The sequence below is a fragment of the Urtica dioica genome, chromosome 3 (genome assembly GCF_054948205.1).
Source record: "Urtica dioica subsp. dioica isolate 48M chromosome 3, U.dioica_male_clone48M_v1_H2, whole genome shotgun sequence".
NCBI lineage: Eukaryota > Viridiplantae > Streptophyta > Magnoliopsida > Rosales > Urticaceae > Urtica > Urtica dioica.
Genome location: NC_142758.1, coordinates 38,075,820 through 38,147,908, shown reverse-complemented (window position 1 = coordinate 38,147,908; position 72,089 = coordinate 38,075,820). Strand labels below are relative to the sequence as shown.

Below are 72,089 nucleotides of genomic sequence, written 5' to 3'. Positions count from 1 at the left end.
GGGAGGAGAAATTGAAAAACCAAGTATGGCTGTCTGGTAGACCTTGGATTCTCCTTGAGGATTTGAACCTCATTCTATCAGAGGACAAGAAGGAAGGAGGCTTAAAGGTTACATGGAATTCTTGCCGTATTCTTCGAGATTTTCTTGGAGAAATCGGGGGGATTGATCTTGCTGCTTGTGGTTGGCCTTTCATGTGGGTTAATGGTTAAGAAGGCAATAATCGGATTCAGAAAATGGCTTGATAGTGTAGTGACTAGCTCGGAGTGGCTACGGCGATTTGGTAAAGCGGGAGTTAGACATTTTTCGATGTTGATTAAGATCATGTGTCTATTCTTCTTGATTGCTTTATGTTCGATGAAAACAGATACAAGCCTTTTCGATTTTTCGAGGCTTGGTCTAATGAGGAGGAATGTAGGAGATTTTGGCTAAGGAGTAGGAGTTGAGAATGTCGAGCGCAAAGTTGTGGAGATTAGCTACAAAAAATGCCTTAAGAAGTGACAAAAAGTCGCTTCTAAAGTTGGTTAGAAGCGAGTTTATAGAAGCGACATGTCGCATCTAGGTCGCTTCTAAGTTCTAATATTTGGCGCCAAAAATGGATCCCGCGAAATGGCGGGAAAAGTTTAGAAGCGACATTTGAAGTGGATTGTCGCTTCTAATGTTTTCCCGCCATTTCACAATAATATTTAGAAGCGGATTGTCGCTTCTAAAAGTACTTTTTTTTTTAAATATTATCTTTTTCCGGATTTTAATTAAAATCTAAAGATTTTATTTGATTTAATTTTTAAAAACATGAAATTAAAAGTTTCATCCATACCAAAATACGTACTAATATAAATAATTAAAAGTTTAAACGAAATAAAATAGTCTGAACATAATAAAATGTGTAAATAAGAAATAATTAGGCTCAACGTCGTCCGCCTGAGGCGCGTCTTCCACCAGGTCCACATCCGGCTTATTAGGGTCAGGGCCACGACTTCCTCTACTTTTCGAGCCAATGAAGATGGAGGACCCTCAGGTGATCCTCGACGTCGTGCCTTTGGGGTGCTCTCGGATGTACGCGGGGAGCTCGATGATGGTGACCCGTAACGGCTCGCAATCTGGCTCAACCTCGACGCCACTGTTGGGTCGAACGCTCTCTAGACAATCGTCGTACGCACAAGTTAGGTCTCTTACTGCTTCTTGGAGCGTAGACATCTCTTCCTCTCGCGTGGGGTCCTCCTGGACTTGAGCTTATGAAGGTCCAACCTCAATATCATGAGCTTAGGCTTTTAGAAGATCCGAACAAGGGATCAATGGACCTATCCTTGTAGCCCAGTCACGTCGCGTGCCGAGAACAATAGCAATGGCAGCCTCCTCCATAATGCCTTGGCTCGGGGACCTATCCTGAGCTTATCGTCGTATATCAGCTACCCGATCTACGATCCCGACTTGCATACAATAGTTACAAAATTAATTACATTAATTAAAAACATCAAGCCAACGAAAAATTAATATAAACTGACATAGTATTTGTTGGCATTGGTGCCCACAAGAAGAGTAGTATTCATTACTTATATACATTGATGTTATAAAGTCTCACGAAGACTCTTGCTTATAACTGCTGAATAATTAATAAAAGTTGAAACTTTCATTCATTCTTCTTTGTCTGTTTGAAGCTTTATGATAAACCATAGTCTTTAGTCCTTAAATAAACCTAACAACAAATGAAGAGTCAAATATATATTTGCATGAACAAACTCTTCATGGTTTGGTTAAAACAGCATATTCACAATCTAAGGATCAAAGGGCTATTGATCTCAGTATGATTGTTAGGAGAATCTATGAGTTGGAGACTCTATAGTTCTTCCTAGGTATCTTCTGAAGATACTGAATTGACCAGTGCACTTCTAGAGACATTGTAAGAACAAACCATTTAATCTATTTTATCTCAGAGTCACTATGTATGAATGGCATCATGCTTACCTCTATACGGAAATGAGACATGACATTTCATAGCTTACGTATTCTCATTTGAGAAAGTCAGAGTTCTAGATTCACTATGTGATATAGACAAGACTTATTGGTGAAGTACTAAGTTATGAAGATGTCATGAACAACTTTGTGAAGATCTCATAGATATGGAATTCATGTACAAGATTGCTGAAATGCAATGTATATCACATCATGCTTTGTTCCTTGGAATGTGCATAAATAAACTTGCCAGTGTCAAAATTGAGTCATGACTCTTTTGGATGAATCAATGTGACTTGTTAGCTCCTCGTCAATACATTGTTTCTAACTTATTCACAAGCGACAAAATAGTTGAGGAAATAACAACTAAAAGGGTAAAATGGTAATTTTGTAAATCCCATATAGTTGATGATATTCATGAAGGGTAAACATAGATAATATTCAATGGATTCACTCATCACAATTAAGAAGAATTCTTGAGTATAAAATATATTCATTTGAACCGAGAGATTTCAGCGTCAACTCTTTAGTGAAGTCAGTTGACATTAAGCTAGAACTTTGAAAAGGTTTGTGAACTTTTGAGTCCAAGTATGCTAGCTCAAGCGTTGTTCATTTGGATCCATGAGGTCACTACCACAAGTCATTAGAGTAGGATTAGTTAAACAAGAAAGCTAAGTCCAAACAAGTTCAAATATTGAACTAGACAAGTTTTACGAAAATTGTCTAAAGGGTAATTTTGTCCATTAGGACATAAGATGGTATGAATGTCAATAAATAAGTTTTTTGACTTTGTCATATGATGACAATGAATTTTAGTCACACGGCCAACATCATTACATTTGGGCCTTTTCTTGTCGTGTATCCTACATGTTGGCGTGCGTATCGTGGATCAGGACGGGCTTGAATTAAGCGCAGTTCCTAGCGAGCGTGGTACCTGTCGGTACGCGTGTCACGTTTTTGGGTTTTGACTGTTGTCTTAGGGTCAGCAGTCCGGTGCGCGGATGCACCCCGTTGACGATTCACTACCTTTCGGCGTGCGAGACATGGAGTCGTGCGAGGGCGTCGCACGAAGGGTGTATACCTGTTAGGCCCCCGAGTTTCTTCTGTTGTCAATGGTGCCCACAAGAAGAGTAGTAGTGTCTATTTTTGTACATTTGATGTAATAAAGTCTCATGAAGACTCTTGCTTGTAATTGCCTATTCATTCATTAATAAAGTTGAAACGTTCATTAATTCTTTCTTTGTTTGAAGCTTTGTGATAAAACCTTAGTCTTTTAGTCCATAAACAAACTTAACAACTTACGAAGAGACAAATGTAGATTTGCATGAACAAACTCTTCGTAGTTTGCTTAAAACGATATATTCGCAATCTTAGGGTCAAAGGACTATTGACCTCAGTATGATTGTTAGAAGAATCTATGATGTCTGGTTATGAGGCATTGAGAGTTGGGGACTCTATAGTTCTTCTAGGTATCTTCCGAAGGTACTGAATTGACCAGTGCACTTCTAGAGACAATATAAGAACAAACCATTTAACCTCTTATGTCTCGAAGTCACTATGTATGAATTGCATCATACTTACCTTAATCCTGAAATGAGACATGCCATTTCACACCTTAGTATTCTCATTTGAGAAAGTCAAAGTTCGGACTCACTATGTGATTCCGAACAAGGCCTATTGGTGAAGTACTAAGTTGTGAGTCTGTCATGAGTAACTTTGTGAAGTTCTCATAGATATGGAATTCATGTACAAGATTGCTGAAATGCAATGTATGTCACCTCATGCTTTGTTCCTTGGAGTGTGAATAAATGAACTGGCGAGTGTCCAAATTGAGTCCTGACTCTTTTGGATGAAACAATGTGACTTGTTAGCTCCTCGTCAATACATTGTTTCTAACTTATTCACAAGCGACAAAGGAGTTGAGGAAATAACAGCTAGAAGGGTAAAATGGTAATTTAGTAAATCCCGACTAGCTGATGACATTCATGAAGGGTAAACATAGATAATATTCAGTGGATCCGCTCATCATAATTAGGTCGAATTCTTGAGTAGAAAATAAATTCATTTGAACCGAGAGATTTTCAGTGTCAGCTCTTTAGTGGAGTCAGTTGGCATTAAGCTAAACCTGGAAAAGGTTTGTGAACTTTTGAGTCCAAGTGTTTAGCTCAAGCTTTGTTCATTTGGGTCCATGAGGTCACTGTCACGAATCACATCGATAGGAATAGTTAAACTGGAAGCTAAGTCAAAACAAGAACGAAAATAGTTAAAAGGGTATTTTTGTCTTTTGAGACAAAGGATGAAATGAATGTCAATAAATTTTTTGACAAGTTCATTTGATGACTTAATGTCACTCGGCCATGACTTGATCATTGGGCCTTGTGAATTAATTTCATTTCATAAGAATTTTATTGAAAATTCTAAATGGGCATTTTCTTATGTTGTCATGAACAAGTGAAGAAAATTCTAGAAGCCTTTTTCTAGACATAATAGGCGCCCACTACCCAAAGAGAAAGGGAAATTATTTTGTGCATAAATGTATTTAGATACTTGCCAAAAGAAAAAGAGTAAACAAATTTGCATAAGGATGCACAAGGTATTTCGGCCAAGAGAGTAATAGGCAAGCCAAGGAACAAAAAATGAAACAAATCCTAGCCTTCTAGAAGGCTGCCTTGGGCGCCCAAATGGAATAAGAAATAAGGGTTATTTTGCTCATGAATATGTGATATTCTATAGAAGAGAAAATTACCTTATTGAAGGTAAGACCTCTCCTATAAATAGGAGCCTCATTCTTCTCATTCCATTCATTCCACACAAGTTAGAGATTGAGATACTCTCTCTCTAGACATTGTGGCCGAAAATCCTCTCTCTCTCTCTAGTTTATTTTCGATTTTTTCTTGTCTTGGCACCTAGGTCCTCACTCGACCTAGTGTTTAGCTCTGCGACTTCAAGACTTGTTCTTAAGTCATAGTGTTTAAAAGTGCCCACTCACTGATTCCTTTATTTCGAGTGATTTAGTGATAGAAACTTTCGTGGTTGCTCGAGGTGCCGAGGAAAGAAAGAGAGACGTGCTGCGAGGGGAGACGAGCGTTGCGAACTTTCCAAAAGCTTCTTCAAAGTTCAAGCTTCAAGAAAGGTTAGTAAACTCTTAGCTCATATTGATTTTTAATTACATGTACTTGCTTCTTTGTCTAGGTTAGTAAAAACTGTTTTTACTTGAAAAGAATTTTTTAAAATTCCGCCGCTTCCCGAAGCGTTTAATCTTTTTCTTAAACCCTAGATCAATTCCAACATCTTCTGCACTCGTAGAGGAGACTAGAAATTATAACAATGCTTAACAAAGCTTAAGATGAAATGTAATCCCATTATCGTGTCAAAGAAATTAAAATTACATCCCTTGGTCATCGGCCTTATTCAAACTTGAAATTGTCACTTAACAAAATTGGAAATAAAACGGGAAAAGCATAAAGAGCCGAGGGCGAACTTTATTGGTACTACTGCCTCAGATGCTCGGCGTTCCACGGGTGAGTGAACACGAGCCCTTCTAGGTTCTCGAGCTCGTATGTGCCACCGTGTATGGCTCAGCGCACACGATACGGGCCTTCCCATGTGGATCCCAGGACTCCCGCCCCTTACACCTTGGTTTTTTGGAACACCCTTCAGAGGACGAGGCTCCCGTCGGCGAACTTCCGGAGCTTGACCTTGGAGTTGTAGTATTTCTCGACCTTCCTCTTTTGCGCGGTGAGGCGGGTTAGTGTGTATGCCCTCTTCTCGTCTATGAGGTCCAGTTCGAGCCTCATTGCTTCGTCGTTCGCGGTTTCTTCGAATTCTTCGATGCGGAAACACGGGAGTTTGGTCTCAACTGGAACCACGGCCTCGACGCCGAATGCGAGTGTGAACGGGGTTTCGCCGGTTGCGTTCCGCACGGTCATCCGGTATGCCCACAAGACCATAGGAAGCTCTTCGGCCCATGTCCCATTTCTTTCTTCTAACTTCTTCTTCAGGTTCTCCTTGATCGTTTTGTTGACCGCCTCAACTTGGCCATTGGCATGAGGATGATGGGGGGAGGAGAAGGTCTTGCTGATGCCCAATTGCTCGCATATGTCACGGACGCGCGCATTGTCGAATTTCCTCCCATTGTCGGTCACGATCGATGCGGGGATCCCGAAGCGGCAGACGATGTTCTTCCAGATGAAACTAGTTGTGTTCGCCTCTGTGATTTTTGCTAACGGTTCTGCCTCCATCCATTTCGTGAAGTAATTGATAGCCACGATTGCGTGCTTGTATTGCCGCGGAGCCGTAGGCAGCTCGCCGAAGAGGTCGACCACTTCGCGAAGAGCCGAGGTACAACGATCGGGCATAGCGGCGCTGGTGCCTGGCGCGGGACATGGGAGAACCTTTGGCACTTGTCGCACCTCTTGGCCCACTCGTGGGAGTCCTTTTTCAAGTTTGGCCAAAAGTATCCAAGCCTTAGGAGTTTCAAAGTTAAAGACTGTCAGGCGGCATGGTCCCCGCACAGCCCCTCGTGTACCTCGCGGAGCGGGTTTTTCGCTTTGACCTCGTTTAAGCATCGGAGGAGAGGCATTGAGTACCCTCTCTTGAATAGGGTGTCCCCCCTCATCGTGTATTTGGGTGCCAAGCTTCTCAGCTTTCTCGCTTCCTCCTTGCTTTCGGAGATGACTCCTCGCTTGAGGTACTCTACGAGCGGCGTCATCCATGACGGGGATGGCACTTTGTCAATCACCCATACGTCGTTTCTCAAGATGTAGGGTCGGGTCAACACTTTATCGGGACATTGCCTTATCCTTCTTCGTCTATCCCTGACGTAAGGCGCGCCAGGGCATCGGCATCGATGTTTGCCTCACGGGGAACTTGGACTATCTCGAACCATGACAGGGATTCTAGGTTCTTCTGGGTCTTGGACAGAAATGCGATCATACTCGGCTCCTTGGCAGCGTAGTCACCCTTCACCTGGTTCACAATTAGTTGTGAGTCACAATGGATGTGCAGGTTCTGGATTTCTAGCTTGTTCGCCAATTCCAAGCCAACGATCAGAGCTTCGTACTCCGCCTCGTTGTTGGAAGCCTTGAACTCGAATCGCAAAGCGTACCTCAAATTTTTCCTATCGAGGTTTGTGAGTACGACGCCGGCGCCAGCCCCTCGGGCGTTTGATGCGCCGTCCACGTGCAAGTCCCAGACCGGCCCTATAAGGTCGTTGGTCATTTTCTTCGACGATCCGTCCCGGTCGTTCTCCTTGTCTTCCTTGTCTCCATCTGTTGAGGGCGTGCCGGTGAATTTCGCCACAAAGTCGGCGAGGGCCTGACCTTTGATAGCAGTTCTCGATTGAAACTCGACCCCGTACTCTGCCAGCTCTTGAGACCATATGGCCATTCGTGACGTGGTCCCTTTTTGCATAGTCTTTTCGATGGGATGCCCTGTGCGCACCACGATTGGATATGCTTGAAAGTAAGGGCGCAATTTTCTCGCACTCGTGACGAGGGCGAGGGACAATCTTTCGATTTCTGGGTATTGAGTCTCGGCGTCGAGAAGTGCCTTGATAACGTAGTAAACTGGCCATTGGACCTTTTATTCTTTGCGTATCAGGACCGCGCTCACGGCCCTATCGGAGACCGTGAGGTAGAAGTACAAGGTTTCGCCATCCTTAGGTTTTGCGAGGAACAGAGGGGAGCTGAAGTAGGCTCACAGAACGCCTTCTCGTACTCCTCCTTCCACATGAATTCGTCAGTCTTTTTCAATGCCTTGAAGAATGGCTGGCACCTGTCGGTGGCTTTGGACACGAATCGCGTTAGGGCGGCGATTCTTCTCGTCAAACTCTGCACTTCTTTAACCTTCTGTGGCGACCTCATTTCCAAGATCACCTTGATTTTTTCAGGATTAGCCTCGATCCCACGACGACTAACCATGTAGCCAAATAATTTCCCATATTCAACCCCGAAAGCGCACTTGTTGGGGTTGAGCTTCATTTTTGTAACGTCATAGGATTGTGAACATCTCCTTGAGGTCTCGAACGTGGTCGTGGGCCTTGAGACTCTTGACTAGCATGTCGTCCACATAGACCTCCATTGTATTGCCAACCTGGTTGGCGAACAATCGATTTACCAACCTTTGGTACGTAGCACCCACGTTTTTAGGCCAAAAGGCATGACCTTGTAGCAATAGAGTCCGCAGTTTGTAACGAAGGTGGTCTTGATTTGATCCGGCTCGTGCATGTGGATCTGATTATATCCTGAATAGGCGTCCATGAAGCTTAGCAGCTCATGGCCCGTCGTGGCATCTACGAGCTGTTCGATCCTCGGGAGAAGGAAGTTGTCCTTCGGGCAGGCCTTGTTAAGATCTTTATAGTCGATGCAGATCCGCCACTTCCCATTTGGCTTCTTTACCATTACGACATTGGACACCCACTTGGGGTGTTCCGCCTCCCTTATGAAGTTGGTGGCGAGAAGTTTGGCAACCTCTTCTCCAATGGCCTGGTATCTCTCCCCACTGAACGCCCGTCTCAGTTGAACGCGTTCGGTCACTCTCTTTTCATCATTGAGACAGTGGACCATTATTTCGGGTCGATCCCCGGCATGTCGGCATGTGTCTATGCGAAGACGTCCTTGAACTCGCGGAGGAAGGCCGCAAGTTGGAGCTAGATCTTGGTCGAGAGCTGGGCACCTACCTTGACTACCTGGTCCAGCTTGGCGTCGTCCAGCACAACGGGAATGAGGTCATCCGGTGTCTCCACCTTCCGACGCTCGACATCGTCCCTTTGGTCCAACTCCCCGAAGGTGCCTCTTTCCTCAATCTTGCACGGGAACTTGTCTCCGAGGTGGAAGACGGTACTCACCATCTTTCCGATCATCTTACCATCCACCCCCTGAATGTAGCACATTCTCGCCATCGATTAGTCTCCCAACATTATGGCGATTCCCTTTTCGGTCGGGAACTTCATCATCAGATGGTAGGTGGAAGTTATGGCCTTCAGTCGGTTGAGAGTCGGGTGACCTATGATGATGTTGTATGCGGAAGGTTGGTCCACAACAAGGAAAGTGACAATGTGGGTGATCTCAATTCCCCTAGGATTCCCGAAGGTAACTGGGGGGTCGATGGTGCCCTCCGTCATCACCCTCTCCTCGGAGAAGCCGAAGAGCGGGGTCGAGATCGGGGTCGGTCTAAGTCTGAGCAGCTTCATCCTATCCAGAGCTGATTCGAAGATGATGTCGGCCGAGCTGCCGTTGTCAATCAGGATCCTTCGGACGAGATTGTTAGCGACTGTGGCTGAGACGACTATCGCGCCATTGTGCGGGTGGAGCACCCGCACCGCCTCCTGGTTGGTGAAGAACATGGACTCAAAAGGGGTCGGAGGTGGAACCTCGTATGTGTGGTTGATATGATGGGCTATCTTCCCCTAAGAGACCTCTCGCACGTACTTCTTTCTTTGTGTACTTGAGTCCCCGAACTCGGGTCCTCCCATGATCGAGCCCACAACGTGCATTTGCGAGTTATCTGGTTCATTGTTTTCTGTTCGGTCACTAACGCTTACCGTTTTCTGACCCTGCCTTTCTTACCATGGGCATTCTCCGCCCGCTGCGGCCGTCCCGATTATTGTGAGGATGTATTCCTTCAGTTTCCCGTCTTGGATAAGAGCTTCAATTTGACGTTTGAGTTGGTAGCACTCGGACGTCGGGTGCCCGTGATCTTGGTGGTATTCACAAACCTTGCTTCGATCCCACTTCGCGGGATCCTTAGTGAAAAGAGCGGGACTTTCTAGCTTGTCATGATGCAAACCCAGGATCCGCTCTTGCGGAGTTTTGAGAGGGGTTAATGGTGAGAACTTTCAGAAGCAGTCAACATGCGAGGGCCTTGGCCCGGGGAGGGAGGGACGGTTAGGGGTCTAGCCGCCCTTATTTCTCCTCTTTCGAGGGTCGGGACGATCCCCGTCCTGATCGCCACGACGGCGACCGCCGTGTCCCCAGCTTTCTGGTCGTCTCGGCCATCGAGGTAGTCCTCGATCCCCATGTACGTGCGATTATTCAGTGAAGCGACCTAGATACTGCCTCAAGGTCTCGTCTCTCCATTGCCGGATAGATATGAGGTACGTCTTTGATTTCTTTTGTGCCACCAGAGTGGCAAATAGAGCGTGGAAGGCCTCTCGCAAGGCTCGAAGGACGGGATGCTCCCCGGCCTTAGGCTTCAGAACCATTCGAATCCCAACCCAGTGAGGGTCAGGCTGAATATTGGCACAGAGTGGCATCCGACTGTCCCTGCATTGACATCCACGTCTCGTAATGTTGGATGTGGAAGTTTGGGTCCGTCCGTCCGTCATAAGGAGAGATGGATGGTAGCTTAAAATTCCATACGCATGGATGCGTAAGGATTTGAGCGGCAAAGGAAGAGTATGATTCGTCGATCCCGTCGTACGACCTCTGTCCTCCCGATTCCCTCATCTCGATGATTTGATTTTGGAGGCTCTGGATCATCGTCACCATGTCAAGCCCATTGGCAGGGCTGACCACCGAACGGGAGTCGCCTGTTGGCGTTCATTGGATGCTCGGTCCCCGGTGTTGGCCTGAGGTTGGCCAAGAGTGGTAGCAGGGAGCGTGTCCCTTCGAGAGTTAAGCCTTTGACGGATGTCCTCTCCTCAGGAGTTCCTCTGAGCCATCAAGTGTTCCCTTAGATCCCCGTTTTGCGTTTGGCGGAGCGAGGCAACCCTTGGTCCGGTCGCCCGGTGAGCGTCCCAGTTGTCGGCTCCATCGTCTCCGGGGGCGGCTCTCTCGCCGATAGGGGGCCGTATTCGGCCGCCTCTTGAGACCGAGGGGGTGAACCCCCGAGAATAGGAGCGCGAGCACTGGCACGCTGGCGGGGCTGGCCGGACCGCGGCATCCCTCGTCATTTTGGACCAGGAGCGTACGAGGCTACGGGTTGCCTCGTCGGTCCTAGACTCCCCCCTCGTAGTCGGGATCGAAGTCGCTGTGACTGGGACCACCCTTGACATCGTAACCGAGAAGGTCAGCGATAAGTGTGTTGTCCACGCTGGGGTGGTCTAAGAGCTCGACGAGCCTCCGAGCCGTGTCCTCGCGGAGGACGGCCTCGGGGTCGGCCACTGGGTCTTGGGGCTGGCTCTCGTTATCACGAGGCTGCCCTCCTAGGCGGTGCGCGAGGTTTCTGAGGCCGTACCTCGAGCCAGTTGCTCAGGTGCCTGCAGAAGTGGTCGGAACTTGACTCCTCTTTCGAGAGTCGTAGAGATTGCAAGAGAGGAGATTGGAAGGGAGAGCGTCGCCAAGGTCGAGAGGTCCCCTCCTTCTAGCGCCAAAATGTTATCACTCATTTTCAGACAACTATTTAGGAGCCTAAAGCGGTCAGACCCAAGGCCAGACCAAGTGGTCTCGCTTCGGCTCGACGTGTCGGACTTGGTATCCCAAGTCGTCCCTAAGCTGTCGGTGGTGTTTGCCTCGTCTGTCGTCGGTCCTGCGAGAGAAGGAAACGATGAACTACAAAGGGAAAACAGAGGGAGTGCCTCTGTTTACTTCTCCGACGCTCAATATTAGTAGGATTGAGGTGGAGTATAGAGGGTTTAGTGTTTAGAGGACCGAAGCTTGAGAGAAACGAGTGAAGTACAAGTTCAGCAGCGTTTCAGTACTCAATTTCGGATTACCTGACTCAAGGGGTCGAGCCTCGTATTTATAGGCAACCGAGGGGTGTTTGAGGAACCCCTTGGCCGAGTGAAATTGGGCTGGCCATTGGCCGAGTGAAGCTCGGTCAGCCAATGGACGGGAGAGGGCGTTGGGCCGGCCAATGGCCGGGTGAACACTGGGCCGGCCATTGGCCGGGTGAAGGCTGGGCCGGCCATTGGCCGGGTGAGAAGCTGGGTTGGCCATTGGCCGAGTGAAACTCGGTCGGCCAATGGCCGGGTGAAAGGTCTGGGCCAACCAATGGCCGGGTGAAGGCTGGGCCAGCCATTGGCCGAGTGAAACTCGGTCGGCCAATGGCCGGGTGGTCGGGTGATGGCCGGGCCGGCCATTGGCCAGGTGAGGACGTCCGGTCGGCCAACGGGTCCGATAGCGTTGTCGGATCACGCCGGGCCGATAACAATTGGAGATCCCAAGATCTTGGTTCAAAGGAAAAACCTAACTGTCAATAGCTAAGTGTGGTCACTGTGTGGGCCGATAACAATCCTATTCCTATTAAAACAGTGATTCTCGTACGAGGTTAATCTTAGAGCTTTCAATGATTTTGTGAAATCGGATTGTTGAGATTCCGAATGAGTAATGCGGGATTACTCTTGATAAAAGAATCACCTGTGTGTGAGAGAAGAGGGGCAGCTTCGAAAGAGAATTGATTGGGCATAGTTCTTTAGAAACTCTTGAAGAATAAGCGAATGTTCAGGGCCAAAATGAATATAACCATGAGAACTGAACCTGTGTCAGGTAGATATTAGTGGGGGATGTGTTTATCGTTTATACAAAACGACTAATAGTTCAAGGACATCGTGTCTACTAAGTAGTCAGTAAAGATGGCATATCTTTCCGAGGGAAGGTTCAAAGGCTCTACCTATCTATCCTATACTGGTATTGACCATAGAATCTATCACTACCTTGAGTCGTGTCGTGTTTTTATAAGTGTCGTCTCACAATTTCATTCATGTGGAGGATTGTTAGGAGAATTGTTAAATAAAGAGTATTTATTAACAAGTGTATGGGTGATTTGTGGCTAATATTTGAGTGGGGTCCACTCATCAGAGTATGTTAATTCTTGCGTATTCTTATTCCTCGTTGCGACGCGTATAAGATTGATTATTTATTTGCCAAAATCATTACTATAATGAATGAGAATTTGATGCTCAAAGTATGCTTAAAGTACACATTTGTTACGTGTAAATGAAGTAAATTTCAAGAGTCCCACATGGGTTGGGTAAGAGTGTTGTGTAGTATTTATATGCTATCCTCTTTTTTTAGTGGATAAGCAAGTGCAAGAGATGAGAGTGTGGGTGGGTTAACTCTTAAACCCTCTCACGCGCGTACACACACACACACACACGCGCGCGCCGCCGCCGAGTCGAGCCGAGCCGAGTCGGACTCGGGCTCGGGCTCAGGTAATGTCTCATCTCGGGCTTGGGCTAGGGCCAATCCTTATCTTTTTATTGCAAAATTCACTTACGAATTGTTTTAATTCCATAAATAACTTTTGTGTTATGTTGAGAATTAATTTCATTGGTAGTAAAGGTTACGGTTTTGCATGGGTTAAGTGCATGTAACCGGTGCCTTTAATGGAGACGTTATGCATGGTTTGAGCGAACTTCCAAGGCTGCTCATGTTCATAATCGACGATCATTAAGTGCATTCAAGTGCCTTTATCCAAGTGCCTTTATTCTGGAATGTTTTCTTGTTCAAAACCGTTCAGGATTGTGCCTATAAAAGCAAGGCCTGAGCTCTCATTTGAAAAACACCTCAAACGCATCCTCACTCCCTCTCTACGAAATTGTTTTTTTTTTTTTTTGCAGTTAGGTGGTAGTTCTGACACTTGTCTTCTAATTTGCTGAAGTCAAGCCGAGTGGTGCTAAGCTTGTCTTGTGGTCGTTGTATCCTAGGAGGTTGTCGCTCAACTTTTCCCGCGGCTGTGTAGGACAGTAAAAAGGTTCAAGAAAACCGTCTAATGGGCCTCGATGTTTTCTCCTTTTCTGATCTCTTCTCCTCATTGTTTCATACCGGTTTAAGGTTTATCTGGTGCCAATCACATTCACCTCATCAGGTCTGGGAACTAGTTTCCAGACATCATTCCTCTCAAATTGCACCAGTTCTTCATGCATAGCATTCATCCAGAGCTCATCACTCACAGCCTTTGTGACATTCTTGGGTTCTATCCTCGAGGTGAAGCACACATTGCTTATCATTTCCCGATAATTGACTGGCTCCCTCCTTATTGTGGTGACTCATTCATACAAATTTCCAATAATAGCATGTGAGGGGTGATTCTTCTTCACTTTGCTAGACACCTCCTTAGCAGGAGAATCAGACGTAGCCCTTTCTATTGTGAGAGTGGAAGCATCTTTAGTGTCTAAGAAATCATCAGGAACACTGGTAGAGATTTCAAGAGAAGAATTGTTACTGGCTTCATCTTCTTCAGAGACTTTATCTTCATCGTCTACGACCACGTTTCTTGACTCCATAATGCATTTGGTTCTCTTGTTGAAAACTCTGAAGGCAGCACTACTAGAAGTATACCCCATGAAAATTGCTTCATCACTCTTGGCATCCAGTTTCTTCCTCGGTTCTCTGTCGGCAAGAACAAAGCATGTACTGCCAAAGATATGAAAATATTTGACATTAGGCTTCCTCCCCCTCCAAATTTCATAGCTGGTGCAGGACATGCCAGAACGAATGGACACACAATTATGAATGTTGCATGATGTCTTAACAGCCTCTGCCTAGAAGCGATAAGAAAGAGATTTCGCATGCAGCATGACACGAGCCATTTATTGGATAGTCCTATTCTTCCTCTCGAAAATTTCATTATGTTGGGGAATATGTTGTCAATGGTGCCCACAAGAAGAGTAGTAGTGTCTATTTATGTACATTTGATGTAATATAGTCTCACGAAGACTCTTGCTTGTAATTTCCAAATCATTAATAAAATTTGAAACGTTCATTAATCCTTCCTTGTCTGTTTGAAGCTTTATGATAATCTATAGTCTTTAGTCCTTCAACAAACCTAACAACACGTGAAGAGACAAATGTAGATTTGCATGAACAAACTCTTCATGGTTTGCTTAAAACAATATATTCGCAATCTAAGGATCAAAGGGCTATTGATGTCACTATGATTGTTAGGAGAATCTATGATGTCTGGTTATGAGGCATAGAGAGTTGGAGACTCTATAGTTCATCCTAGATATCTTCTGAAGGTACTAAATTGACCAGTGCACTTCTAGAGACAGAATAAGAACAAACCATTTAATCTCTTATGTCTCGAAGTCACTACGTATGTTTAAACACTTTCTTTGCTTAACAAAATTACCAATGGCAAAGATTCTCCGTTTTCCGGCCCCTTCTATAACCTGTGCTAACCGACCTGGCGTGGCTGTAGAACCCTTAGCTAAATCTGAAAGAGTTCATCAATGGGCATGAAAGTGCATTAATTATTAATCGTGGAAATGCCAATCATGAGCATACCATTAATACCCATCATTTCTATCGCATCATTTTCTAGGTCTTATAACAGGCCCCGGTCATAGAATGTTGGTACAGTGTATGAATTATCTCACATTCTCTTTTATGTCCGTCATTATCTCACTTTGTCATTATCTCACTTCGTTTCGATTGGTGCCTCGTACCTATGAGTATCTCACATTCTCTTTCCGTCAGTTCGATACCTTGTTTCTTTGTTATGATCGTTGTTATGTGGTCATATATTAATCGATATACCTTTTCTTTATTTGGTTCGGGAAAGCATTATGATTATATTCTTCGGGAAAGCATTAAATAAAGAACTTGATGACATTCATATCGGGATCATACATTAAATCTAGAACTCTTAACCTTTAAAGATCTAATACCAATAGAGACAAGACAGACTATTAACTCCCTTGCATTAATAGCTTTCCAAGACTTACTTTAATCCATTGAAAGACGACCTGGCCTCTTAATTAACTAACATGGTTTCGGCATAACAAAGCCTGCACTGTCTTTTCGCACTTAGGCGCACAGCGTGCCATTGGTAATGATTCTACTACGGTGGCACAAATTCGCAAACTGATCCTAAGTAATAATTGTCGTTCATTGGATTCTAGAAGAACTACTTCGTTAGGATTGAGGAATTGCTGCAATTCTTCCTGAATAGCCTGGATTCTCCCGTCGAGAGTCACTTTGATAGTTTTACTTACACTCTTACGAAACAATATGATAAAGCCTATAAAAGAACAAGCTACTATCATTTCTATAATCACAAACCTTTTCCAAGTTTAGCTTAATGTCAACTGACTCTACTAAAGAGTTGACACTGAGAATCTCTCGGTTCAAATGAATTTATTTTCTACTCAAGAATTCAACTAAATTGTGATGAGTGGATCCATTAAATATTTTTTATGTTTACCCTTCATGAATATCATCAGCTAGTCGGGATTTACAAAATTACTATTTTACCCTTCTAGCTGTTATTTCCTTAACTCCTTTGTCGCTTGTGAACAAGTTAGAAACAATGTATTGACGATGAGCTAACAAGTCACATTGATTCATCCAAAAGAGTCATGATTCAATTTGGACATTGGACAGTTCATTTATTCACATTCTAAGGAACAAAGCATGAGGTGATATACATTGCATTTCAGCAATCTTGTACATGAATTCCATATCTATGAGATCTTCACAAAGTTACTCATGACATCTTCATAACTTAGTACTTCACCAATAGGTCCTGTTAAGAATCACATAGTGAATCCGAACTCTGACTTTCTCAAATGAGAATACATAAGCTATGAAATGACACATCTCATTTAAGGATTGAGGTAAGCATGATGCAATTCATACGTAGTGACTTCGAGACATAAGAGGTTAAATTTTTTGTTCTTATCTTGTCTCTAGAAGTGAACTGGTCAATTCAGTACCTTCGGAAGATACCTAGAAGAACTATAGAGTCTCCAACTCTCAATGTCCCATAACCAGACATCATAGATTCTCCTAACAATCATACTGAGATCAATAGTCCTTCGATCCTTAGATTGTGAATGTATTGTTTTAAGCAAACCATGAAGAGTTTGTTCATGCAAATCTACATTTGTCTCTTCATGTGTTGTTAGGTTTGTTTATGGACTAGGTTTTATCATAAAGCTTCAGACAAGAAAGAATGAATGAACGTTTCAACTTTTATTAATAAATAAGCAATTACAAGCAAGAGTCTTCGTGAGACTTTATTACATCAAATGTACATAAGTAATGACTACAAATCTTCTTGTGGGCACCATTGACAACAAACTCCCACTTGATGCTTTACGTTAAAGTAATTAATGTATGGGCTTTACACAATCGATCAAATGATATCGGAGGTCATGGGCTCGTCGACGTTCGGAACGACTTCCAAATACTTAAGGAATTTTCTACGCCATACAGCCTCCTTGGATGCTTCACAAGCAGCCACGTATTCTGCTTCCATTGTGGAGTCAGCAATGCAAGATTGCTTAATACTCCTCCACACAACAGCTCCACCATTAAGGATGAACACAGATCCCGAAGTGGATTTCCTGGAATCCTTATCTGCTTGAAAATCGAAGTCGGTATATCCCGTCATACTCAGGTTAGTACCTAAATATGTAAGCATCAACTTCCTAGTTCTTCGAAGATACTTAAGAACATGCTTAACAGCAATCATGTGCTCGGGTCCAGGGTATGATTGAAAACGGCTAACTACGCCAACTGTGAAACAGATATCAGGTCTAGTGCAAAGCATGGCATACATGAGGCTTCCTACGGCTTAGGTGTAAGGAATTTTCCTCGTGTCTTCAATCTCTTGTGTAGTCTTGGGAGACTGGTCCTTAGAGAGTGAGACTCCATTCCTAAACGGTGTTTGACCCTTCTTGGAGTCTTGCATCGAGAAGCGATCCATCACCTTATCAATATAAGATGCTTGAGAGAGCGACAAAGTCCGTTTTTTCCTATCTCGAAAGATTTGGATCCCCAAAATGTACGCGACTTCTCCTAGATCCTTCATATCGAATTGCTTTGCTAGCAAGACCTTAACCTCAGATAATTTACCCACATCATTACCTATGAGTAATATATCATCGACATATAGAACCAGAAACACAACTTTACCTTTGTGAATTAACTTGTAAGCACACGGCTCGTCTATTGACTACTCAAAGCCGAAGCTCTTTACAGTTTCATCGAATCTAATATTCCATGACCTAGATGCTTACTTTAATCCAAGGTTTGAAATCTCGCGCGAGATGGGGGTATCTCGCGCGAGATCTCGCGTTGGGGAGGGGTGCGAGAGGGAGATGAGTATATCTCGCGAGTTTGGTCAAATCTCGCGCCCAATCTCGCATCTTTAATATCCCCGAATCTCATCCCATTGAAGCTATTTTTTGCAAAAATTTCCCCCATTTCCGCATGTATTCCGCAGAAGAAGACAAGAAGGAGAACCTCCGGATCTCGCCCAGGTGAAGACCGGATCTGGGTAGATCTCGCCGGATCTCGCAGCGTACCCCCGAATCTCGCTCGCCGGAAATGTAAAAGTGCTCAAATCTCGCTGTGTACCCCGATCTCGGGCCGTAAGGTTCGAAGCTAAATTTTTTTTTTTTTTTTATTTTGAATGATTTTTTGATTGGATTGTTGAGTATTTTTTAATGGATTATTGGTATGAAGTTATTATAATCCGAATGTATGTAGTAATTTTGAATAATTTGATGATGTTGTTAATGTTGATTGTGATGAGTTTTATTATAATCCGGATGTTATTAATGTTGAATGTATGTAGTAATTTTGAATAATTTGATGATGATGTTATACCCAAATTCCTAAAAGCTCGATCACCGAAAGTTCTAATCCTAGCGCAACCAATTCGAAAGTGACAAGAATTGTGAAATCCGAATTTAAATGGTGATGGGTTTTATTTTATTCCGAATTTAGTTGGTAATTTGAATTATATGTTGTTAATCTAGAAGTCGTTTTGATTTTGAAATTGTTTTTTTTTTATCCGAATTTAGGTAGTAATTTATTTAATTAAATGTTGTTGTTAATGTTAATGTTGATGTTGTTGTGAAATGTGTTTTTTTTTAAATGGTAGTAGTTTAATTATTATTGATTATTGTTTGCTGGTTTTATTTAATTCTTGAATATTCGTAATTGTTTGTTGTTCATTATTGTTGATGTTGACATGTTTTGATACTTGATCTCTTGCTTTAGATTTACTACTTGAAGAATGAGTTCAGATCCGGCCCGAAAATATTGTACGCCCATTGCGGGAAAGACGAACGCTTTTGTGTGCAACTTTTGTGGCCATGAGATGAAAGGCGGAGGTGTTACTAGGGTGAAGAATCACCTTGCCGCTGCAGATAATCGAAGAAGTACTACGGTGTGTGATAAGTGTCCTCCGGAAGTAAGGGAGGAGATGAGAGAGTGTCTTTTGATCGTATCTCATAAGAAAAAGTCAAAAAGTAGTTTTGGAGCGTATCTTCGATCCAAAACCACGAAAGGACTTCGTAGATATGAGTCAGATGAAGAGGACGAAGACGAAGAGGTCTTAGTCCGCTCAACTATGAAGAGGGTGAGACAGCAAGAAGCAGCTGAGCAGTGGAGGGAAGAACGAGAGGGACCCGGTGGATCTTCAGCGGAACCCCGTTTGCAACGAACGCGACCATTGGCTCCTTCTTTATACAAATCCCCCAGTTCTTGGCAGGAAAGGGTTGATGTGATGTCCATACCAGCATATGCAACGAAACTCGGAAGAAACATATGCAAGTTCTTTGTTCACGAACAAATTCCGGCATCTAAAGCAGACTCACATCATTTTTGAAACATGATACAGTCCGCTCAGGAGTTTGGTAAGTAAATTTGAATATTTAATTTCAAATTTATCATATTCAGTTTATTTATTACGTATTTTGAGTTGCAGGTCCTAACGTTCCATTACTGTCTCCGTATGATATCCACAACAAGTATCTTGATGCCGAGGTTGTTCACATGAAAAAATATGTCGATGACCAAAGGCCGAACTGGGAGAAGTTTGGATGTACGATCTTGTCTGATGGTTGGACGGGCCCTACAAGGCTAAGTATCATAAATATAATGGTGTATTGTGCTGGAACGACGGTATTCTTGAAGTCGATTGACGCATCCAACAAGATCAAGAGCGGAGAATACATTTATGGCATCCTCAAAGATGCCATGAACGAAGTTGGGAAGAGCAATGTTATACAAATTGTGACGGATAACGGTTCTAACTACAAAAAGGCTGGACAAAAGATGAAGAGGTAAAACTTTTATTTGTAATTTTTTATTTTAATTTCAAACGTATCATATTAATTAAGTACGGGGTTTTACAGATACAATGTGTATTGGACTCCATGCTCCGCTCATTGCATGGACCTGATGTTTGAAGATATCGGAAAGAGAGGGAATGTCGCTGCCATCGTTAAGGCAGCTAGAATGATATCAAAGTTCATCTAAAATCACGGTCAACTACTATCCAATCTAAGAGACATTTCCCCAGGTGAAATTGTGCGTCCTGGGACGACAAGGTTCGCTACGAACTATTTGGCTCTTAGAAGTCTTCGCGAAAAAAGAGCTGCGCTGAAGCAAATGTTTACGAGTCAATGGTGGGATGAGCACAAGCTAGCTCGTACGCAGACATGTAGATTTGTTTCGAAGAACGTTTTGTCACAACGATTTTGGCACGGAGTTGACGACGTTTGCAGTATCTTTGAGCCGATGTACAGTTGTCTCCGACTGGTCGATATCGAAGTTCATCCAACCATGGGATTACTATAGTACGTATTCCATGAGATGAAAAAAAGATTGGAAGGACTTTACGGGAAAAAATGGGTTGTTGATATTGTCGAGAATAGGTGGACTAGCCAACTTTGTCATCCCTTACATGAAGCAGGTAACTGTTACGTTTAACATTTTTTAATAGGCTTTACTACTTTAGATTTAGATGTTAGAGTTATTAACAAATATCTATTTTTTGTATGCAGCTTTCTACCTTAATCCAAAGTTACCGTACAATAGAGAGGTTCAAATGGATAGTACACACATGGCAGCGGTGACAAAAGTCTTCGACTTTTTGCACCCACTCGATGATTCTTCTAGGCTAGGACATGAGGTATTTATGGTATTGGTATTTATGCACACGTCTTTAATATTAATTTCTAATGGCATATATTTTTCAAATATATAGTTGTTAGCATTTCGAGACGCTAAGGGAGATTTTTGTCAAAAAAGTGCGATATCAACGATGGGTACTCTAGCAGCAAGTAATACTCGCGCTTTCACTTAATGATTTAAAATGGTTGATAATGTGTATGTAATGTATTTAATGTTGATAATGTGTATGTATTTAGCAAATTGGTGGGAGCTTTATGGAAATGCTACTCCGACATTGCAAAAATTAGCTATGCGAATTCTTTCTTAAACCGCGTCTTCATCAGCATGCGAAAGGAATTGGAGCACGTTTGCATTAGTGCATACAAAGCAGTGGAACCGCCTAGCATACAAGAGGTTGGAGAAACTTGTATTTTGCAGTTACAACATGAAGCTGAACATGAGAGACATGAAGTACAAGTTCGAAAATTCAACGGTGCCTTTAGATCCTTTGGACATGATCGAACGGGCTTTTGAAAGATTAGGAGCCCGAAATGAAGGAGATGATGAGATGTTACACTGGATTGATCCTATTCACTTAGATGATGAAAATCAGAATCCAGATATGCACATTGCTGAAGAGGCTGAACATCTTAGAGTTGATGTCAACCGAGTTCTGAACGAACACGTCCCCCCCCCCCTCTCCCTCCCATCGAGAGACTCAAGACGGTTCAAGTTCTTCAGATGATACCGGTCATGCCTCGGATGATAATGCAGGTAAGATTGCTCTCATAATTTAATAAAACAAGTTTTTATTTTCTAATTCCATTTTTATTATAATCATAGGAGGTGGTGGAGTTGGCGGTGGTGGATACGATCGTCAATTCGGCGGCGGTGGTGGATACGATCGTCAATTCGGCGGCGGTGGTGGATATAGCGTACCACAAACGGACGATGAATACGACCGCATGAATCCAGCCTTTTTTGAGTCAGGATATGGAGGCAATACGTACGGAGGTTTTTCTGATGCAATATCATTCTCTTCTACTAGCAAAGATGTTGATCAATTGTCACAGTTTTTCGGTGGGTTCTCGATTACATCAGAGGACTCAGAATCCTCGCATCCAGTTGAGCCGCATGGCAGGTCTTACATTTATCCTGAGTATGCCATGATAGTCCCAGTGCCCGTGCCTGTCCCCGTCATCCCCGTCTCTCCCCCCATTTTAAGGGATTTTTATCAGCCACATGAGCCCCAACCTCGTATTCATTACCGACCAGGTTTTCCAAAATACTCCATTTATGTTGCATTAGATCATTATAATTACGATCGTCACGTGGAGACTCATATGACTACATATGCTCACATGATGACTTGGTACGAGTATTGCCTGATGCAAGACCAACAACCTCATACATTTCAGGGCCCTCGACACTCTACATACGAGTAGCGACAATGACTGTGAACTCTACTTTTTACTATGCTTTGGTTTGTAGTACACTTATTATATTTTGTGTTGTTTTGTGTGAGAACTCTCTATTATGTGTATGATTATTTGTTTTCTTTATTTAGTGTGACTTTTCTTGAGAACTCTATATTACATGTGTTATTTGTACTCTACTTAGAATTTCATGTCTGGAATTTTGTAAAATTTATTCTAAAATTTATATAGATTGTGTATCCTAAACTTATACAAAATCATAATTAAAAAGTTATTCAAATACCCCGCGGAATACCCTTTTTTGCGGTATATCCCGCGAAATGCGGTATACCACACGGTACGAGATACCCCGAACGTTCATCAAATACCACGAGATACCACGGTACGAGACGAGATACCCCAAAAAAAAAAATTGCGGTACGGCCGCGAGATGCGAGATTTTAATCCTTGCCTTAATCCATAAATGGACTTAAGCAACTCACAAACCTTAGTCTCTTGATCTTCTTCCACGAAACCATCTGGTTGAGCCATATAAATGCACTCGTCAAGATCATAGTTTTAAATTCCGACGAAATTCGCCGAATTTCGGTGGCGGCGCCGCTGCCGGAACATAAACGGCCGACGAAGTAAAAAAAATTTGGTTTATCGTCGTTTTTCGTCGAAAATCGTCGTTTCCTGCTAATGTCGTTTTTAACTTAAAAATTGAAACTAGGCCTTGAACTTGGATTTGAAGCGCTGCCACACGGGTGGGAGGTTCCGAAAATACCACTGAGCTGAGCATCTAATTGGTTATATTATGTATAAGTTTAATACAAGATTTATAAATAAAAAATTTATACTATCATAAACTTAATATAAAAAATAATTAAAAAATAAATAAATTAATAATAAATTTATATAACATTGTAAATTAATTATAAAAATGTATATCACGTAAAACTTAAAAATCTCATCTGGATTTAAGAAATAATATATATATATATATATATATATATATATATATATATATTTGTGTGTATAAATTTGTGTATTGAGTATAAATACGTTATGTGAGATTGAAATTAACAAGTTGTGCGTATTAAAATATTAGATATTAGATTGGTGTATAAATAATTACGTATTAAGATTATACAATATAGTTGTCATAAATCTTAAGTTTACAAATCAAAAGATATATTATCATGTGTATATATATTAATATATTGAACAACAATATTTCCGTTCGGTTTTCCATCGGCATGTCGGTTTTCCATCGAAAAACGGCATTTGAAAACGGCATTTTATTTGCCCTTTTCCACATTTTTTCCGTTCGGTTTTCCATCGGCGTGTCGAATTTCCATAAACCAGGAGGCTCGAAATGGCATCGAAAATGGAATTTTGAACCTTGGTCAAGATTGCCATTCAGGAAGGCAGTCTTGACATCCATTTGCCAGATCTCATAGTCGAGAGCTGCAGCTATGGATAGAAGTATGCGGATGGATTTAAGCATCGCGACTTGCGAGAAGGTTTCTTCATAGTCAATCCCTTCTTGTTGGGTATAACCCTTACCCACAAGTCGTGCTTTGAACGTCTCGACGTTCCCATCCGGACCCATTTTCTTCTTGTATATCCACTTACACCCTACGGGTTTAATCCCTTTTGGAAGGTCTACAAGTTTCCAGACTTTGTTGACATACATCGCGTGCATTTCAACTTTCATGGCGTCAAGCCAAAGGTTTGATTCAGAACAAGCCATCGCTTGGCTATAGGAAACAGGATCATCCATGTCAGAGACGGCTACGAGAGTGTCTCCATAAGACATGTACCTGTCAGAATTTTGAGTAGCCCTCCCACTACGTCGAAGTACTACTTGACGAGGTTCTGATGAGTTAGGTTGTGTTTCAGTTGGAGTAAGCAGATGAGGTAGAAGCTTCCTCACCTAACTTCATAAAGTCCTCCTCAAGGAAACGGGCATTCGTGCTAACGAAAGTTTCGTCGTCCTCGGGACTATAGAATGTGAAACCTTTGGTTTCCTTTGGATATCCAACGAACAGACACAATTCTGACCTACTAGCCAACTTGCTAGTCTTTTGCCTCAGCACGTGTGCAGGGCAATCCCAAATTTTAATGCGGCTTAGGTTTACTTTACGGCCAATCCATCTTTTATAAGGGGTACCAGGAACCGTTTTAGACAAAACTTGGTTTAGAATATATGCTACTATTTTGAGGGCATATCCCCAAAAGGAAAGAGGGAGTGATGAGTAACTCATCATTGATCTAACCATTTCCATAAGAGTTCGATTTCTTCTCTCTGACACTCTGTTTTGTTGAGGTGTGCCAGGTGCGGTAAGCTGAGAAGCGATACCTTCTTCTTTAAGAAAGTCATTGAACTCTCCAGCCATATACTCACCTCCTCGATCAGATCGAATGGTTTTGATCACTTTTCCAGTTTGCTTTTCTACTAAAGCCCTAAAGACCTTAAATACGTTAAAGGTCTCGGATTTGTATTTGAGCAAATAGACAGAACCGTATCTTGAGTAATCATCAGTGAAGGTAACGAAGTATTCGTATCCTCCACGTGCCTATTGACTGAGCGGACCACATACATTAGAATGTACTAGTTCCAGCAACTCAGTGGCTCTTCGACCCTTATCAGAGAAAGTTCACTTAGTCATTTTTCCTTCTATGCAAGATTCAGAAGTGGGTAGTGAACCTATTGCAGAGGCTTAGAGTGGACCATCCCTCACAAGTCTCTTAATCATGTCTAGACTGATATGACCAAGTCTTAAGTGCCAGAGATATGTAAAGTGTGTTAGATCGGAAGGATCGGAAAGTTTGATCCTTTTTTGCTCCCTAACTAGATCTATATCTATTTCGGTGTCTAATAGAGAAGGTTGAGTGGGATAGATGTAGAAAAGAGCATTCTTCATACATGCATCAGTGACAAAAGAATTATCAGGAAACGAAATACGAATTCCATTCTTAATGAACTTTAAACAATAATCTTGCTCAAGAAGATGAGCAACAGAGTTTAAGTTCTTTCCTAAGGAATGAACAAAATAAACATTATTCAAGTTTAAAGTATGGTCTTTGAAAGACAGCATCACAGATCCCACAGCCTTTGCAGACACCAGGCTCCCATCACCCCACTTGAAGCAGAAGTCGCCTTCCTCTAAGCTTTTGGTTTTCTTGAAACCAGTCAAGGAATAACAAATATGGTTAGTAGCAGCGGAGTCAAGAATCCACGTTGATACATTATCACCTACTAAGCATGCTTCGGTAATTAGTACAATACTATGTTCATTTGCTTTGAGATAGGCTGGACAGTTCTTCTTCTCGGCCTTGTGAGGTCTTTTCTTAGATCCAGATGCGGAGGCTTTGTGCTCAGTAGCATGTGCCTCTCCTTGATTCCTCTTTTACTTAGTAAGACCCTCAACAGTAGGATGCTCCTTTATTAGCTCTGTAACGGTGTATTCTAGCTTATTCATGGAGTAGTTCAGCTTGAAGGTATCAAATGATTCGAGAGAGTTTCCAAGATCATATCTATTTTGGTCTCCCCATCAATTTCGGATCCTAGGATTTCCATCTCATTCAGGTAACTAATGATCAGTATCATATGGTCCCAAACAGGAGTCCCCGCCTTCATGCGACAGTTCATAAACTGTCTGACTGCTTGTTCTCTTGCCTGACGCCCTTGCCTTCCAAACATCTTATGGAGATTGTAGAGCATGTCGGCGGAAGTCTCGATAACACGATGTTGTTTTTGCAACATATTCTTCATTAATGCTAAGATATAGCACCTCACAATCTCATCGGATCGGGGCCAGGCCGCCAAGGCGTCTTTTTCCTCTTGTGTTGAATCATCATTCGTTTGAGGACAGGGGGTGGTGAGTACCCATTTGTGCTTGTTAACGGTAAGGACAATGTCGAGGTTACGTTTCCAGTCGATGTAATTTTCACCTTCGAGTTTATTCGAGGAAAGAATGGTTGAGAGAGGGTTGAGAGACATATTGCCTATAAGAGTTGAAACACGTTTATGATAAGTCTTTGGTTTAGGATTTAAGTTTTTAACATTTGATAAAATCCAAAGGTGTTATAAACCAAATAATAATTTACTCGCTCAAGAGAAGGCCGCAAAAAATCTCCATTTATAAGTAAATGACACATCATTAATGCTTAGCCAAGATGTCAATACACCAATTTTGACTAGCCACCTTTTAAATTGGTTTGATCACTCACATCTTTTCGCAGAGCCTCACGGGAGGATTAATAGGGATTGAGTCTAAGTGAGCAACCAACCACTTAGTCCAAAAGGTCAACTTTGAAAAAACAATCCCCCAAGAGGAGGCATTGTCTTCATCATCTCACTCTCGAACGTAGCTCATTGACCAATCATCGAAGCAAAAACGCCATAGAGTACTCTCATTGAAGAGAGGGCCACAAGAGTGACTCTTAGTCTCACGTTAATTGCTTCTTTCATTAGTTTCGGGGATCGTGGCTTACAACAACAAGTATAACCCTCCCACTTAGTTTTTGGAGTTGGCACATCGTCTTTATAAGTTCGGAAACAAATTTCCTAGTTATAGAGCGATAGAGTGGACTACTAGAAAGGAATCCTAGATCTTCATGTTCAAGGAACAGCAGTGTTAGTGCATAAAGGCACAAGGTACATACTCGGACATTTTCCTATTTTCTATTCGGGAAAGTGCATGAGGGTGTGAACTTAAACTCACTCGAACACTTGAAAGTTTGAGATTACACATCTTTATTTTTCGGCTTGTCTACGAGGAGACCTCCCACTCAAATTTTCAAGAGCATATAGATTTTGAACATATGTGATATAGATATAGTTTTGAAAACATTTTGAAAATTTATTTGATTTGGATGACAAAATATTTTCAAGTTTGAAAACGAAAACGGTTTTTCAAAATTCAAACTAGTTTTGTAAAAATTCAATTTCAATTAAACTTTCACAAATCAAAACATTTTAATCTTTCACATTATGTTTATAATCTTAAAAAAAACAACTTTTCTCAAGAAAATTTTCTCATTAGAGTTCTATAACTAATGGTAGTGGGGTTGAAAATCCGGAATTATAAAAAACTGGACTTTCGGAACAGCCGCGCACCTCGGAGTAAAATCGCCATAACTGGCGGCTCCGATGTCCTTTTCACCTAAAACAAATTGCATTAGAAAGAGGACAAACAGGCCTTTAATTTGATTAAATAATCATTAAATTTCTAGTTTTGATCTGACAGTTATGCCACTTTTACTGCGGGTTTTCTCGAATTCGAAGAAAACTGGAAATAATTAAAGTTCGGACTTTGAGTGAGAAAAAAGAATCGAGTGTAACGGAACATTTTAGGAAGTTGTTAAAGCTTTTATTTGTTTTTTATTAACATAGTAACAACAAGCATAAAATGAATCAAGTAAATAAAAGAAACTAGTAAAACAAGATAACTAGTCACAAAAATTTACCGAAATTTCTCAAACTTTAAAAACACGTTTTTCATTACTAAAATTAAAAACATTTAGAACTGATTCTAATGTGTTTTAATAACATCCCAAACTCATAGAAAATCAACATCATTTTTAATTTAAAGGCATGAGCAATAAATTAAAAAAAAAAATCTTAGAAAACAATTCTAACTTGTCACAAAATTAGTAAACTTTCTAAAACGATTTTCAAGCTCATAATTTTATTTACATTTACATGCATATCTTTGACCATAGTTCTGATACCATTTGTTGGAACTGATCTAGGGTTAAGAAAAGATTTAAAGCTTCGAGCAAGCGGCGGAATTTAAAAATTTTCTTTAAAACAAGTAAAACGTTTTTACTAACCTAGACAAAGAGCAAGTACATATAAATTAAAACTATTGATGAGCATTATATGTTTACTAACCTTTGAGAAGCTTGAACGTTGAGAAGCCTTAGGATGGTTGAAACGTTCATCTCCCCTCGCAGCACGTCTCTCTTCTTTCCTCGGGAACTCGAGCAACCACGAAAGTTTCTATTACAATAATCACTCAAGAAAGAAAGGAATTAGTGTGTGGGCACTTTTTAAAGTCTTAAAGTCTTAAAGACGACGCAAGAACAAGTCTTAAAGTCGAAGAGCTAAAACACTAGGTCAAATGTGGACCTAGGTGCCAAAACAAAAACGAAAGAAAACTTAGAGAGAGAGAGAGAGGATCGGCCAAGAGGTTCTAGAGAGAGAAGCTCTCAATCTCTAAAACTTTGGAATGAATGAAATGAGAGGAATGATGGCTCTATTTATAGGAGACGTTTTACCTTCATAAAGGTAGTTTCCTCTTTTATAGAATATCACATATTCAAGAGCAAATATTCCTTATTTCCTTCTCTCATTTGGACGTGCAAGGTAAGTCTTCTAGAAGCAAAATTGTTTCCTCTTTTGCTTGCCTTCTCCTTGCCTTGGCCGTGTGGTTTGTTTCCTCATATAGGAAATTTGTTTCCTCTTTTTCTTTTGGCAAGTATCTTTTGGCAACTCTGTTTCTAGATTTTTCTTCACTTGTTCATGACAACATAAGAAAAACCCATTAAGAATTTTCAAGTAAAATTCTATAAAATGAAATTAATTCACAAGGCCCAATAAACTTTTTATGGCCGAGTCATTTAAGTCATCATATAACCATGTCAAAAAAAATATTGACATTCATTTCATTCTATGTCCAAAAAGACAAAATTACCCTTTAGACAATTTTCGTAAAACTTGTCTCGTTCTTGTTTTGACTTAGCATCTAGTTTAACTATTCCTACTCGATATGATTTGTGGCAGTGACCTCATGGATCCAAATGAACAAAGCTTGAGCTAAAATACTTGGACTCAAAAGTTCACAAACCTTTTCCAAGTTTAGCTTAATGTCAACTGACTCCACTAAAGAGTTGACACTGAGAATCTCTCGGTTCAAATGAATTTATTTTCTACTCAAGAATTCAAATAAATTCAAATAAATTGTGATGAGTGGATCCACTGAATATTATCTATGTTTACCCTTCATGAATATCATCAGCTAGTCGGGATTTACAAAATTACCATTTTACCCTTCAAGTTGTTATTTCCTCAACTCATTTGTTGCTTGTGAATAAGTTAGAAACAATGTATTGACGAGGAGCTAACAAGTCACATTGATTCATCCAAAAGAGTCATGACTCAATTTGGACACTGGCCATTTCATTTATTCACATTCCAAGGAACAAAGCATGAGGTTATATACATTGCATTTCAGCAATCTTGTAGATGAATTCCATATCTATGAGATCTTCACAAAGTTACTCATGACATCTTCATAACTTAGTACTTCACCAATAGGTCTTGTTAAGAATCACATAGTGAGTCCGAACTCTGACTTTCTCAAATGAGAATACGTAAGCTATGAAATGACATGTCTCATTTCAGGATTGAGGTAAGCATGATGCAATTCATACGTAGTGACTTCGAGACATAAAAGGTTAAATTGTTTGTTCTTATCTTGTCTCTAGATGTGCACTGCTCAATTCAGTACCTTCGGAAGATACCTAGATGAACTATAGAGTCTCAAACTCTCAATGTCCCATAACCAAACATCATAGATTCTCCTAACAATTATACTGAGATCAATAGTCCTTTGATCCTTAGATTGTGAATGTATTGTTTTAAGCAAACCATGAAGAGTTTGTTCATGCAAATCTACATTTGTCTCTTCATGTGTTGTTAGGTTTGTTTATGGACTAAAGACTAAGGTTTTATCATAAAGCTTCAGACAAGGAAGAATGAATGAACGTTTCAACTTTTATTAATAAATAAGCAATTACAAGCAAGAGTCTTCGTGAGACTTTATTACATCAAATGTACATAAGTAATGACTACAACTCTTCTTGTGGGCACCATTGTCAATAAGGTGTACATCACTTCGGTACCAAGACTACTTGTACCACAGCATGTTTCAATCTCATCACCACTAACTGTGATATCATTGAACATATATTTTTTAAGAGCTGTTATTGACCTATTTCCATTACTTGGTTATTAAGTTGTAGATCCTTATTGGTCGTGTTCATATTCAATATACATAGGACTCAAGGTTCTACTATATCCATAATAACTAAGTATCTCACTATTTCCATAAATCATCGTGTTTTAAAAATTTGTTAGATTTCTTGGAAATTGAGCATTGTCAAGGGACTAATGGTTAGCCCTTATAATGACAATGTCTTCCGCCTCGTCAGTCGAGCTATATATCTTATGTCAATAAGTATATTTGAGATAATATGGAAAGAGCTAGTTGTTTCTAAAAACCTAGGCTATAGAAACGGTCTGCTCAGTCAATTTTCTTGTGTCAGTCGTTGACACGTATTTAAGGAGTTACACATATCGATCATTCTTGCGATATCGATTTCATTCAATAAACTCTTAAGTGCAATCGAACTTAGTTTATTTCATTATTGGATCAACCTTTGTGAAGGTTTTAGTAGTTACACTACTTTGATCCATGTCATAAGTTTTTCATAACTTTATCCATAAGGACAGTTCAATAACTTCCTATTGGAAAATCCAATGAATTGGTTCGTGGTATCAGAAGAGTATCATCGTTGCTAATGTCTCTAATCAATGGCTCAAACCCCATTTGCACCAATAAGCTTATTTAAGTTTGAACGCTTTCATTAGATCCCTTCTAATCCATTAAGTCGAAGACTAAACTAGCAGATCTACTAAATTAGGTTTATGACATCTTTTAAGTTATTATTATCTTCATAATCATTTCTTTCATAGAGTGAAAGATATTGTTGATGGTATTGAGGTGACGAGGATCCTTGCAAGGATGCTCCCACTATTACATTAACACTGTTCATAAGGAAAATATCATTTTTCGTTGAGTTCTATCTATCGATTTATCGATGCATATGGTAAGGTAATTATCCTTCCACTCAAATTTTTCCTTGAATCCGACATTGTTTAGCAAGCTTATCAACATTTCGGTGCTCCATCAGATCTACTCCGCAATAAGAGAAGAAGTATACTCATGAATAATTATCCTCAAAACATGTTTAAGATATCTTTAATCATGAATTTTAAGGTACCATACCAATTTCTTGTTTTTCTCAAGCTCGGCTAAGTACAAAGGACAGGGCCTTCGGCAATGGCCTTCAATGTTTCAGTGGTTACATTTACCAATGTTTTCTTGCTTCTTATCTTTTCATTTCCCACTCTTCTTGAATTTTTTTCCATTCCCTCTAAGCGGGAGTTTTCCCCTTTGAGGTTCTAGGTCATGCCTTAGATGACTCAGCACCAGAAGTCCACTTCTTCTTGGTCATTTGTGAAGAACTCTTATCAGCATAATTTGCTTTGTTCTTCCCATGTCGAGTGATAGACTTGAAAGTCTGTAATTCATTCAACAGCTGAGACAGTCCATAAGTCAACTTCTTCATGATAGAGTTGGATGTGAACTATATGAAGTCACTCTAAAGGGAATTCAGGATTATTCCCACCTGAGTGACCTCATCCATCTGTGCTCCATGGAGTTCAGCCTCGGTGAAGTAGTTAGTCATTTTCATGACATGATCCCTCACCTGGGTTCCCACAGTCATCCTAATGCTAGTGCACTTACGGGTGAGCTCTATGCGGGCTTGCTAGCTTTGGATGCCAAACATTTCCTGCAGCGAGTCAAGGATTTTCACGGCAGTCTCCTTCCCTTTCATTTTTTTTTTTTGCAACGCATCAGATATGCTTGCGAGCATGTAGGCCATAGCTTTATTGCTAGCCATGGCCCACTTATCATAATCCTCCATTAAGTTCTTGGAGGAGTTAGGAGTAGGAAAGGCAGGTCTCCCTTCAGTGAGGATAAAGCGTATGCTTTCACTCACCAGCACGATGTTAAGATTCAACTTCCACTTCGGGAAGTTATCATCAGTGAGAACGTCTTTCGAAAACAAGGCTATAATAGGGTTCGACATGATTACTACAATTTATAATGGCAATTATTAGCAATATGAAAAGAAACAACGATCAAAAAAGTTAAAAATATAACATCGTAATGCATAAGCACGGGAAAAAAATACTAATCTCTAAAAAGACCCAGTTTTTATATTCCATGGTAATTTATCAATAGCCACAGTTCGTTTCACTAAGGTGACGTAACGGAGTGCAGAGAAAACGAGGACCATATCAGATTAGTAAAGCAATCGTGATTCATGCACATTCATATATATGCTTTACTAACTACCAGTTTTTTAGGAATCGTTGGCCATATGAGACAACCACCGGTCATCTCATAGCTTAGCCAGTGTGTGCTAGGGAAGCCTAGGTCAGACACGAGATCCACTTCTCCACATATCGTCAAAAATACACCTTGGTATTGGAATGCGCTTACACCTTCGGAAGAGAATGGACCACCATGTCTAAAATACCACCGGTCACGAGACGAGCCAGATCACCCTCACGGTGTTGTGTTAATGTTGGAGACCTTACAAACTCAAAATACTTTTAGTATTTTAATTTTCCTAGCATTAACATTAACCTAGGTGATCAACTCGAGTTAACTAAATCGTATTAAAAACTCGGGTGTTTCTATGCTACCCTTAAAAACATAAGTTTCGATATAGCTTAGTTATTAGGAATTTTGTGACATCTATTCTTGATTATCCTAATAGTATCCCTTCACGGAAAGCTTCCAATTGGGAGGGAAGATATTGTCTTTTATTAACCCCCCAGCTTAGCCTCTTATCGGCTTGGTGACAAAGTGTTAAATTCCGAGATTGTATATTTAGTAAATATTGTGTAATTAGTGTAGAATATTATTTCCTGTTTTATAGACCTAATTAGTTCCGATTATTCTAGGATATATTCTTTTTTTATTTCTTTCTTGATTAGTAGTCTAGGTTACTGTTTTAATGGGATTTAGTTATATCCTTGTACTCTATAAATAATTTCTATCGGTTAATGAGAAGATATTCATTCCGCATATTTTACCTCTGCTCTCACAAAGCTTTCCGATCCGTTCAACTCATTCATTAATTCACTGTCCTAATCCAATTAGATAATTTCAAATTAATACATGAAGGCCCATGACAACCCACGACACAAGATCCAAGTTATATCAAGCATGGCAAAGCAATTAAATAAACAAGCAAAGCAAGTAAGCATGGTTTTATTCAGTTTGATCGTATCCTATTTTACTCTTTATAAATAAAAAAGAGATAAACCCAATATCAAATTAGTTCAAGGATAAATTATGGGCTCATATCTATATCCCAAAAATAAATCAACATCAAATTATTTATTTTTCATTCAAACCGTTTAAATTAATCACTTGAACAAATCGATTAATAAGTAAACCATCTAGCTCAGATACCACTTGTTGGAAAACGAGGGGGTGTATCGGACACAAACGATTGCTCCGACACAACTCGTCGGTAAAGCACGTAGGATATCAGACACGAACAATTGCTCTGATACCACTTGTTGGAGAAGCACGAGCAGTACCGGACACGTACAATCGCTCTAATACCACTTATTGTAATTATGTTCTCACCTTGATAACCATATAAGTTGCAGAATAAATTAATTACACTAACAAGAGCTAATTAAATGTATGATTATCTAACAAGATCTAGATTTACTTTATTAATTAAATAATGAAAGCATTCAAACATGTCAAGCAACCAATAAGAACAACGAACAAGGTTCATAGAGAACTTACGGATTCGGCTCACGAACAGAAACTTCACTTTCTCAATCCGTCTTCAAACGCCTTGATCACCTTCTTCCAGATTTTAGATCCTCGTACTCCTCTTGATGACACCGTAGTATTCCGAAACGTAATCTCCGAACGAATAAAAAAAGACAGCGTTGGACCACACTCTTTAATCTCACACGATCAAGAAACAATGTTGTTTCAAGATCTTACTCTTGTTTTCTAAGAACGAAATAGAGTAATTCCAAGGGGGGGGGGAGAGAGAGAGAGAGAGAGAGAGAGAGAGAGAGAGAGAGAGAGAGAGAGAGAGAGAGAGAGAAAGAGAGAGAGAGAGAGAGAGAGAGAGAGAGAGGAGTCGGCCACACACAATGTTGGCGAATTTTTGGTCTTCTAAAAGCTTTTTTTTTCTTCTCATGAACCCATATTTTTAGTAGCGCAAATGATATATCCTTGATAGTTTCCAAAATATATTATCATTAATTTTTATTGTGTTAACACTAATGAATCAAAGTTTAGCCCTTGGATCTTATCTCATGAATCTTACTTTCTCTCTTAGCCATCAGATCAATATCTACAAGCTTTTATTTTATGTTTAAATAGAGAATATTTAATTATGAGAGAATAAAGGAATATCTTATTTCCTTTTAAATATAATTCTCTTCTCATATTCATGAGAGAGAATAAAGGACAATATTTTATTTCCTTTTAAATATTACTCTCTCCTAATATTCATGAGAGGGAATAAAGGACATTATCTTATTTCCTTTTAAATATTATTCTCTCTAAATATTCAAGAGAGGAAATAAAGGACAATATATTATTTCCTTTTAAATATAATTCTCTCCTAATATTATTGAGAGAGAATAAAGGACAGTATCTTATTTTCTTTTAAATATTATTCTCTCCTAATATTTATGTTAGGGAATAAATGACAATATCTTATTTTCTTTTAAATATTATTCTCTCTAAATATTCATGAGAGAGAATAAAGGACAATATCTTATTTTCTTTTAAATATTTTTCTCTCTCCTTTATTTGAACAACTAAAGAGAAAATATTGGTAAGTACCAATATGGAATAAACGAATTTTGACCTCACGGCCAAGAGGGTTGGATGCAAATCCCTTGTACCCACAAGCCTAAAATTTTGACTTCATCATTTGTGCAAGGCCCATTTTCTTAAAACCCTATTAATTATTTATTTACTTGGTCCAACAATAAACAAATAAAAAATTAATTAATTATTTACTTGATCAAACATTAAATAATTAATACTACCATAAATAATTATTTAATTATATAAATACCCATATTTCAGAATTGATATTTTCAATCACATTTACAGCTAGTGAGATTATAATAATGAAAACATATTATTATTAGAGGTTCTTTATTCGTCTTATCGAAGCCGAATCGGGGATTATGGACCTAGTAATAGAAATTAACAAATCCGATGAAAAGACGAAAAAGTCATTTCTCTTTTTCACCTCGATTTGTCTAATCTGTGTCAGAGTCTACCTATGTATGCCAAGACTGAACTCTCCTTTATACTAGAATTATATTTACTCATCTTGACGAGTGTCCACTGATCTAGTCTGTCCGCGATCAAGATCCTCGAGGTTCAACCCGTATCGAGAAAGGTCAATTAATCTGTTGTACCTATTTTCTACATATATACCCTAAGCATTATTGCTTCCCTAGCGAAAGATTCGTCCGAACGTACATACTTCGGATGTCCCGGCAATCTATCGGTTATGGAATCAACCCTTAGGTTAATGAACATTGACCTTCTTTTAGGAAAGCTGGATTTCGTATCTGTCAACCACTTCCCACTCGAATCATGCTCTGAAACTCCCAAGACATAAGTTGTGATTAGCATGATAGTAGCCTTTTAGCAAATGAGTCAAAGAGCGCGGTAACATGATCTAGTGTCCATGATCACTTCAGGATTTAGATCAAGTCTCACTGTGACCATCATAGCGACCCCGGTTAGTGTGTCGTAACGGTAGTTAAACGACACATCTACAACCATAGTATGTCCGGGTCGTGCACTTACCACAAGTGCAGAATGCTCGCACATCGTGATCAACCTTCACTAGTGATCCGCATATATGACTTTATATCCAGCTATCCAGGCATGTATCAATCATCGGCCATGTTTTAGCTCACCGCCCGAACTCAGGTGCCCAGCACATGACTCAATTTAATACGGAGGTTGCGGATGATAGTTGGTATTGATTCTAATATTCAGAGCTCAACTCACTAATCATATGATGCTAATAAAGTAAACCATTATTCTATTTAGTAATCATTTATAAAGTTTTCATTTTCTCTCATCCATCAGATCAGAATCTAGGATATCATGTTTCCTTATTTTTCTCCAATATATAAGGAATTTAGATATTTGAGAATATTTAGGACAATATCTTCCTTATTTAATGGAGAGAATATCTCTACCATTATTGTTCTCCTAGATATTAGAAATATATTCATTAGAAAGAATAAAGGGCAATATCTTATTCTTTATTTAATTGAAAGAGAATATATCAACTATTATCATTCTCTCTCTTATTTATTTTGTTACCATAAATCTAGCAACTTATAAAAGAGAAAATATTGGGTAATTAATGCCCAATGTAGGTGCCCAACTCAAGATCATGGGTCAAGGAATTTTCAAATTTTACAGTGTCCATGAGGCTCAACTTAAAACTCAATTAATTATTTACTTGATCCAACAATTAATAATTATTCAGAAAATAGACAAATTTTCGAATGAATGCTACTAAACAATTTACAGCTGTGAGATTGTAATAATAAATAATCTTCATTGTTACTAGACAGTTCTTATCCATATTTATCAGAGCCATTGGGGATTGGACCTTGTAACAAAAACTCGCACAAGTATTTTCTCTTTTTCAATCGATTCGTCAATCTAGGGGATACTCCACAAAATAATCCAAGACTGCACTCTTCTTATTACTAGAATTATATTTCATTCATCGTAAGAGGTCCACTGATATAGTCAGTAATATGACCTAGAAGTCCATGATCACTGCAGGATTTAGTTTAAGTCTCATTGTGATCATCATAGTGACCCTGGTTAGTGTATCGTAACGGTACTTAAATGACACATCAACAACCAAAGTCTGTACATGACGTACACTTACCAAAAATGTAGAATGCTCCCACAAAGTGATCAACTTTCACTTGTGTTTCACATATATGATTTTAGATACAGCTTGTTAGGAATTCTTGCCCACGAGAGATAATGAATAAATCATAAATGATTACTAAATAGAATAATGGTTTACTATATTAGCATCATATGATTAGTGGGTTGAACTATGAATATCATAATCGATAGCAACTATCATCTATAGTCTCTGTATTAAACTGAGTCACGTGATGGGAACCTGAGTTCGGACGGTGAGCTAAAACATGGTCGATGACTGATACACGCCTGGATAGCTGTATCTAAAGTCATATATGTGGAACACTGGTAAGGTTGATCACGACGTGCGAGCATTCTGTACTTGTGCTAAGTGCACGACCCGGACAGGCTTAGATGTGTCATTTAAGTACCGTTACGACACACTAACTGAGGTCACTATGATGGTCACAGTGAGATTTGATCTAAATCCTGAAGTGAACATGGACACTGGATCATGTTACCATGCTCTTTGACTCATTCGCTAAAAGGCTACTATCATGCTAATCACAGCTTATGTCTTGGGAATTTCGGAAAATGATTCAAGTGGGAAGTGATTGACGGATACGGAATCCAGCCTTCCTGAAAGAAGGTCAATGTTCACTGACCTAAAGGTTGATTCCAAAACCGATAGATTGCCGGCATTTCCGAAGTATGTACGTTCGAAAGAATCTTTCAGTGGGGAAGAAACAGTGCTTATGGTATATATGTATCAAAAAAAGTATAACAGATTAATTGACCTTTCTCGATACAGGTTGAACCTGGAGAATCTTGATCAGGTACTGACTAGATCAGTTGACACTCGTCACGATGTGTAAATATAATTCTAGTATAAATGATGGTTCAGTCTTGGCTTACATAGTGGAATATTTGACCAAGATTAGACGAATCGATGGAAAAAGAGAAAGGACTTTTTCGTCTTTTTCATTGGATTTGTTAAGATTCTATTACTAGGTCCATAGTCCCCGTTCCGGCTCTGATAAAGACGAATAAGAACTCTCTGCTAATAATAAATATTATTAATACAATCTCACAGCTATAAATTGTTTCGCAGCATTCATTCAAAAATTTATCTATTTGCCTAATTAAATATTTATTGTGGAATTAATTATTTATTGTTGGATCAAGTAAATAATTAATTGAATTTCAAGTTGGGCCTCCTAGACACTTTGAAATTCGAAGTTCCTAGGCCCATTAGCACTATGTTGGGCGCCTACATTAGGGTATTAATTACCCAATATTTTCTCCTTAATTAGTTGCTAGATTTATGGTAACTAATTAAATTAGAGAGAGAATAATAATGGTAGAGATATTCTCTCTCCATTAAATAAAAAAATAAGATATTGTCTTTTATTCTCTCTCATAATTAATTTTCTAATATCTAGGAGAATAATAATGGTAGAGATATTCTCTCCATTAAATAAGGAAATAAGATATTATCCTCATTATTCTCAAATATCTAGAGTCCTTAAATATAGGATAAAAATAAGGGAAATAAATATCATAGATTATGATCTGATGGATGAGAGAAAAAGTAGAATTTGTAGTCAAGATCCAATGGTTCATGCTTAACTACAAAATATGAAAGAATTATGGAGAATTAAATATCTCTAAGATCTTCCTAGAATATCCCATTTCTACCATTATAAATAGGGGTCTAAGAGGAAGCAAGATATACACTTTTGCAGAGGCAAATATTTTGCCCATCACACCTAGTGTGGACGAAATTCTCTCTCTCTCTCTCCATCTCTCTCGGAATTCCGTGATTCCATTTTCATGAACACGGTACGATCTGAAATCATAAATGAGAGTCGTAGTGAGATTCAAAGTGTGCCCACACTGTATTCTTGTACGTCCGGAGATTACGTTTCGGAAGACTAAGGTGTCATCAAGGCGAAACAAAGGAGATCCCGAGAGTTTCATAAACATCCCGGAGGGCTGATCATAGAAGACGACGCTGGGAGGCTGAGACGAGACGAGAAGAAGACGATGAGCTCGAGGAGATCCCGATTCAGAAGGCTTAAGGAGAAACACGTAAGTTTTCTAATAACTCGTCTCTTTATATTGGTTGCTTGACACATATACTCTCGTGGTTAAATTAATTAAACAAAACTAGATCTTGTTTTAATAACCATTAAATTGATTAGCTTAAGATAGCGTAACTAATTATTTTTCCGCACGGTTATTATGATAAGGTGAATAATCAACAACCCCTGGTGTCAGAGCGATTGTTCGTGTCTGATACCAACCTGGTGCTAACCCGTTGTTTAGCACCAACACAGCTATCCAAGCATGTACCAATCGTCGACCACGTTTTAGCTCACTGTCCGAACTTAGATGCCCAGCATGTAATTCAGTTTAATACGGAGGCTATAGATGATAGATGTTATTTATTCTCTTTATAAAACAACCCATTAATCATACATGCTATCGAATTCAATAATCATTCATGTGTATTTTATTATCTTCTGTGGGAAATATTCCTAACAATTACTAAACTTCACATATTACCTAATTAATAAACTTGAATTGTTAATTACTAGACTAACAACCAAATTAACTTAATTGTATAAATAACCACAAAACTAATTTAATTACCACAAATAACCACTAACCTTCCCCGACAAGGCCGCGGGGCTTCGATCGGATTGAGGCGACAGGGCTACAACGTGACGCGCAGTGAACACTCCAAGCTCGACGCGACCGGGCAAGGCATTGATCGGTCGAGGCGCTGGGTTGTCGACAACTTGCAAGACTGTCGGGAGAGGCACATGACGTCTGTCGGTGAGCTTGCGGGACTGTCGAGGCTACGAGGTGGGTTGTCGGGGCTAAGATGAAGAGAAATAGAGTGAGGGGCGGAGGGAATAGAAGTTGGTCGGAAAAAGGAAGAGAGAGAAAGAAAGAAAGAGAGAAAGGGGGGGATGAACTCACCGGTGGTGGTCAGAGAGAGAAGATGGTGCCGGTGGTGGACGCGGAGAGAGAGAGAGAGAAAGAGAGAGAGAGAGAGAGGGTGGCGTCGGTGGTGGTGATGGCCGTGGAGAGAGAAGATGGTGCCGAAGAGAAGGAAGAGAGATGACGGTCGGAGTAGCTGCATGGCCGGAGAGGTGGTGGTGGTGGTAGTGATGTTGGTCGGAGATTATGGCGTGGTGGAAACTCTGAGTGGTGGTGGTGGTAGTGGTGTTGGTCGGAGATTATGGCGTGGTGGACACTCTGAGTGGTGGTGGTCGGAGAGAGAGGACGGCGTAGTCGTGGTGGTCGTTGGAGAGAGAAGACGGCGTGGTGGTGGTCGTCGTCGTTAGAGAGAGAAGACGGCGTGGTGATAGTGGTGGCCGGAGAGAGAGGACGGCGTAGTGGTGGTGGTCGTTGGAGAGAGAAGACGGTGTGGTCGTGGTGGTCGTCATTAGAGAGAGAAGACGGCGTGGTGATAGTGGTGGTCGCGCGGATAAGATGGCGGTGGTGGGGGAGATTTGGTGGTGTACGTGGTCGGAGAAGAGAGAGAGAGAGAGAGAGAGAGAGACATGAGGCAGAGATGTGAAAGAAGAAGAAAAACAAATCGCGTTTATAATGCCTGACCTAGATTAGAAGCGACTAGTCGCTTCTAATTTATAGGTCAGACAAAACGACGTTGTTTCGTAAAAAAAAATTAAAATAGATGGCGGAGAAAACAACGAGCCAAAAATTTCAGATGTTTAGAAGCGACATTTAGACTAGTCGTTTCTAAATGTAACATAACTCAAAACGACGTCGTATCGTGTTAACACCTGAAAAATTTGGCGAAGAAAACTAGTAAATCAAAATTTTGAGAGATTAGAAGCGACATGTCGCTTCTAATGTCGCCTCTAATTGCGGGAAAAATATAGAAGCGACAAATGTCTCTTCTAATCTCAAAAGTGTGACTTTTCAAGATAAAACATTTGTATTTTCGTGGAATAGCATTGAAGCGACTAGTCACTTGTAATGTACACATGTCGCTTCTAAAAAACTGTGTCGCTTCTACAAGTTATTTTGTAGTAGTATGTCGGCAAGGCTCTTAAAGTTTGGCAAAGGAGAAGATGGGAAGCTCTAACTCGAGAAGCACTTTTTGTGAGAAAGGGCTCAAAGAGATTCAAAGACGAGGCCGTGGGCTTGATAAGGAGGAAAAACTCTTCGGGCGGAATTAGGTGACATTGAGCGGGCCAAAGAGAAGGTGTGGCGTCAAATCTCTAGGAGATTTGACTCAAAGATGGGGAAGCCAATACGAAATTCTTCCACACAACCACGTTCGTTAAAAGGAAAAGAAATTACATCAGGGGAAGAAAGGATGATATTGGTGTTTGGCTCGATAATCGGAAAGATATTGGTGATTTCCCTCACCAAAATTATTTGGAGCTTTTTACCTCTTCGAATCCGGAGTTCCCCGAATACCTTGAGGGTTTGATTCTCCCTATCCTTGAGGATGAGGAAAACAATGAGATTCGCGGGAGTTCCGACCGACAATGAAATAAAGGAGATGGTTTGGAAAGTTCACCCTCTTAAGGCCCCGGGACCCGATGGCTTACAAGGGGTCTTCTTTCGGAAGTTTTGGGGGATCATGTATAAGGATCTTATGGAGTTTGTCAAAGAATTCTTTCAGAAGGGTAAACTCTTGAAGAAGATAAATTTTACGCATATTGTCTTGATCCCTAAAACCGGAGGGGCGGACGCTTTTGAGAAGTTTCGACTGATTAGCTTGTGTAATTTTTGTTTCAAAGTGATTACCAAGATTTTGACGGCGAGACTCCGGACGTTCTTAGATACTTGTCGTTTCAATCGGTATTTGTCCCAAGTAGATGGATCGCGGAGAACACTATCCTTGCTAGGGAAATTTTCAACAAGATGAAGAAAAAGAAAGGTCAAGAGAGCTTGGTGGGAATTAAGATTGATATGAGCAAGACTTATGATAGGCTTGAGGAGAAGTTTATTCTCCATGTCTTGAAATGCTTCGGCGCCTCGGAGAAGATTATTTATTAGGCTTATTGAACAATGCATTTCGATGGTCTCCGGAGCCATTCTTCTTAATGGGGGCCCGCTCAAGATTTTTAGGCCGGCCTGAGTCTTCGCCAAGGTGATCCGCTCTCTCCCTACCTTTTTATTATTGCTTCCGAAGTCTTGAGTAGGTTGCTTATGGAGGAGGAGTGGCTTTGGAAATTTAATGGGATTAGCTTGGGGTCGAATGTCCCTGCTATCTATCACCTCATGTTTGCGGATGATAGGATCTTTTTTGTAATCCGAATGAGGAAAATGTGATAGGGATAATGAGATGCTTGGAAAAGTATGAGAAGTGGTCGGGTCAACGTGTGAATATCGACGAGTCGGGGGTCTTATTTCCAAGAATTGTGACCAGGAGATTTGCGAGGGGATAAGTGTTATGTTGGGGATGGAAGAGTGTGAGAAGGATATCACGTATCTCGGGAATCCGCTCTTCATCGGGAGAAACAAAACGAAGAATTTTGAGGCTCTCAAGAAGAAGATCTTCGGCTGCATTGAGGGGTGGATGGAAAAATCCATCTCGAAAGCATGTAGAACAACACTTATCAAGTCGGTGGTGCAAGGTATTCTGTCGTATGCTATGTCCACTTTTCATCTTCCCAAGACTTTTTGGCTTGCTATTGAAAAGGCAACGAGACAATTTCGGCAGGTCGGTGAAGTTTTGGGGGGCTGGTGTATGGCTCTTGTTGCTTGAGAAAGGATTTGTCAACCGAAATCTCACGAAGGGTTGGGGTTTAGAAAGCTTAAGGATTTAAACAAGGCATACCTGGCTAAATTGGTCTGGTTCCTGGCTACTAAACCGAACCTGTTTTGGGTCCGTATTTTGAGGGATAAGTATTGTAGAGGCCGTAATTTTCTTAACCATGAGATGAAAAAAAAAGTTTCTTAGATGGGTGGAGAGAAATTAACTCACTGAGGAGCTTCATGAAGGACAATTCCTTCTACATTATTGGGGACAGAAAAGCTACTGAAGTTTTTGGGGATTGCTGGCTTAGATCGGGTAAAGTCAGAGACTGGCACGTGGAGCTAATCATCTATTGAAAGTGGCGGATCTTTTCGCGCCGAATACACGATAGTAGGACCCAGGTCATGTTAATACTCGACGAATTTGAGACCAGAGCCTCTGGAAGATAAGATAATCTAGAAGAATTCAGATTCGGGGGTTTTTAGCATCAAATCGGCATACTTGGAGCTGGCTGGAACTTCCTTCAATCCTAAAGACAAGATCTGGAGTTGTATTTGGCGGGAGAAATTTAATGAGCGTTACAAAGTCACTCTGTGGAGATTGGGTCGCGATTGTTTCCCGCTGGCGGCGAGACTTCCTGGAGTTGTGTCGAGGACGAACGGGTTATGTCAGATTTGTGGACGAGAGGTTGAGACCCTAGATCATGTGTTCTGCAATTGTAACGTGACCGTGAGGTTATGGTTCGTGGCAGGGTTAAGGAAAGTGTGGAATGTGAGCGTGTCGAGGTCTGGGAAAGCTATTCTGGAGGAAATCCTTAACGATAATACTCAGATTAAGAGAAGATTGAAATTGAATGCCTATATTCACAGGGCCCTGGCGATTACAGAGGTGGTTTGGAGGAATTGGAATGAACAAGCTCTTTAGAGGGTCTAAAACACCGTTTAATATCTTAGTGGATCTTGTTGAGCATAAGGAGTTGACATCGTAGCAAGTGAAAGCTATAGCGCGGAGATCACTGACGACATGAAAGTGAGCAGGCCTAGCACGTGGCTGAAACCGAGAAGCGGAATCATAAAGATTAATAGCGACGCTTCTTTCTCGATTAAGGGCACTCTAGTGTGGATGCTGCGCAGTAAAATCGAGGCTCATTCAGCGATAGAAGCTGAGACTTTGGGGTTGTTGTTGGCAATGAACTTAGCAAGTTTAGAAACCACCAGAATATATTTATGAGAAAAGTTTGTCCTAATTGGTCTTGTCTCACTCAAGATTCAAATTCTGGGGGTGGGTTTTGAAAAAATTCAATTTAATTGGGTTCGGAGGGTTTGTAACAAAGTAGCTCATTCTCTTTGTATCTGGGCTAGGGAATCCATTGATGTCGGAATTTGTAATCTCAGGAAGGTCACGCCCCTTGTGCGGGACGCGATTTCAGAGAAAGCCGACATTATATGTGGAAAGGGGTGTGCTTCCCTTGTCGCACATTTTAAGTGGATGGGAAGGTTTTAGACAGCCCATTTTATATATATATATATAAAAAAAGAGACTTTTGATCGTCTGTTTAGACATAACCAAAATTCGGGGGAAAATAATTAAAAAAAAAAAAAAAAAAGAGCCTGTCCATATCATATGATATTTACGGTACAAAAATAAGTCTTCTGAAGTGAACTATATAGTTTTCTACGTTTAGTGACACCAAACTAACACGCCAATAACAGGACTCGGCCAATCAGCTCAAGAGGGAGAGATTTTTGTTTTCTACAATCTCTAAGGTTCAAATACCATGTCTTGATTATGGTTAAAATGCGCCCTCAGACCCAATAACACCCAATTGGGAACCAACAGCAAATCATACCAATCCGCCAATATGTTATCATGAAACCAAAATCTGAGTGAATACGTCAAAACCTTTAAAACCTTCCCAACATACGAAGAGATTTCGTGAGTTCGTTGTAACCTTAGCGGAGCTGCTTGTGGTCGGGAATAGGATGCAGCCAATCTTCTACGTAAAAATAAACATGAAATATGCTTTATTAGTAAAAGAATATGTAAAACATCGGACCAGCACGAAAGGGAATAAAAAGGGAATGAGAATGAGAAATTACATCATGCTTCGATGTCTGTCATTCCCAACAACATGGAACTTGGATCATTGGTTCCTAGCAGCGGCATATATTCCGATCCTCTCACATGAACACTAAAGCAAGCTACAGAAAGAATCCATATTAAAATGAGACCAGTTCCATCGAAATTACCAGATCAGATGTGAAATCAAAGCTACAAGGATTAGTGATTTTACAGCGTAACATGAAATATCTTATTTTCTGATTTGTAGTTTGGCCAACTAAGAAAAAAGTCTCATGTAATTCTTTATATTCTGCCCATTCTGTTGACAAAAAAAATAGAATTTACAGATGGCACTGATTGATTTACCTTGTCCACATATTCGCCGTTAAATCAATGACTTAAGCAAAAAAAAAGACCACACGGAATCATACACGCCAAGAAGATAAATATATATATATATATATATATATATATATATATATATATATATATATATATATATATATATACTCGGAATTGTCTACATTTTATAGTTGGTGTCAACAAACCAAAACATACAAGAATTAAGAAAATGATGTTTTAAAATTGTACCATTCTCAATCTTGGTAACACTTTGAAGCATTACTTCCATCTTTTTTTTCATATCGTGGTCCTCATCCATGCTCGGAACCACAAGCGTTAGCTCACGGTATATTTCACGCACAAACTTGCAAATCTTTTGCGCATATTCAACTTCTCCATCGGAGATACGACCTATTGCCATGCGCATCAGTTCTCCTGTCAAATCAGCAAGCTGGGGGAAAAAAAAAAAAAAAGAAGAAGAAGAAAAAAGAGAACACGTTCGATGAGTTAAATTACTGAAATGGCAAAAATTATTAAAATAAGGCTCAAATGTTGTGCCATCTGCAAGCCTTATCTCAAATTCGATTTCTATTACAACAAAATAAAAATTAAATCATACAAAATTTAGAAGTACACACACTGATTCCCAAGTATTACTTTATCACAAGTGGCCCAACTTTTCAAACGAAAAATAGCAGCACCAAAAACAAATTCAAATACAATCCACCATTGTAAAACGAAAAGATAATATGATAGTTCTAAGTATTTAAAAAGTACTATTTTCCATTGGAGATGCTCTTATACAAGGAAACTAGAGAGTATATCTTATGCATCTTTATGGGTACTAGTGACCATGACCTAGTAAAGCGTCTATATTAACAGCACCAAGAGATTCAGTTAACAGTTCAGGTAATTACCCCCAACAGATAGTCGAGGATATTGATCTGCAAAGGCGCAATAGACGGATCACTAAGAGGCAACAGCTTAGAATTCATCTCATCGAGATGCAAAAGAGTCCCAGCTCTGCAGAACCTACAGAACGTCGCAGCTTCAACGTATTCTTGTACCTGTAGAACGACCCCAAAGCTAATCACACTCACACGATTACTTGTAATAATAAAAAAGAAAAAAATAGAAAATAACAAGAAACCAACCCCGGGAGAGTAGGATCGTCGCAGCTTCCAAAAATCGGTCCCTTGAAGTTCATTGACTAATCTGGACATATACTGATCCACCACAGCAGCCAAGTCCTTTTCTGCTTTGTCCAGAACCTCATCTCGGTTGGATTTACTAAGTCTGTTCTAGGATAAAAACAAAAATTAAGGGCATGCCAGAGAACATAAGCTTAACTTCTTTATAATGTAAGAAATTGTCGAGGCAAACTAAGACACAGGCCATAAAAACTTTGGAGTGAAATTCTAAACTAAATCTATTTGAATAGGTAACTGCTTGGACAATGAAACCCTACGAAGCTAAATTGCAAACACGCAGGGAATATCAAGAGCACAACTAGAACAATTTGCGTTTATACCTGTGCACTTGAAATATGACTTTTTTGCTGTTTATGGTGATATCACGGCTCACCTTTACCACTCTTTCCCGTTTGTCATTCTACAAAAAGAACACACCAGTCAAAAGGCTCCAATTAATCATCTTTCATCGGAACCCTAGTTCTGAGCTAAAGCAAAAGTCGAGGTTCTTACGAGGGAGTTTAGATACTCGGCGTAGCCGGAGAAGGCGTCGGAAATGGATGACGTGGGCGCGGCGGTGGCGATTGTCCTGGGTCTCTTGGCGGTGGTCTGAGACTGAGACACAGTCCCTGAAACTGTGGACGCAAAGCAGCGATGAGAGAGAGAGAGAGAGAGAGAGAGAGATGGTGCAAAGACTTACATTGTTGTTGGAGGCTGTGAGGCTTGGACGCCATGGGAGAGGAGGAATGTGAAAGTAAGAAGAGTCTGTGAAGCGTTCGACCGACAAAGGACATTACTCTCCTACACACACTACTGCTCTTCAAATTAAACCCAACCCAACCCAACATATTTAGCCCAAAACAAAAAAAATTGACAAAACTAATACTAGAGTTTGGTGAGAGAAATAAATGAGGAGATTGACATTAATAATACTAAATGAATGTCACTTATCAAATATAGCTCAAAACCCAAAATTTGACACATATAGTACCTAGTCCAATGAGTAAAGACTATTATACCCTCAAAATTCATTTAAACCAAAAATCCAAACCAATTCCCACTTCATCTTCTTCACTCTGTCAGATTAAAACCCCACCCAAACACACCTCTTCTTCTTCTTCACTGTCTCTGTTTGGGGGTTTTCCGATCTCTTGATGGGTCTCTGCACTTCGAAACCCTCGCAACGCGACTCTTCTCTCTCCTCTCCCTCCGATTCCAAGCCATCTAACACTATCCTGGACGATAATGGACTGCGATCCGGAAAGAAATCGCCATTCCTTCCTTTCTACAGCCTAGCCTAGCTCACTACCTTTTCCAGCGAAAATCCTCCTCTCCGACGAGAACTCCAACGATGGAAACCCCGGCCACTTCGACGAGGAGGCTCTTCAAGCGGCCATTTTCGCCGCTATCTCCGGTGAAGCACCTGAAGGCGGTGTTGGCTCGGTGGCACGGCGCGGTGAAGCCAAGCGCGGGCGCGACGGCGGAGGGGAGCGACGGCGGTGCTCCGACGGCGTCGGGGGTCAAAGTCATCCCCAAGGCTAAGGTAATCAACTCTCTCACTTCACTTTCTTACACTAATTGGAATTTTTTATGCGACGATTTGTATTTCTCGTTACTGAATTCATCTTGATTAAAATGGATAAGTTTAAAACTGTTGTTTGGCAGATTTCTGTAAAAATGAATTATTTATTTTTTCAAAGTTGGATAGTCAATTACGAAGCTCTTGTTCATTGCGAGAAAATTGGTTATAAGGTCTCCCATGGAAATAGATGAGTTATGAGTTGGAATCGCTACTAGATCCAACCATAGAAAAGTTGTATTTATGTTATTGAATTGTTCTTGATTGTTTTGTGGAAAGATTTATCCGTATACGATGGAAAAGTTTGAAACTTTTTTTTGGGTTATTTTCGTGTAACTTATTATTTAATCGATTGTGAAACTCTTGTTCGTTAGTTCGTTCATTCATTGTGAGAAAATTTTGGCGGCAGACGACGTCTTCCATTGCGATCGAAGACGTAAGAAGAGAAGTGAAGATATTGAGAGCTTTGAGTGCGCAAAATAGGAATCTCGTTATATTTTACGACGCCTTTGAAGACAGTGAGAATGTTTACATAGTCATGGAGTAAGCTCTCACTACCAGAAATTTGGCCTCTAACTACTGCCGAACGCTGTAGTCATTTTAAATCCACTACAGTTTACTGACTGTCATCTATTGCACTGGAGTCTTATCTCTTTGATTATGACTCCAGTGTTTGGCCGTAGTGTATCTGTTTTATAAGACTGTAGTTAAAATATATAACTACATTGTTTAGATGTAGTCTTACTAGTGGCATCTATAAATACTACATCGTTATGCTGTAGTTATATAGAACTCAATTTCTCAAATCCGTTACTAAATAATCCCAAATCGAGCAACAAAGCAATGAGACCTCAAATAAACCACAAATTTCTAAGACATTAACCCTAAATTTCTCAAATCCGTTACTAAATAACCCCAAATCGAGCAACAAACTATGAAACCTTAAATAAACCCCAAATTTCTATGACATTTTACCCTAAATTTCGCAACTCACAAATAAGCCCAAATTGAGCAACAAAACTGATGAAGAACGGAAAAAAAGCTCATACCGATTGAAGACGACGACGTTAGGATTATGACTGGAAGACCTAGAACAAGGTTTTTAGGGTTGTGATGTGATGTCGAAGAAGTTTTTATTGGGTTGTGATGTGTCGCCGGCAAAGCTGCGACGGTGGTCAATGTTGGGTGGTGTCAGTGATGGTGGTCAACGAGAGTCAAGTTCTTGTTCGAATGTTTTTTTTTTTTGAGCAATATTAGATATGGTAATAAATGTTTCAGGTGTTTTAGTTCCTCGTGTTGTGTACTAGTATATGTGAATATTTCCAATACTTAGTCATTTTTTCTTACTTTTCATATGGGTGGGAAACCAATTTTGTTAGTGGGAAATTTCCCTCCCACACTCAAATAGTAAAATTTTGTTAATTTTTTATATTTTAAGTATTATAACTCCTTCTTTACCTTTGACTGTAGTGTAAATGTGCCAAAATTTTGTGGGAAATTTCCCTCCATCTAAAAATGGTGAAATTTTGATCATTTTTTTATTTTTTGGGTATTACCACTACTTTTTTATATTAGCTGTAGAGAAAAATAGACCATTCTCTACAGCTTTATATTCGACTGGAGTCTAATATAAGCATAAAAAAAGGTGACCGTAGTCTGTATTCAAAGACTCCATTAAAAGGCTAAACTGGAGTTAAAAAAAAACTGTAGTTGTATCTCATATTTCTGGTAGTGTCTTAAACAGTGGTTTTGAAGTTTTGGGTTTTATTTTTTATTATTTCCTTTTTCTAGTTTATTGAAGTCCTAGATCTGCATGGGTGGTAGATATACAGAGGATGATGCCAAAAAAATGATGATACAAATATTAAATGTAGTCGCCTTTTGCCATCTCAAGGGCGGCGAACATCGGGATCATGTTTTGAAAATGATTGTATTTTTGGTAATTTGATGATCGTGGTATGCAATTGTATGGTTAGTGTTGTAAAGCTTGTTTGGAAATACAAATCTGTCACGAAGTGAACTGAGTCCGTGACACATCTGTCATGAAGTGGACTTATTTTGTCACAAATTTCTCAAATTTATATGACTCCATGAGTTCCACCGGTAGACACCAAACGCTTGTGGACACGGAAGTCAGAAACTTGACCACCATTTTACTATGTGTTCTGCAAGTCGCCGGCGTTCTACTCTCCAATGAAGAAATATTCAAGGTCGTCCACTACGATCAAATGCCACAACAAGACAATGGGAAATGTCAACGTTGAGGCTACTTAAAATTATGTGATTATGACTGTATACACATGTTTATGATTGTACGTATGTGTTTATAACTGTATATATGTATGTCTGATTGTACGTATGTGTTTAGAACTTTATGTATTGTCTTGAAATCAATTAATTTTAGAAATTTATGTATTGTTTCGCAATCAATTTATGTGTCACAAAGTGACCACATTTCGTGACAAATGTCTCACGGACTGAGATCACTTCGTGACACATGAGGTTATTTTATAAACCATTCTTAACAATAAACCCAATACCAATAAAGTTCAAAACATTCAAAATGTAATACATACTAAGGAAGTTCTAGACATTCAAGGATAAAACATGTCGAATTACAAACCAAACCAATGACCGGTTCGGTTCGTTCTTCCTCAAGTACAAATAACATTGCAAACTTTCGTTGTCGTCTATGGTTGACGGTATGATCCCGTCAGTTTCATCTTTGACGTTGATTGAATACGTTACGTGGGTCACGTTCAACCGAGAATACAATGTTTGTTGTTTGCATCAAACTTGGGTAATTCAAATTGGTAGGAAGTCAAAGCGTAACAATATCACCCTCTTGATATATGCCCGGTTTTATCCACTTCCCGCTATGCGTAGCATGTAAACATATTTCTGCCATAGCTGTATACATTCGGTCATATTAGATATGAGTATTAAAAAACGATTATTAACATCGAAAAACATCCAGTTCGTGACACATGTGTCACGAAGTGAATCCAGTTCGTGATACTAGTGTCACGAAGTGAATCCACTTTGTGACACCCTGGAAAAATTGGGAAACAACAAAAAACGCCATTTTTGACAAACAAATCACACCCAAACACAATGGAACCTATTTCAACATGAATCAAAACAATTAAACATGTTATTATATGTTAAAAATATGAAGAACTTACCAAAATATGTTTGAAGAAGTTTTGGATCTAGGATTTGCAGGAAACCACATCAGCACAATAAGAAGAAGAATCTTGGATTTGCATAAACAAACCGTCATTTGAAGGAAAAAAATGGGTTTAGAATTATTACAAAATGGGTTTAAAATGGGTTTAGGATTCAAACCTTGGATTTGCAGGAAAAAAAACCATCATTTGGATTTCGGCAAGCTAGATTTCGGCGACCAGCACTCCGGTGACCCTCGTGAAGAAACCTCAGGTGACCCACAAGCAAAGAGAGTGTTTTTTTCCACACGGTTTTTTCACAATGCTGAAAGCTGGGTTCTGAAGAATAAAAACGCAAGGGAGATGAGTTGGTCTTCATTAATGTGAGGGGTAGTTGAGGAAAAAATAAATTCTCTCACCTACTTGTAGTACTAGTTTTGTCAATTTTTGAGTTTTGGGCTATATTTGGTAAGTGAGATTGAGATGGTATTATTAATGTCAATTCCCCAAATAAATGTTGACTCAACTACCCCCAACCCTATTCAATACACACTCAACCCCTATTCAGGAACTTCTCACGCTAAAATTTGAAACCCATTTCAAACCCAATGTTTTTCTTCTTCTTCCTCTAAAACCCATTTGAAACCCAACGTTTTTCTTCTTCTTCCTCGCCGGAATCTGCACATGTTGTCGCCGGAATCTCTTCTTCTTCCTCTGAAACCCATTTGAAACCCAACTCTCAATGTAATAATGATAAACTTATCTAAAACCCAAGCTTGAAGTTTGTTTTCTGAAACCCATTTCTAAAACTCGACTCTCTGAAACCCATTTGAAACTCAACTCTCAATGTAATAAAATCAAAAGTGGTTGTTTAATATTAAAGATCCAAGCTCATCTTCGTTCAAATCAAAGATCCAAAATTCTTCGAACAAATTTTGGTAAGTTCTTCCTATCTTTAACATACAAGAACATGTTTAATTGTTTTGATTCATGTTGAAATAGGTTCCATTGTGGTTGGGTGTGATTTGTTTGTAAAAAATGGTGTTTTTTGTTGAATTCCCGATTTTTCCAGGGTGTCACGAACTGAATTCAGTCCGTGACACTAGTGTCACGAACTGGATGTTTTTCGATGTTAATAACCATTTTTTAATACTCATATCTAATATGACTAAACGTATACAGCCATGGCAGAAATATGTTTATATGCTAAGCATAGCGGGAAGTGGGTAAAACCGGGCGTATATCAAGAGGGTGGTATTCTTACGCTTTTACTTCCTACCCATTTGAATTACCCAAGTTGGATGCAAACATTGTATGCTCGGTTGAACGTGACCCCTACAACGCATTCAATCAACGTCAAACATAAAGCTGACGGGCTCTTACCGCCAACCATAGACGACAACGAAAATTTGCGATGTTATTTGTACTTGAGGAAGAACAAACCGAACCGGACGAAGTTGAATCTTGTACTTGAGATTAGTCCGGTTTTTTATCCAGTGTATGTGTTTATGGTTCAAGATATGATCCAAAGCACACTTGTTTTGTGGAGGACAGACAAAAAGGGCAACCACAAGCTACTGCAGAGTTGGTTGGAGAGAGGGTGAAACACAAATTTATTGATCCAACTGTACATAGTTGTACCCTAAAGGAGATTCAGAGTTACATGCGAACAGAGGTTGGAGTCAATATTTCATACAGAAAAGCATGGAGGGCAAAAGAATGTGCAATACAGTCCTTATATGGGACTGATGATGAGTCATATGCCTCTCTAGCAAAATACAAGTACATGTTAGAGCAAAAGAATCCAGGTTCTCTCATCGACCTAAAAACTGATCGTCATAAATATTTCATGTACTTTTTCGTTTCTTTGGCTCCGTTTAGAGAGGGATGGAAGTATTATCGGCCTGTTGTAATTGTTGATGCAACCTTCTTGACAAACTATCACATGGGCAGCATGTTTACGGCTTCCACGATGGATGCGAATGAGCAAATATTCCCGCTTGCCTATGGTATTGATGAGTCAGAAAATTCCAAGTCCTGGTTTTATTTCTTCAACAAACTTAAGGAAGCATTGGGGGAGAGAGATAACATGGTCATCGTCACCGATCGAAACACCGGAATCATTAACACCGCGAAGAAAATTTTTCCAAGAGCAGAACATGGTTTTTGCGCATACCACGTGAAAAATAACGTCAAGGCAAAATTCAAAAAACTTGGCAAGGAATTCAACTGGAAGTTCTACGGTGCAGAAAAACGTATACTATATTTGAATATCAAAAGTTTATGCGCATGTTGTACAAGGAAGACCCGTTGATACGGCCGTACCTTGTCAACGAAGTAGGAAATGAGAAGTGGGCACGTTGTTTTTTCAAGACATCAAGGTATACGATCATAACTTCAAACAACGCAGAGTCTTTGAATGTGTTAACTATTAAAGCAAGATAATTTCCAATAGTGAAGTGCCTTGATTGGTTGAGGGAGAGAATGCAAGTTTGGTTCTACCAATGACGAGAAAAGGCGTCATCAACTCAAAGTGTGTTGTCAATGGAACATCATACCGAAATGTTAAAAAAACTTGCTGTCTCGGCAAATATGCAGGTTATAGTGTGTTTTTAATTTTGAAATTCTGTCACGAAATGACCCGAGTCTGTGACACATGTGTCACGGAGTGTCATTTCGTGACACATGTGTCACGGACTGAGTGGTTATGTTTAAAGTTTTGTTTTCTTATGTTTTAGGTCCGACCTTCTGCAGTATACGAATTCGAGGTTTTAGACACAGATGGAACACCATGGGCAGTGAACTTGATTAATAAGACGTGCTCGTGTCGAGAATTTCAAATTGATCTATTTGTATGTGCCCATGCTATTGCGGCTTGTCGCTTGCGCAACCTACCAGTTGAGAGCTATTGTGCAGAGTACTACACGACCGAATATTGGAAATTGGCGTATGCAGGGGTTATTAATCCTTAAGGAAGTGAATCGTCATGGAATTTTCCCGACGAAATCAAGCAGATCAAAGTAAATCCGCCTAACCTCTTAGGTCGTCCGGCGGGAAGACCTAAGAAGAGAAGGATTCCCTCTCTTGGAGAATCTGATGCCCCGCTTCGTAAATGTTCCCGTTCTGGAGGTGTAGGTCACAATAGAGCTACGTGTCGCAACCCAATTCCACCAAAAATGAGGGCTCCGGGGATGGGTCATTGGTTTGGTTTGTAATTCGACACGTTTTATCCTTGAATGTCTAGAACTTCCTTGGTGTTTTGCTATGTATTACATTTTGAATGTTTTGAACTTTATTGGTATTAAGTTTATTGTTAAGAATGGTTTATAAAACAATCTCATGAGTCACGACGTGAACACAGTCCGTGACACATGTGTCACGACGTGAACACAGTCCGTGACACATGTGTCACGAAGTGATCTCAGTCCGTGACACATCTGTCACGAAATGAGGCCAGTTTTTTATACATAAATTGATTTCGAAACAATACATAAAATTCTAAAATAAGAAATTGATGTCAATACAATACATAAAGTTCTAAGGATACATATATACAGTTATAAACACATGCGTACAGTCATAAACACACAATTTTAAGTAGCCTCAACATTGACATTTCCACGCGTGTGTAGTTTTAGCGCTCCGTGTCAGTATAATTGGTGGTCATCTTATGTCGATACATGATCATGTCCTCCTGTTTCAAATCAGACAATAGAAGGTCGTGCGCCAAAAACTCAGCAGTCTTGATCATAAACATGCCACAATCATTTCTGAAGGAACAAAAAACGCATGCTTTAATTAAAATGTGTCATTAAGAATGTAAAATTAAGAATTAAAATATTTACTCATTGTCTTGTTGTGGCATTTGATCGTAGTGGACGACCTTGAATATTTCTTCATTTGAGAGTAGAACACCGGCGACATGCAGAACATATGGCAAAATGGTGGCCAAGTTTCTGACTTCCGTGTCCACAAGCGTTTGGTGTCCACCGGTGGAACTCATGGAGTCGTACACCGTTATACACCTTGAACGCACGTTGACAACAAGAAGATACCAGTGCCCACCATCTTTGACAGGGATGAAGACATCATCGACCCCGTCACATGTGTCACGGAGTGAATTTAGTGTGTCACGAAGTGAACTAAGTCTGTGACACATGTGTCACAGACTGAATTCACTCCGTGACACATGTGTCACGGATTGAACTCACTCCGTGACACATGTGTGTTCAATCCGTGACACATGTATCACGGACTAAGTACACTTCATGACACATGTGTCACGGAGTGAATTGACTCTATGACACATCTGTCACGAAGTGAATTGACTCCGTGACACATCTGTCACGAAGTGAATTGACTTTGTGACACATCTGTCACGAAGTGAGCTGTAAAACAAGACTTATTTTAAAAATTACTAACACACATTAATACCTGATCAGATAACCAACCGTCCGCGTGCCACATGTTGTAGAAGAAGGTCTTCTGGTTGATAGCCATATGTCCAAGTTCCATTGAAGGCGCTATGGTTTCTTCCTCCAGCTTATATTTTGGTTTGCCCTGAGATATGTTCTTGTGGCCCCTCTTCAAGGTGACTTGGATCCACAACTTCATGACGTCAACGTCATCCTGGTCCGGTTGTTTGGTTACCTCCGACAGCGGCAGTTCATCAGGAAGCACGTCGGGAGCATTCGTGAACCTCAAAAATGGCAACGCCTTTTTGGAAGGAGTAAACCTATCGAGGCTGCGTCGTTGCCGGGTCAACTGTTTCTTGACAGGTGAGTCTTCAATCAGGATATGGGGATTCGTTGTGTTCAAGTCATATATCTATCCAACAAGAAAAATAGAGTTCAAGTTTTTTGTTGAGTTCAACAATAAAATAATAATTCATAACAATTCATATGTTTATTTGAGTTCAACGGTAAAATTATATTTGATAACAATTCATATGCTTATGAAGTCATGCTTCTAAACAAGTCAAGAATTGAGTTCAACCATCAAATTAATGAAGGTACCTCTTGAACCCCCTGTGTCCTTAACAACTCATACTCTTTCGTAGCCTCTGCATTCATTTGGACCTCCAAACTGAAAGGCGAATCTTCACCACCCCAAGGTTGATGACCTTGTGTGTTTTCCACATCAGTGCCGTTCTCTTGCCCTTTCAAAATTATTTAGTTGAACATGAGTGTAATAAAAATAACAAAATTCAGTGACTCCGTGACACTGTGTCATGGACTGGATTCACTTCGTGACACATCTGTCACGGAGTGAATCCACTCATCTCCGCATTTAAAATTTTAAACAATAAAATAATACCGACTGCATATCTCGTACCTCTTGTTGACCCGTTTGCTTCTTTTTCCCTTTCTCGACTTCGTTTTTCTTCTTCTTTTGGTCGGCATCCTTCTTCTTCTCCTCCGGTTTCTTGCTCTTCTTGGGGTCATCGTCATGCTTCTTCTTGTCATCGTTGTCCTGCTTATTTTTCTTCTCGGCCTCGTCCTTTTTCTTGTCGCCGTCATCATCCTTTTTCTTCTTGTCCTCGTCGTCTTTCTTCTTCTTCTTCTTCTCTTCTTCGTCTTTCTTCTTCTTCTCCTCTTCTTCCTCTTTCTTATTCTTCTCCTCTTCTTCTTTCTTCTTCATCTTCTTCCTGCAGTTTCTTCTCTTCTTCCTGCAGTTTCTTCAGTGTCTCATCCATCTCGTCTTCCTCTTTTTTTTTCTTTTCTTTTTTCGCTTTCTTCTTCGCCATGTCTTCTTCGTACTTCTTGCATTTGGTCGCTTTCTCTTCGGCCGATAATCGGGCATATTTCTCTTGGCGCTTCTTTTCAAACTGCAACGCTCTTCTCCAATCGTAGTACTGATCTAGTTCATCAAGAGCCACTCTGTAGCTCTTCACCGCGTCCAAAATTTGAACTTCATGTAGTCCTCTTGCATATATAGGAAACGATCGTGGAGATTTCCAACTGAATTTTCGAGAGAGTCGAACCGGGACTGTCCATAAGCAAAATAACAAAGTAAGCTGGATGACGAACGAATCCACTCTGTGACAGATGTGTCACGGAGTGGATTCACTTCGTGACAGATGTGTCACTAAGTCGATCCACTTCGTGACAGATATGTCACGAAGTGATTCACTCCGTGACACATCTATCACGGACAATGGTTATTTAACTTAAAATAAAAATCCAAAATTGTGTTACCTCAACTATCCGTGCTTGTGGTCGTGGTGGTTGTTGTGGTGGTGCTTCTGGTTGTGGGGCGTCTTTTTTGGGTTTCTTCTCCGGGCGTTTGTCCACCACCAATAGCGTCGTAGAAGGGGTGGCAACACTTGAAGAAGTGTCGCCGAGTCCATGAAATTCAACCTATATGTGGGACAAGTTAACAAATGAGTGTGATCAATATTAAGTATGAATTAACCTACAAATTTCTTACCTCATTGAAGTTGATTCCTCTCATGGCGGAATCCTGAACAAGTCCGATAGACTTCCACCGATGCATTATTGGCCGAGCTGTGGTGGAGACTCTCTGACAAACCCCCGCCACCGATTATTTTGTCTATAGAGGCTCTACCAAAGAGTCAACACCAGCCAGAGCCTCCTCTGCCGGACAGCTCCCACTCGATCCCAAAGAAAATAGAAGGTATCGAGCCAAAATAATGGGGGGTAGTCGTGTACGGCTCTTAATCAATTACATGTTTTGAGACTATTCATATTGACATCTTGGACATTTTATCTCCGGTAAGTGTAAAAGAAAGGATTATATGTAAACAAAGTGGCTTTTTGAAGCATTTGCGGATGGATGCAATCAATAATCATTATCCTTTCAAAACGAAGAACTCATCTCTGCTCAAACTTCATGTCATTTGTACGTGTCAAAATTGTGATTGGGCAGTCCGGGCAGTGAAGCTAAAGAACACAAATTATTTTGAAATTAGAAGGTAAAATTTCATCTCCTCTCAAACTTTATGTCATTTCAAACTGATTTTATCTTAAATTTCCTAACTTCAATTCATAGATGCATTTCGTGACACATCTGTCACGAAATCAACCAAAACAATTAACAAAATGTAATTGACCGTATATACGTCTTTATGCTTCAAGATATGATCCAAAGCACAGTTGTTCGATAAGGATGTGGGGATTCGGTGTGTTCAGGTCATATATCTATCCAATAAGAAAAATAGAGTTCAACCACAAAATTAAAATTGATAACAAGGCATATGCTTCTTAACAATTCAAAAATTGACACAACCATCAATTTGATAAGAAATCAAAAATGAGGTACCTCCTGAACCCCATGGGTCACTAACAAGTCATATTCTTCAATAGACTCCTCATTCATTTGGACTTCTAAACTAAGAGACGTATCTTCATTGCCCCAAGGTTGAGGGCATTGTGTGTTTTCAACAGCCATGTCGTCCTCTTGGCCATCCTAAAATCATTAAGTTCAACATGAGTAAGAGAGTGATCAAAATAACAGAATTTAGTTACTTCGTGACACATGTGTCACGAAGTGAATCCACTTATCTCCACATTTATAATTTTTTAAAAAATAAAATAGTAGCGTTGACACGCATATCCCGTACCTCTTGTTGACCCATGTCCACATCGGTTTGCTTCTTTTTTCTTCATCGACTTCCTTTTTCTTTTTCTCGTCAACGTCATTCTTCTTCTCGTCCGGCTTCTTGTTTTTCTTCTCCTCCGACTTCTTGTCGACGTCGACCTTTTTCTTCTTCTTCTCCTCGTCGTCCTTTTTCTTCTTCTTCTTCTCCTCCTCGTCCTTTTTCTTGTCTTCTTCTTTCTTCTTCTTCTCGTCTTCTTTTTTCTTCTTCTTATCTTCATCTTCTTCTTTCTTCTTCTTCTTCTTCTTCTTCTTCTTCTTCTTCTTCTTCTTCTTCTTCTTCTTCTTCTTCTTCTTCTTCATCTTCTTCTTTTTGCTTCTTCTCTTCTTCCTCCATTTTCATCAGCTTCTCATCTATCTCTTGTTCCTTTCTTTTTTTTCTTTTCTTTTTCCGCTTTCTTCTTAGCCATCTATGCTTCGTGCTTCCTCAGATTGGCAAATTTCTCTTCGGCCGATAATCGGTCTTGTTTCTCTTGGCGCTTCTTTTCGAACGCCAGTCTACGTCTCCAATCGTAGTACTGATCTAGTTCATCAAGAGCCACTCTGTAGCTCTTCAATGCGTCCAAAATCTCCTTTTTGAACTTCATGTAGTCTTCTTGCATGCAAAGGAAACAATCGTGAATATTTCCAACTGAATTTTCGAGAGCGTCGAGACGGGACTGTCCATGATTTAAATAACAAAGTAAGATGGCTGATGAACCAATTCACATCGTGACAGATGTGTCACGGAGTGGATTCACTCTGTGACACATCTGTCACGAAGTGAATTCACTCCGTGACACATCTGTCATGAACCATGGTTATTTAATCTTAAATATAAATTAGAAATCGTTTTACCTCAATTGATTTCAGTTGTGTTTGTGGTTGTGGTTGTAGTGGTGCTTGTGGTTGAGGGGCACATTTTTTTGGTTTCTTCTCCGGGCATTTGCCCTCCACGGCTAGCGTCGTAGAAGTGGTGGAATTGCTTGAAGAAGTCTCGCCGAGCCCGTGAAATCCAACCTATACGGGGGACAAGAAAACAAATAAGTAATTCTGTTTTTAGGTATGAATTAACCTACAAATATCTTACCTCGTTGAAGTTGATTGCTCTCATGGCGACCACCTGAACAAATCCGATAGACCTCCACCGATGCATTATTGGTCGAGCTATGGTGGAGACTCTTTGACAAACACCCATGTTCGTCAGGAAAGGCAAACACTCGTACGCCCAAACATGAAGCAATTCGACGAATCCGGCGAGATGGAGCTTCCATTTCTTTTTATCGAGCTCCAATGTATTGCCACCTTTCTCCACAAACTTTCGGACTTCGCCGAGAAGGTAGTTCCACACCACGTTGCCCCAAGGATGGCGACTGAATATGTCTGTGTCCTCCACCGCCTTAATGAGCTCTAACCACGGTGTCCTGTTTTTGACGTCGTCCGCCAGGAGGGCATTCAACACGGAGTATATTTTCAGGTAATTTACTTGAACTTCTATCGGCCAATCCTTGCTCGGTTCCAAGAATTGGTTGACCAAGTTTTTACTCAGAACCCCCCCCCCCCCCCCCCCCCCCCCCCCCCGAACTTGAATTCCTTTAGTCATCAAAGACTTTGAGGAATGTTATCTCTTGGAAGTCTTTCTTTGAAAACTCCCGAACTTGGCCTCCAATCTCTATTAGGAGCCCGTCTTTTTATTCGCCCTCGAAGCTCCCGATCCTCAACACCTGGTGGCTTATGATCGCCGAGGACCGGACAGTTTGTGGTTGCCCCACAAACTGCCCAAAACATGATTGAGCAAAGCCGGGTACACACCTTTTTCATTCTTACACATATGAGTCAATGACATAATAAGTGAAACAATTACATAAAGTCAATTACATCAACTATGTGGCACGAGATGATTGAGTTCGTGACCGATGTGTCACGAACTCACCCACTTCGTGACCAATGTATCATGAAGTGGGCGAGTGTGTGACACATCGGTCACGAAGCGGCCGAGTCCGTGACACTTTGGTCACGAAGTGGGTGAGTTCGTGACACTCGGTCACGAAATCAATCACTTCATTACCGATATGTCACGTACTAGGATCTAAATGGGTTTGTGACACTTACCTTTTGGGAGATCGGCGTTGACAGACTCTCCGAGGCCGCCGCAACGCCTGAAGTCTCGCCTTTGTTTTTACTCTGTATCAAACACAAAACAAACAAAGGCAACCCAATCATCATAAACAAGCCACATGGGGGTCTCTTAGTTTGTATTCCATAGCTTTTTTATCTTAGGTGCGACAATGAACGCGTCATCATCGGAATTATTTGAGGGCTGATCATTCTTCCTTTTCGAAGCCATCCTCGGGCTTCGTCGGACAGCTGCTGAGGCCTCGCCGGCCTTGCTTGATTTTGACTTCGTCATTATAGAGCAGATAAAATCTAAAACAAATCAAGTCACAAAATTTCAACAACATCGTGACCAAATTTCAACTCAACACCCGACAATACAAATTAATTAATCATACGCACAAATAAACACGTACAAAAATTAATCCGGCAACAAATTAATCTGGCAATACCGAAATGGGTCGTTGAAACAAATATGAAACTCATCAATCCTGTTTCTAGGTTTATATAGTCAAGTAATTCAAAAAAAAATACTTCAATGAAAGTCATTAGCATAAATTTGGGATCAATTTCTCTCACACAAATACTTCAAACATCCAACTAATTCTCACACAGATACTTCAAAAAAATACTCAACAAAATACATATAACCCATTTCGGATCAATTTCTCTCACACAAACTCAACAAACAGGCAACTAATTCTCACTAAAATAACCATAAATTTCGGATCTATTTCTCTCATACAAATCAAACATGCAACTAATTCTCACACAAATACTTCAAAAAAATTCCTAAACAAAACACATATGACCCATTTCGGATCAATTTCTCTCACACAAACTCTACAAACATGCAACTAATTCTCACTAAAATAACCATAAATTGACGTTTCTAAAGAAACTCGCTGTAGAGAAAAAGTGGGTAGCCGAAAATGGGTAGTCAGAAATACTTCACCTTCGCCGAGATCTGGGTCGCCGACACTAGTACAAAATATAGCATCAGGTGCGACTTTTTTCGCACCTGAAAGTGCAAAAGTCGCACTTGATGACACTTTCAGGTGCGACTTTAGGTGCGACAAAGTCGCACCCGAAAGTCCGCACCTGATGCTCTTAGGTGCGAAAGTCCGCACCTGAAAGTCATTACTATTAGGTGCGACAAATTTAGGTGCGACTTTTCGCACCAAAAGTCGCACCTAAATTTACTCCAAAACAATATATTTAGGCAGGATAGAGTTTAGTCGCATCTGAAACTTTAGCGCCAAATGTATCAGATGCGACTAATCGAATTTGATACTCCTTCCTGCCTAATATTTTGCCGGGATACAAGAGTATCAGATGCGACTAGTCGCATCTGAAACATTTGGTGCTAAAGTTTCATATGCGACTAGTCGCATCTGAAACTCTATAGCTTTTTTTTTTAATAAATGCTGATTCTAATAGAATCAGCTTATAATTTTTTTTATAAAATTAATTAAATAATTTTAATAATAATAATTATATATATGTTGATTCATATAATAATTATATAGATCATTTTATAGATATTCTAATATTAACAAATATAAATTTGATAATTTACGTTCAATAAATTAAAAAAAATTACAACCTATTACTTTTGTTTCCCTTTTTCACTCGGAGGGTTCCAATTCTTCAATGCACGACCTCCTCTTCCGCCAGATCTTCCTCGTGCGCCTGGTGTCCTGGTGCGCTGCCGCTCGGACGCTGCCGCTGAAACTCTACTGAATCTGGCGTCTGAGAATTCGACATTGAAGCTGATGGCGGCGTCTGAGCATTCGGCATTGAAGCTGATGGCGGCGTTGTCCAAAGGTGCGGCATCGTAGGGGATGTCTGCATGGGGACGGATGGTGATGTGTGTAGGCAAATAATTGTTGGTGAAAGGCCTCCTTCTTAGCTCGTTGCTCGTGCCTCATCTCTTCCATTGCGACATGTTGTGCGGCCAACGCTGCTTGTAGCTTGCTAACCACTGGATCTGGAATGCGTCTCGATGACGAACCTGATGACGAGCTCTCGTCCTGAGTCTGAGCCAAGAGATACGAGGATCTCGGGATCGAGGGACCTATCCTGACATACCAATCTTGACGTTGCCCGAGAACAATATCCATCGCATATTGCTCCGCCTCGTCTATGTCAAACGTTTGGCCTGACACCGCTGCTTGTCGCTAAATATCCTCGACTTGAGTTCTAATTCGCGCCTTCAAACATCTGTTAAAAATATTATTAAGATTATCGAATATTGATTATTAAGTAATTAACACAAGTAACTTACAAATGCTTGTTTCGCCCAATCTGTCGTCCAGTTGCCTTGATCATCTTGGTGTTTTTTCTCACACGTGTCTAACGCTGAGGCCAAAGTCCCATCTTCCCTACTCTGCAGTTTTTATCAAAATATGAGTAATGTATTTATTACAAAATAAATATTACAAAATTAGAATAAACTTACGTTCAAATGTCGATGAGCCAAGAAAGAAATCGACCCTTGTGTGGACTTCGTTTTCTTGTTCTTTGAATTGTCTCTGTTGCGATCAGACTTTTTCTACAAATATTAAATTGCGTTATAATTCGATTTGATAGAAGATAACATAATTTTTTTGAATTATACGTTACCTTCCAATCGTTAGTTGCGAACTCCTCTATCACCTTCTCCCAATCGTCTTTCTGGTATCCTTTTGGGATTTCTTTATTGGCGACATTTATTTGCCCACAACATTTGCCTAAGAACGTCCCTGATAATCTAGACTTTTGGTGTTGTCAATGGTGCCCACAAGAAGAGTTGTAATCTTTATATTCTACATTTGATGTAATAAAGTCTCGTGAAGACTCTTGCTTGTAATTGCTTATTCATTAATAAAAAGTTGAAACGTTCATTCAATCTTCCTTGTCTGAAGCTTTATGATAAAACATTAGTCTTTAGTCCATAAACGAACTAAACAACTTACGAAGAGACAAATGTAGATTTGCATGAACAAACTCTTCGTAGTTTGCTTAAAACGATATATTCACAATCTAAGGGTCAAAGGACTATTGACCTCGGTATGATTGTTAGAAGAATCTATGATGTCTGGTTATGAGGCATTGAGAGTTGGAGACTTTATAGTTCTTCTAGGTATCTTCCGAAGGTACTGAATTGACCAGTGCACTTCTAGAGACAAGATAAGAACAAACCATTTAACCTATTATGTCTCGAAATCACTACGTATGAATTGCATCATGCTTACCTTAATCCTGAAATGAGACATGCCATTTCACAGCTTACGTATTCTCATTTGAGAAAGTCAGAGTTCGGACTCACTATGTGATTCCGAACAGGGCCTATTGGTGAAGTACTAAGTTGTGAGAATGTCATGAGTAACTTTGTGAAGTTCTCATAGATATGGAATTCATGTACAAGATTGCTGAAATGCAATGTATGTCACCTCATGCTTTGTTCCTTGGAGTGTGAATAAATAAACTGGCCAGTGTCTAAATTGAGTCCTGACTCTTTTGGATGAAACAATGTGACTTGTTAGCTCCTCGTCAATACATTGTTTCTAACTTATTCACAAGCGACAAAGGAGTTGAGGAAATAACAGCTAGAAGGGTAAAATGGTAATTTAGTAAATCCCGACTAGCTGATGACATTCATGAAGGGTAAAAATAGATAATATTCAGTGGATCCGCTCATCATAATTAGGTTGAATTCTTGAGTAGAAAATAAATTCATTTGAACCGAGAGATTTTCAGTGTCAACTCTTTAGTGGAGTCAGGTGGCATTAAGCTAAACTTGGAAAAGGTTTGTGAACTTTTGAGTCCAAGTGTTTAGCTCAAGCTTTGTTCATTTGGGTCCATGAGGTCACTGTCACGAATCACATCGATTAGGAATAGTTAAACTGGAAGCTAAGTCAAAACAATAACGAAAATTGTCGAAAGGGTAATTTTGTCTTTTTGGACATGGCATGAAATGAATGTCAATAAATTTTTTGACAATGTCATATGATGACATATTATATCACACGGCCATAATATGTTTTATTGGGCCTTGTGAATTAATTTCATTTCATAGAATTTTACTAGAAAATTATTAATGGGCTTTTCTTATGTTGTCATGAACAATTAAAAGAAAACCTAGAAAGCCTTTCTAGAAGGCTTTTGGCCGTCCAACCCAAGTGAATGGGAGACCAAATTTCGTGCAGCCCTTAGTGTGAAAGAGAGATTATTTTGTGCATTAATGTATCAAGATACTTGCCAAAAGAAAAAAGAGGAAACAAATTTGCTTCTAGAAGCAAGGGGATTTCGGCCAAAGAGAGAGGAATACAAATGAGGAAACAAATCCATAGGGTTTATGGAGCATGATGGACGTGTAAGACATGGAAAAAAAGAGGAAATAATATTTCCTCATGAATATGTGATATTCTATAGAGAAAAGGAAACTACCTTTTGAAAGTAATCTTTCTCCTATAAATAGAGCCCTCATTCCTCTCATTTCACTCATTCCACACAAGTTAGAGATTGAGAGACTCTCTCTCTAGACATTGTGGCCGCCCCTCTCCTCTCTCTCTCTAGTCAATTTCGTTTTATTGTTTTGGCACCTAGGTCCTCATTTGACCTAGAGTTTAGCTCTGCGACTTCAAGACTCGTTCTTAAGTCGTAGTGTTTAAAAGTGCCCACTCACTGATTCCTTTTATTTCGAGTGATTTAGTGATAGAAACTTTCGTGGTTGCTCGAGTTGCCGAGAAAGATAGAGAGACGTGCTGCGAGGGGAGACGAGCGTTGCAAACTTTCCAAAAGCATCTCAAAGTTCAAGCTTCAAGAAAGGTTAGTAAACTTCTTAGCTCATAATAGTTTTTATTTACATGTACTTGCACTTTGTCTAGGTTAGTAAAAACGTTTTACTTGAAAAAGAAAATTTTTCAATTTCCGCCGCTTCCCGAAGCGTTAATTATTTTCTTAAACCCTAGATCGATTGCGCCTCATTCGCTTTGCATCGCGAATGATAGTCTGGTCAATCTGATGACGAAAGCAATCCGCTGAAAGCAGCTCCTCGGTCTCATCATCCTTGTACACGAAAGTGTACTCGGAATGAAGTGCGCTCAGAATATTGCCCAACATCTGGGGCGTCACTTCATTCCAATCACGGACTGTGACCGGAATATGGACTTTCACCAAAGCGTCGACGCGATTGTTGAATACTCCTACCTTTTTATTGTTTTTCTTACATCCTGGTAGAATGTGTGGTTGATTGGGTCCCACCTAACAACCTTTGCATCGGGTACCCCAAGCGCTGCTTTTGCCAAAGTAGAGCCGCTCGTTGGTCCCCTTGTTTTCTTAGGACCTTGGGAACCCGGTGTCTCTAGCGGAGACTCATCTCCACCTGCTCTTGAAAGGTGAAGCGGAGACTCATCTCCACCTGCTATACCTGCATTTGACATCCTGTACTGCAATGTCACTCAATTATTCTCCATGATCCAATCTCTACTTGGATTGGACATTTCGCTGAATGAGAGCGAAAAATGAAAGTTGTGGAGAGTTATTGATAAAGGACGGAGAACAAAATGAAAGAGAGATTATGAATTGTATGTTATTTTGAAGTCGGATTGAATAAGTTAGGAGTTTTTATACTAATTGATTCGAAACTCTACCGAAATTTCGGCAGAGTTTATCCTATTATACTGACAAACCAAACCCTGCAAAATTATTTAAAGACATATACAAACCATCCAAAACTATCCTACAAATTAGCTCAGCCCTTAACCGAACCTCCGTGATTCGGTCACAACATTTTATAAATGAAAAACCGAAATAAGCAAAATATCACAAACTATCAAAACATGTCACAAACTATTTTTCTTAGTTAAAGTTACAATTTCATTTCATGTTAAATCAACTAAACAAAACTAATCACAAATTCATTAACTTAATATTAACCTAAACTTAATTTTACACTAAACATGTCACAAATTATCAAAACATGTCACAAAACACAATTAAAACTTAGTTTAAACCTAAACTAATCAAATTATTAAACATGTGAAATTATCAATTACAATTACTAATCTATTTCAAAGTAGCATATTACAATTACAATTTTAAATTTCATTAAATAATTTTAAACTAAACAACCTATTCATGTAATTATTAGACTAACTACAATTCTTAATTGATAAATTACAATAAATCAAAACTAATTAAAACAAAACAAATTTAAACTAAACACTAACATATACTATATCACAAACTATATCAAAACATGTCAAAAAAACAATGAAAACTTAATTTTAACCTAAACTAATCACATTATTAAACAGTTGAAGATATCATATTAATACTAATTAAGTTACAATCAATTTAAACTTTTAACCTAAACTAATGAAATTATTAAACATAACAAAATTACTAAACATGTAAAATTATTAAATTAATACTAATTAAGTTACACATATACAAATTAATTCCTAACACATATAAACTTAATCTAATTAAAATTACTTAACACCATATACAAATTAATACCTAACAAATATAAACTAAACATACAATATACAATATACTAATTACACATATATACAATATACAATTAAATCTATACAATATATATATATATATATATATATATATATATACATACAATATATAAATTAATACTTAAACAGAAAAAAAAATACTAACCTGGGACTCGGAGAGGGAGCAGGTCACGCCGGAGACAGGGACTCGGGATAGCGGCCCTGCGTCGGAGAGGAAGTACCTGAACGGGGCTCGGCCGAACAGGGCAACGGGCTCCGGCTATTGGAAGGCCGCAGGGACGGGGCTCGGCAGAACAGGGCAGTGCCGGAGCTGTGGTCGGAGGGGCTCAAGGCCAAGGGGTTGAATGCCCAGCGAGGTTCGGAGGGGCTCGGGACGTGGCTGTGAGGCAGAGAGAGAGAGAGAGAGAGAGAGAGAGAGAGAGAGAGAGAGACATTCGGAGTTTAATAACCGAGCTTCAATTTCAGTGAGAGAGAGAGAGAGAAATACCGATGGAGATCGCAGTAGGGCCGACAGCGGAGCAAATCCAGTGGAGAATCGCGCGGAGGTCGTGGTCTCAGAGAGAGAGAGAGAGCGAGAGAGAGAGAGAGAGAGAGAGAGAGAGAGAGAGAGAGAGAGAGCTTTTTTTAAAACCGGCCGAACAACTGGAGAAACACCGGTGGAGGTCGCAGTAGGGCCGACGCCGGAGAAAATCCGGTGGAGAAGCGCGCGGAGGTCGTGGTCTTAGTGAGGCAGAGAAAGAGAAAGAGAGAGCTCTTTTTTTTTTAAAACGGCTGAACAGCTGGAGAAGATGAAGTGCAGAAGATTTGATTTTATACAAAAACCTAAATTACATGTGTGACTTTATTGCATCCGATGGATCTTTCCGGTGCGACTAGTCGCACCCGATAACTTATCAGGTGCGACTAGTCGCATCGGATAATATTAAAAAAAAATTAATTACGAAAGCCACGTCATAACTGAATGAAAATGAAGGGGGAGAATTGGCCCGCTTAAAATTTTAAACAATCAGGTGCGACTTTGTCGCACCTAGAAGTTTTTTTTTAACTATCTGGTGCGACAAGTCGCACTTGGGTGACAAGTTTAGCAAAAAAATTTGGACTTCTGGGTGACAATTGGGTGCGACTAGTCGCACCTGAAAGTCATTTAGATGCGATATTTAGGTGCGACTAGTCGCATCTGATAGTCATGCACATCAGAAAATCAAATTTGTAGTAGTGCGAATGAAGAGAAAGAGAGTAAGGATAGGTAGCCGGAAATACTAGCCGGAAATACTAGGTGCGACTAGTCGCATCTGATAGTCATGCACATCAGAAAATCAAATTTGTAGTAGTGCGAATGAAGAGAAAGAGAGTAAGGATAGGTAGCCGGAAATACTAGTCTTCGCCGAGATCTGGGTTGCTGATCGAAGAGAAAGAGAGTGAGGATGGGTCACCAAAATCTTGGGTTACGCGTGGGTTGAGCGAGCGTGGATGACCTTGTCTGGGTTCTACGTTTTTTGAGCGAGAAAGAAAGAGAAAGAGAAAGGGAGGGAGAGAAAGAAAGAGAAGGTGAAAGGTCGTTTGGTTTCACGTGGGTTGAGCGAGGGAAGTTTTCTTTCTTTAAGGGTGTAATAGTATTTACTCATTGGGTATGTATTATATGTGTCAAATTTTGAGTTCTGAGCTATATTTGGTAAGTGACGTTCAATTGGTATTATTAGTGTCAATCTCCCTTTTATTAGACGCTAAATAGAGGGACAATTAGTCCAGTCTGATAGAAAACTCTTCTTTTTAAAAATAGTCCAAATTTAATTTTCTTAAAAATATAGTTCACCAGATCGAAGTAAATTAAATAAATTGTTTTAGTTAATTTAATTTACTTTGACTCGATTAATAAAATGAAATTAGAGATTCACTAGTTACAATAAATTCTTCTTAAATATAAGCATGATTTCGTGACATAGTATTATTTGTTGAATATGATTGAATATAAACATTTGATATATATTTTTAAAACCTTACCAATTTTATAACAAAGTTGCTAACTTTTTTATATATTGGGGAGAAATATTTTCAAATAATTTTGATTATTCAAAACACTGTTGTTCATTTTAAATTATAATTTATTTTGGAAAAACTATAAAAAAAATAAATAAATATTTGAAACTAATAATTAACAAAAATTATTAAATAATTTATGTTTTTTTTTATAAAAATAGCAAATGTTTAACACTACTTACAAAATTTTTGATATCAGTATCTACTCATTACGTGAGTATTCACCTAAAAAAAATCTTGAGTATTCATAAACAAAAGTCTTATTTAAATTTATATTATTTACTTATAAAATTGTTGAAGAAGAAATTGGTGAACATTGCAATAATAAATGAGTTTTTTTTTTTTTTTTTTTTTATTATTGTAATGATCAACCTTCAATACAGAGAGAATAATTGGTCGAAAGGATAAATTTGTCTGCGTCTCCAAAGTGTTTGTTTTCATCATTGATCTCCTATGTTTATAGCCATGATCTAAGTCTTCAAGTTTCGCGTATTATGGAGAACAAGTCACCGTTAAATTTATCTTCTTCGTTCAGTTTGCGACACGTGTACCTCCTCGATCTGGAAGGAGGGAGATGACTATGAAATGTGCAATTTACTAATTTTTTACCCTAGATTCAAGTGGGTCGTTTAACTAGTCTCCAAATGACATGTCAATGAGCCCGCTCGAGCCTAGCTACAACAAGCAAGCTCGAGCCTCAACAAGCTGGCGCTTCCAACGATCTGACCTTCGATAGATCTCGTTCACTCTTCTCATTATTTTTTGCCCACGAACTAGATCACTTTGAGCCCAAAAATTCATTTATTTTAAGGAACGAAGTCCTACACTAACATTTATCTATGTTTATAATTTTATAAAAAAAAAAACATAATAATGTGGTGTGATTGCGTAAAACTTGGTATTTTTACGAATTTTAGATTATTTTGTTTATAAATTTGTCTTGAGATAGGAAAATATCTAATGCATGTAATAAAAGTTTTACTAAAATTTATGTATCATTATTTTATGTAGGATAAATTTTCATCTAAAAAGAAAATCGAATAAATAGTATAAGTATTATATGAATTTTAAAAGTGAAAATATTTGATAAAAATCATTTATAATACATATTCTAATTCTATAAATATATTTTTTTTTAAGTAAAATTACATTCCGTAAGTGAATACCTATACACTAACAAATAATACCTTATTCTCAAATATACCATTCTCTTATTTAAGAAGAAAAAAAAACACACTCCTCTAACAAGCCATTGTGCCTATTCAGCCTGACGCAGACGATAATGGGAATTGATCATAACATGATGGTCGGGTTGTCTTCGGACGAAGGCCAGTAATTGACGACGGAGAAACTCAAATCTTAAACCAACTAAGGCTTTATGTTTGGGTAAACAATTCATCAATGAAACATTTAGATTTAAGGGTTTGATACTTCTTATTGTTGTGTTAGATTGAGAAACCTTGATTTGAAGGGTTTTAACCAGAAGAATCTATGTATCTTACTCAATGAAACCTAGATTTGAAATTATTTTCGGATGTGTAAGATGAACGTCAAACTCTACTGATACTGTGTAGCTGGCAGTAGAGCGGTAGAACTAAATCAATAGAGTAGTAGAGCTATAGAGTAAAGAACAGTAGATATGATATGTATACTTAATCACTATATTAAACTATTCATTAGTATTCTCATTTTTAATTATCATAATATAGATAATGACAGAGATTACAATAACTATTTATTACGATGGAAAATGGAAGGAAGAAGAAGGCTCACATCTGTGAGTTAGCGAAAAGAATAATAGGCATGTTGTCGTTGTTATAAATGTTGGCATTGGTGCCTCCAAGAAGAGTTTTTAGTTATTACTTATATGCATTTGATGTAATAAAGTCTCACAAAGACTATTGCTTGTAACTACTGAATAATTAATAAAGAGTTGAAACTTTCATTCATTCTTCCATGTTTGTTTGAAGCTTTATGATAAACCTTAGTCTCTAGTCCTTAAACAAACCTAACAACAAATGAAGAGTCAAATATAGATTTGCATGAACAAACTCTTCATGGTTTGCTTAATACAATATATTCACAATCTAAGGATCAAAGGGCTATTGATCCCAGTATATTCACAGTATATTCATGATTGTTATGTCTGGTTATGAGACATAGAGAGTTGGAGACTCTATATATATCATCCTAGGTATCTTCTGAAGATTCTGAATTGACCAGTGCACTTCTAGAGACAGTATAAGAACAAATCATTTAACCTCTTCTATCTCGAAGTCACTATGTTTGAATTGCATCGTGCTTACCTCAATCCTGAAATGAGACATGTCATTTCATAACTTACGTATTCTCCTTTGAGAAAGTCAGAGTTCCAGATTCACTATGTGATATAGACAAGGCCTATTGGTGAAGTACTAAGTTATGAAGATGTTATGAGTAACTTTGTGAAGATCTCATAGATATGGAATTCATGTACAAGATTGCTGAAATGCAATGTATATCACCTCATGCTTTGTTCCTTGGAATGTGAATAAATGAACTGGCCAGTGTCCAATTTGAGTCATGACTTTTTTGGATGAATCAATGTGACTTGTTAGCTCCTCGTCAATACATTGTTTCTAACTTATTCATAAGTGAAAAAGGAGTTTAGGAAATAACAACTAGAAGGGTAAAATGGTAATTTTATAAATCCCATCTAGCTGATGATATTCATGAAGGGTAAACATAGATTATATT

At 39.6% G+C, this 72,089-nt stretch overlaps 2 protein-coding genes across 3 annotated transcripts; one reads left to right on the top strand and one right to left on the bottom strand.

Moving 5' to 3' along the window:
• Window positions 1-44,342: 44,342 nt before the first annotated feature.
• On the bottom strand, window positions 44,343-47,173 carry LOC149402729 (Translin family protein). 2 transcript variants are annotated; one of them, XM_089608154.1, is made up of 8 exons: window positions 47,042-47,173; window positions 46,855-46,976; window positions 46,683-46,762; window positions 46,306-46,447; window positions 46,069-46,218; window positions 45,401-45,602; window positions 44,848-44,949; window positions 44,343-44,744 (listed from the first exon to the last, which is right to left on the bottom strand). In XM_089608154.1, the coding sequence occupies exons 1-7, from the start codon at window positions 47,133-47,135 to the stop codon at window positions 44,849-44,851; spliced, it is 891 nt and encodes a 296-aa protein (XP_089464280.1). In that variant the 5' UTR covers window positions 47,136-47,173; the 3' UTR covers window positions 44,343-44,744; window position 44,848. The 2 variants fall into 2 exon arrangements, with proteins under 2 accessions (XP_089464280.1, XP_089464281.1); XM_089608155.1 differs by having other exon boundaries at window positions 44,343-44,741.
• Window positions 47,174-52,271: 5,098 nt separating this feature from the next.
• Window positions 52,272-54,059, top strand: LOC149402728 (uncharacterized). The gene is made up of 4 exons (XM_089608506.1): window positions 52,272-52,510; window positions 52,606-53,284; window positions 53,389-53,442; window positions 53,826-54,059. Exons 1-4 carry the CDS (start codon window positions 52,272-52,274, stop codon window positions 54,057-54,059), a joined length of 1,206 nt encoding a protein of 401 aa, XP_089464632.1.
• Window positions 54,060-72,089: the final 18,030 nt, after the last annotated feature.

What these genes read in the sequence shown, in the direction of transcription:
- LOC149402729 (XM_089608154.1), bottom strand. Translation starts at nt 47,135, where the DNA reads ATGTCCTTTGTCGGTCGAACGCTTCACAGACTCTTCTTACTTTCACAT. An exon ending in GTCATATTTCAAGTGCACAG is followed by an intron (nt 46,448 to 46,682) that starts GTATAAACGCAA and finishes ATCCTAGAACAG; the next exon opens with ACTTAGTAAATCCAACCGAG. An exon ending in GACGATCCTACTCTCCCGGG is followed by an intron (nt 46,219 to 46,305) that starts GTTGGTTTCTTG and finishes GTCGTTCTACAG; the next exon opens with GTACAAGAATACGTTGAAGC.
- LOC149402728 (XM_089608506.1), top strand. Translation starts at nt 52,272, where the DNA reads ATGGCAGAAATATGTTTATATGCTAAGCATAGCGGGAAGTGGGTAAAA. An exon ending in GAAAATTTGCGATGTTATTT is followed by an intron (nt 52,511 to 52,605) that starts GTACTTGAGGAA and finishes TTATGGTTCAAG; the next exon opens with ATATGATCCAAAGCACACTT. An exon ending in AAGTAGGAAATGAGAAGTGG is followed by an intron (nt 53,443 to 53,825) that starts GCACGTTGTTTT and finishes CTTATGTTTTAG; the next exon opens with GTCCGACCTTCTGCAGTATA.